Source organism: Aotus nancymaae, unplaced genomic scaffold, assembly GCF_030222135.1.
Source record: "Aotus nancymaae isolate 86718 unplaced genomic scaffold, 86718_ANA_hifiasm-v0.15.2.pri h1tg000057l, whole genome shotgun sequence".
Taxonomy (NCBI): Eukaryota; Metazoa; Chordata; class Mammalia; order Primates; family Aotidae; genus Aotus; species Aotus nancymaae.
This window is the reverse complement of record NW_026988471.1, coordinates 2,380,658-2,431,504: the sequence shown is the minus strand read 5'-3', so window position 1 is coordinate 2,431,504 and position 50,847 is coordinate 2,380,658. Positions and strand designations below refer to the sequence as shown.

At 48.7% G+C, this 50,847-nt stretch overlaps 1 pseudogene; it reads left to right on the top strand.

Annotated features, from left to right (window-relative positions):
- The first annotated feature begins 33,139 nt into the window (after nt 1-33,139).
- On the top strand, nt 33,140-33,236 carry LOC135269847 (small nucleolar RNA U13; annotated as a pseudogene).
- Nucleotides 33,237-50,847: the final 17,611 nt, after the last annotated feature.

Sequence of the window (50,847 nt, the reverse complement as noted above, 5' to 3'; positions counted from 1 at the left end):
TCCTGGGGACCCGTCTGCCTCTTTCCTCTGTCGCCGTTTTCTTGCATCCCACAACCACTGTTCTTTTGCTCAGTCCCTTCTTCTGGTGGCCTCATTTCCAGGGGCTTCATGAGTTAATGTGCATGGGAGGTAAAGCCTTTGAGTTTTTGTGCTTGAAACTTGAATAAAACTTGTTCAAAGTGGTGTGTAGACACACCACTCCAGACCGGGCTTCATTTCCTTTTGGAAAATGAGAGAACGAGGATTGTTTTGTTATTGTTATGTTACTGTATTGTTAATGAATGAATGAGGATTGTTTTGTTATTGTTATGTTACTGTATTGTTAATGAATGAATGAGGATTGTTTTGTTATTGTTATGTTACTGTATTGTTAATGAATGAATGAGGATTGTTTTGTTATTGTTATGTTACTGTATTGTTAATGAATGAATGAGGATTGTTTTGTTATTGTTATGTTACTGTATTGTTAATGAATGAATGAGGATTGTTTTGTTATTGTTATGTTACTGTATTGTTAATGAATGAACGAGGATTGTTTAGTTATTGTTATGTTACTGTATTGTTAATGAATGAACGAGGATTGTTTTGTTATTGTTATGTTACTGTATTGTTAATGAATGAACGAGGATTGTTTTGTTATTGTTATGTTACTGTATTGTTCATGAATGAATGAGGATTGTTTTGTTATTGTTATGTTACTGTATTGTTAATCAATGAATGAGGATTGTCCTGTTATTGTTACGTTACCGTATTGTTCATGAATGAACGCAGGATTGTTTTGTTCTTGTCACTTTTGAGATATCCACTGCATCTGTTCTTTTGTGCCTTTATTTATTCTCCGTATGCTTTTTTGGTAATAATACAAAGCACACTAAGTGTGTGCTACATGTCAGATACTGTTCTAGGTCTTTACATGTATTGATCTAATTATTCAGAGTAACTCCACAAAGTAATAATATTATTTCCATTTTTCTGATTAAGAAACGCACGCACCTGTTGACACAGAGCGGATGTGTAACTAGTCAAACTTCCCACGGGCTGAGTGGAGGAGCTGGGGGTTCACACCAGGCAAAGCCACGCCGAGGTGCCCATCACCCCATCCTGGCCTCTTCCCAGCCGAAGCTCTAAACCTTCATGCGATGGGTTTAGAGAGGCATCTTGCCCTCTGGGCGCTGGGTGGGTGCTGCCCATCTGGAAACAGCACCCTTCCGGGGTGACATGCCTTCCATCATTTCTTTGGTAATTTCCTTCTCTCTGTTTTCACTTTTTTTTCTTCCTGGGGCTTCTACTTTTTGGATGTTGAGTTTCCTGGATGGAGACTCTGATTTTCTTATACTTTCACTCTCACGTCTTGCTTTTCATTTTGTTCTATTTTATAGTCCTAACTTATTTTATTTTTAGTGCTTATTATTCTACTTTGAATTCTTGAGTTTTTTCCCTTCTTGGAATGTTCTTTTTTTCATAGCATACTGCTCCATTTTCTGTCCTTTAATTTCTGAGCGAGTTAACTATAGTTTCTTTAGAAAATGTGCTTATGCTCCCGCTGTTTCTTTCTGAGTTGCCGTTGTTTGTGCGTGCCGTGTTTGTCTCGTGTTGGGGATTTCCCCCACATGCCAGCTGAAAACTGGCAAGTTCGCTTACATTTGTGAGTGACCCCCTAACCCCTACTACAGGCTTTGTGTGCATGGGTGGGGCTTGCTGGACTGTGGGCTTTGTTCTAGAATATTGGGATGGGGAACCAATGGTTGTGGTGTGGGATTCCCAAATGACAGAATCTGCAGGTCTTTTTCCTTGAGCTAGTCAGTTTCCTCAGAAACATTCTCCAGACGTCTGCCTGGGTGGTAACCCTTGGCGTTAGCATTCTGGAAGTGGGGTTGTCCGGTCAGCACCTGCCTCTCTTCCCTCTCCTGGCCACTTCTTGCAAAATTTAGTCCTTAAGATGTTACATGGGGTTGAGCAAGGTGGGTGTCCGGCAGAATGGGGCTGGGGGAGTCCAGGGGTTCAGAGGAGGGCAAGGAGGGTGTCCATGGAGGGAGGCCTCGTGGGTGTCCCAGTCCAGGCAGAATTGCCTTCTGCAAATGCCTGACCTTTGCACAGCAGGAAGCAGACAGAATAGCAGCAGCCCATGGATCCCCTAAAGATTCAAGGTTTGGTGACTGTCTTTTCTAGTGACTGGCTGGGCACCCTGAAGGTTAGAATCCTGACTGAGAGTCAGTATCCTCACCTGCAAAATGAGCAGGTCACGCGCGAGCACTGAATGTGCCTGCTGGCTCCTAGGATACGTGACAACACGAGGAAATGAGCAGGTCATGTGTGTGCACTGAATGTGCCCGCTGGCTCCTAGGATACGTGGCAACACAAGGAAATGAGCAGGTCACGTGTGTGCACTGAATGTGCCCGCTGGCTCCTAGGATACGTGGCAACATGGGGAGTGCGGCTGAGTGAGTGGGTTGGTCTCGGGTCCTGTCTGCGTTCTTTGTAAATAACCACCACGTGCATCTTCAGTCTCAGCATCTTGGTGCTGCCTACCACCTTAGTAGTTCAAGAAATTCAAGCTGTTTTTTTTTTTTTTTAAACGGAATCTTGCTGTATTGCCCAGGTTGGAGTGCAGTGGCATGATCTCAGCTCACTGCAACCTTTGCCTCCCAGGTTTAAGTGATTCTCCTGCCTCAGCCTCCTGAGTGGCTGGGATTACAGGTGCCCACGATCATACCCGGCTACTGTTTTGTATTTTCAGGAGAGATGGGGTTTTACCATGTTGGCCAGGCTGATCTTGAACTCCTGACCTCAGGTGATCCACCTGCCTCAGCCTCCCAAAGTGCTAGGATTACAGATGTAAGCCACCATGCCTGGCTTGGCTTTTTTTTTTTTTTTTAAAAAAAAAACAGTGGTATTTTTCCTCCTCCCCTAGAGGGGAAAATCAAGTGTAGTTGAAACCTCTGAGCCACGTCCACTTCTACTCTGCCCACCAGGCTGTGGGGGCTGTTTGGCAACCTCCAGACTCGCTTATCTTCCAGGCCATCACTACAGAGACATCTGTCCTGGGCGACCTGGAGCGTCACCCTGCGTTGTGGCGGCTGAGGCAGGGTCCTGTCTGTGCCCACGTTTTGCTCCATCACAGGGCCTTGTTCCTTTTCTGCTGAGCTCTGCCCTGGGCTTGGGTTCCTTGAACATAGGAGCCTGGTGTGGCTTTCTGTTCTGCGAAGAGTCATAGAAAAGGACTCGTGACATGAACACACCGCTGAGGTCATATGAACTCAGATTCTGCCAAGGTGGTCCAGGGATCACCGAAGGGAAAGTGCTTGTGAAAATTCCAGTTTCTTTTGTTCTTGTGTCCAAACAAGTGATCTCAGCTGTGTAGGGCTTGCATTTGTATATGATTAAAACCAGTGAGTATTTGAGACCACATGGGTTAGCTAGGAAGAGCTGCGCCTGGGATGGCTCACAGCTGATTCTTTTGAGTTTCTGATCAGAAACAGTCCACGTGGCTTTAAGCACCAAGAAGTGTCAGTGCAAAGTCCATGGTTGTGTGAATAAACAAGAGTACGCTTACACAAATACAAGACACATATGCACGTGCAAACACATGCACACAATATGTACACACATGCACACGTGACATGCATACATGACATGCACACACACACCTGACTGGATATGGAGTAAGCTGTGGTCAGAGTGAGGTGAGGTTGGTCAGAAAAAGCTTCCAAATAGAAGAACTTGGTTGGTGTGATTTTTCCGATCTTGAACGGGTGGCCGCAGGTGGGCGGAGAGGGCGGACCTCTGAATTCGGCAGGAAGCCGCAGGAGCTTTCGCTGTCTCCCTCGGGTACTGCCCGTTCCCTTCCCAGGGGCGCTCTTCCCCTCCTCGCCTGAAACACAGGCCTGGACGCTTCATGCTGGGCATGATGTTAAAGCCCGCCTGCACTTCGGGTCCTCCCTGACCCTACCGTGTGCGTTTCTGGCCTGCTGCCCCTCCTGGTTTTGGTGCTGGCACCTGTTCTGAAAGTGTGGTGGTGGGGGCACTCCTGCATCCTGTGCGGGCAGCCCCGGGTCTACTGCGCCCTCCTGTCAGCTCTCGGATTTCCTCAGGGTTCAGATGGCACTTCTGGTCTTCCAGGAAGGTGTTGGGCACAGGACACAGAGGTCTATGAAGCAGGGTCTAGTCACAGTTCAAGAGACGTGGCAGGTGAGGCCTGGGGCCTGCTGGGGTCTTGTGGGGGTGGGTGCTGGAGGAGCCTGGCACTGCCTGGCCTGGAGGGCACGGCTTGGTACGAGGGGGCTCGAGCTGCCTAGAGAGGAAAGTGGGTGTGCCTGAGGGTGTGTGAGGGTGAGTGTCCGGCAGGGAAAGGGCAGTGCATGGCCCAAGCTCTGGAGCCTTTGACGTGACGTCTGGCTGTGGGATGGAGAGTGCGCAGCCAGGGGGTTCCTGGGGGACGAGGAGAATGTGTCTCTTCACGTCTGTGTAGCAAGGCTGCACTCCTCTGTCCACCTGGGACCCAGGAATGCCATGAGGTGGGAGGGGACAACCAGTGTGTCCAGGGCCTTGAGATGGCCTGGGGCATGGGCAGGGCCTGGCTGGGCAGATGGGGGCAGCCTCTGCAGCTGTGCAGGCCTGAAGGGCCGAATTTCCCAGAAATGGAGGGGGTGGCCCCGTCAGTGCCTGTCAGTGCGAGGGTGATGAGCAGGGCCCTGTCAGGACACCAGGTTGTCATGGGCAGGTGAGGCCATCGTGTGCAGGTGAGGCCATCGTGGGCAGGTGAGGGCATCTTGGGCAGGTGAGGCCATCGTGGGCAGGTGAGGCCATCTTGGGCAGGTGAAGCCATCGTGGGCAGGTGAGACCATCGTGGGCAGGTGAGGGCATCTTGGGCAGGTGAGGCCATCTTGGGCAGGTGAGGCCATCATGTGCAGGTGAGACCATCTTGGGCAGGTGAGGCCATCGTGGGCAGGTGAGGCCATCATGGGCAGGTGAGGCCATTTTGGGCAGGTGAGGCCATTGTGGGCAGGTGAGGCCATTGTGGGCAGGTGAGGCCATCTTGGGCAGGTGAGGCCATCGTGGGCAGGTGAGGCCATTGTGGGTGGTGGACGGTCCTGCACCGGTGTCTGCCTGGAGGAGGCGAGGGAGGTGGGACTGCGACAGGGTCTCTGAGAGGACAGAGGAGCAGTGTGGAGTGCAGCCACAGCCCTGAGCACTGGTGGTGCTGAATCGGGAGGAGCGCGGCCTCGGCTCCAGGCAACCACACCACATTCCTGTTGGAGCCGTGCTAGCCACTTGGAGAAGAACTCACACGTGTAACCGAGTTGCTGAGTTGGGAGCTGATGATGGAGGGTCTTACAGGAGTCTGGCGAAGTTGCCCTCGCTTTTCCTTCCCCACTGAGCAGACTAGATCTTTCTGGGAGTTGATGTGTGATGAATAATACGTGAAAACCCATTTTAAACCCATTTTTACAGCAGTAGGAGAGGAGTAAGTGATACATTGTGAGGCCACCTGAAAAGAAAAATACCTGTAAATAAAATACAAATACCTAATCCTGAGAGCTCCACGCAGGAATTGTGGGACCCCTGCTTCACGGCTGAGCCCCGAGGCCGCTGTAGGGCCAATCCCCGACCCTGGGGCGGGTGTGGGATGCTGGTGAGTGGGGCTCGTGGGGCCTTCTCGGGATTCCATCCCTCCAGGCCCCTCCTTGGTCTGGCCAAGGTCTTCCCTGGGATGGGCCTTCTCTGGACGATCACAGAATTCCCGAGACCCTCTGAGGTGGACAGGGCTTGGCAGATCTGGGTATGGCGGCTGCTGCCCCGAGGCCTCCTGGGTCTCTTTGCAGGTGGAAGTGGAGTGGAGATGGGTGGCGGTTCTGCCCTCCCCAAGGCCGCACTGCTGCTCTCTCCTGCCCTCCCAGCCCCTGCCCTCCCCGAGGCCGCACTGCTGCTCCCTCCTGCCCTCCTGGCCCCTGCCCTCCCCGAAGCCCCACTGCTCTCTCCTGCCCTCCCGGCCCCTGCCCTCCCCGAGGCCATGCTGCTGTTCTCTCCTGCCCTCCCGGCCCCTGCCCTCCCCGAGGCCACGCTGCTGTTCTCTCCTGCCCTCCCGGCATTCACCACCCCCGGGCTCCCCTCGCCTCGCCTCTGCTGTCTGTGCCTTTCCCCTGGATCTTGCTCTTCCCTCCTTCCATTCTCTATTCATCGTCTGGTCTTTTCCTTCCTGTCTTTCTTTTTGTAAATTAGATGTAAATAAGAGAAGAGACTGTTTCTGAGATTCCAGTGCCCTATCTCTAGAGGGGAGACCCTCCTCCTGCCTGTCCCTTCTGCATCCGGCCACTTGCTGCTGTTGCTCTTGTGAAGTGGGTCTGTCAGCGCCTCACCCCCACCTCAGCGCGGCTCGCTAGACATGCGGGAGTCAAACACAGCCACGACAGGTGGACGAATCCTCTCGAGAGTTCGCAGGAAAGGGCTGCCTTGTCCTTTTCTTGCGTTGCTTGAGCTTTCAGCTGCTGAGGGTTGGGTGTGGCACTTTATTTGACGGTGTGTGTGCTAGACACAGGCAGCACACGCCAAGTGGAATTCACAGCCAGGATTTTCAAGAGGGGACTTATTACTGGTGGCTTCCTCTAAGGAGCAGTGGGACAGCTTCTCCATGGCAAGATGGTCTGCATGAGTTCTTTAGTTTCCATGAGAGGGCATCGGCCGCCACCCTCAGTGCCACTGCTAACAAAGGCATAGACTCCTGTTTTCATGAACAACACAGAAACCTGTGCCCTGGGTTCTTCTCAGCGAGCAGGGTATTTGGGGCACTTTAAAGGCTGTTGGAAACCATCGCAGGGGAGCTGCCTGTGACCTGCGCATCCAGGTCAGCACTTTCTGTTGCAGAAGATGGGGCATGCTTCGTGATCTCAGAAACTGTCAGCACCCCACGCCCAAAGCCCCGCTTAGTGCTGGCCATGTTTTAACATTTGTTGATTGAGAATAAAAGCATAAATGAAACTAAAACCATCGTCCATTTATTTATAGTTTTCAAATGGATTTTTATTTTCTAAAATGCAGCAACCTCTATGCATACCTGGAAACAGCCCATTGTTGGTCTACAGCAAGCTCTTGGAATCACATGGATTCGGGGAACCCTCGTGATGACTCCGTGGTTTCCCAGGGTGTGAATATCCACAACTTCCATAGGCTGGAATCTGTTGCTCTGGATCTTTGAAATTTCTTCCTAAACTCAGACTTGTAGGTGGATAGGCCATTAATTTCAATGGCAAAAACTGCAATTCCTTCTGCACCAACCTAATATATATATATATATATATATATATATATTTTTTTTTTTTTTTTCTTTTTCTCTCTCTATCTTTCCTTCCATACAGAAACTTCCCCTGCTGCACTGCACTCTGTGAGATCCATGGGTCCCCAGGGGTCACAGGAGGTGCCCTGGAACCTGCCTCCCGGGAGGTTCTAGAGGACGTTCTCTCTTACACGGCTCAGGCAGGGCTCCTGGCTGTCAGCAGTAGAAGGCTGTTCTGGCTGAGCTCAGGCGAAAAGGAGCTTCTGCGGGGATATTGGGCTGGCTTTGGCCTCCAGCTTTGACAGAGCCACATGTCCTGGACTCACCCTCCCACGTTAAACAACCATAAAATTGGAGAACATTTATGAGGCAACTGCTTTTGGGTGTGGACAACAGTCGGTGCAAGACTCCAGGGAAGTGGGGGAGGTGTGCGCCTCACAGTTCCCTGGCTCTCAGCCGGGTTACAGCTTCCTACCACGGCACTGTGAACCGATGTCCAGGGGAGCCTGGCGGTCCCACCGAGCCGAGGACGCAAGGATCGGAATATGGGGAGCGTCAGAGTCCTAACTGCCAGTGCCTGGGAAGATGACCTTACGTGGAAGAGGGTCTTTGCAGATGTAATTAAATTGAGGTCACCTGAATTTAGGGTGGCCCTAAATCAATGACTGGTGTCCTTATAAGAGAAGGGAGGGTGGTTTGACACAGAGGTACGAGGATGGAGGCAGAGATTGCAGTGGCACTTCTGCAAGGCAAGGAGAGCCGAGGGTTGCCAAGTTCAGGGAGAGGCGTGGACGGTCTCAGAGCCTCCGAGGAGAGTCAGCCAGGCCGACAGCTTGGTTTCGACTTCTGGTCTCCAGGACAGTGAGAGATAAGCGTCTACAGTTTTAGCTGCCAAGTTTCTGGCAGTTTGTCACGCTAGCCTGGGACACAAATGCACTTCACTGCCAGGCGCGGTTTCAGACGTTATCCGCGTGGATTTGGTTCTGCTATCAAGTTACTGTTTTTATTGGGAATTTGAAGAGATTGTAAAAACCGATGTGACCGCTGCCACCGCCTTCCCAGAACTGATTTATTAGTTTCTGCTGCTGTTCACGTTGGGTCCGTCTTTCTCCGCCAGGCCTCCTGCCCTCTGTCTGCCCGGGACTGCCTTCTGTTAGCCGCTCCACGGCCGTCACCCTGGGAATGAGTCGCCCGGGTCCGGGGAGTCCTCTCGCTGCTCGGCGACCCTGGGTTTCTGCGTCCTGTACTCTTCTGTCTTCTGTTCTTTCATTTGTTTTGTTTGCGCTCTTTTTAGAGTCCACTCTAAAACCCTCTGTGTTTTTAGTTCTCGCACGCCTGGAAACGCTTTATTCCACACAACGCGATCATTTTGCTGGCTGAAGGGATCAAAAGGCGAAGCACGGCTCCAGGGTTTTCGAGAAGCTGGTGCTGCTGACACCCAGACGCCGCTCTCCTTTTCTTTGCATGTGACCTGCTTTTCCTTTCTGGAAGTCTTTAAGATCTTTTATTTATTTATTTCAGTTATTTAAAATTTTCTACACGGTGGTGCATGTCCTCCCTCAGTTACTCTGATGGGTACTCAGTGGGCCTCGTCCAGTTAGGAAAAAACCTCGTCCTGTTTCTTTGACCATCTCCTTCCATCCATACTGTTTTTTGATGTTTCTGTGTTAGGTGTTGGACGGCCCGTGCCGATCCTCTAAATCTTTAACACTTTCTCTGTTATTCTTCATTTCTAGCAGATTTCTTTTACTTTTTCTTTTTTTTTTTTTTTTTTGAGATGGAGTTTCACTCTCGTTACCCAGGCTGGAGTGCAATGGCGTGATCTCGGCTCACCGCAACCTCCACCTCCTGGGTTCAGGCAATTCTCCTGCCTCAGCCTCCTGAGTAGCTGGGATTACAGGCACGCGCCACCATGCCCAGCTAATTTTTTTGTATTAGTAGAGACGAGGTTTCACCATGTTGACCAGGATGGTCTCGATCTCTTGACGTCGTGATCCACCTGCCTCGGCCTCCCAAAGTGCTGGGATTACAGGCTTGAGCCACCACGCCAGGCCTTACTTTATTTTCTAATTTGTCCTTTGAATTTCATCTCTCATGATTTTAAAGAACTCTCTCTTTTTCTCATTCTCTTGTATTCCTTTTAAAAAAAGCAAATTCAGTAGTTCCCTAGTCCAAGAGCGTTTCTTGTATATACATTTTCCTGCAATTTTTCTGTTTGTTTTATCATCTGTTTCCTCCTGACTCTGCTTCCCTTTTTGGTCTCTATTTCATGCTTGGCTGTCTGTTCATATTAGTAGTGAGGAACTCCACATTGATCGGAAGCTCCCTGTGCACGGCAGAGCTTGCCAACTGGTTGACTTCAGAGTGGGGTTATGAGGTAGGGCGACTGGCGAGTCCCAGTGTCTAGAGGTCCTTTTTCTGAAGCCATGCGGTGATTCCTAGCAAAACTCTCTCACCTACTGCTTGGGATTTAAGCCTGGTGTTAGCAGCCTGGCAGCGGGAGTGTGGCAGAGGGTGGTGGGGCTGGTGATGGATGTGGGAAGCAGCTGCCGGGGCAGGCTTCCAGTGTGCGGAGTTTTAATTAACCTCGTGTAGACCGCCTTTACCTTCACCTGGTGCCCCTGGTGTTAGATTTCTCCAGGGAGTGTCTTTAGTTTCCTGCTCTTGGTGCACGTGGTCTGGGGAAATGGTAGAGAATGATCTGATGTGTGCGTTTGGAGGCCCTCTGGGTTATCCGGCCTCTCTGTGAATTTTCACCCAATCCCCCATTTTCGATCTTGCTCCTCATCCATGCCCTCCCCACCTCCGGCTCCTTTCTGTGCACCGGCGCCCTCCAGGTCTGACTCTCCTCCCTGCGGGGAGCCCGGCAGCCCCTCCCCTTCCCTCATGGCACAGCTGGGCGGTGGCGGCAGGTCTGACTCTCCTCCCTGCGGGGAGCCCGGCGGCCCCTCCCCTTCACTCATGGCACAGCTGGGCGGTGGCGGCAGCTCTGACTCTCCTCCCTGGGAGGAGCCCGGCGGCCCCTCCCCTTCCCTCATGGCACAGCTGGGCGGTGGCGGCAGCTCTGACTCTCCTCCCTGGGAGGAGCCCGGCGGCCCCTCCCCTTCACTCATGGCACAGCTGGGCGGTGGCGGCCTTGGCTGGCTCCTCCACGCTCCACTCACATTTCCTATTTCCACCTCATTCTCAGACGGTGTTGTGTCGCCTGCCGCCTGCAGCCCCGTCCTCTCGTTCTCTCTGGTCTTGTGTGTTTACAGCTTTCTAATTCCTTCACGGCTGTTTAGTGGGGCCCGAGGGTGGGGACTCGGGTGGCCTGTCCGCCCTACTTCCGATCTGTGCCACACTGGCGAGTTTCACGTGTGCTTGGTGAGCTTCCTCGGGTCCTGCCTGTGGCAGGCAGGAGTGTGAACGGAGCTTCCAGGGCCGACGGCGGTCTGTGGTCATCAGCAGGTCTGGAGCTGCCTGTGCAGGGGAAGGGGCTGCTCTGGCCTTGGCCTCGCCTCATCTGCCCCACCTGCAAGTTTAAGTGCCTAACTCCTCAGGGTCAAACCAAGGGGGTGCTTCAGCTGCAAGAAGGGCCACACAGAGGGGCGAGCCTGACTTCCACTGCGCACCCAGCACCGCGACCCGGCCGGCCCCGGCGCCTGCCCTCGCGGGACCCTTGTGTGGATCCCGTGTCAGGGGGAAATGTGAGCATGCTTGTCATGGTGTGGCACACAGTGACCTGCTGATTCTGGCTTCAGCTCATCCCCTGTGGACCAGGAAAAGGCAGCTGTCAGCAGCGCAGGGAGGTTGGTCCCGGGGCTCGGCCTCCCGCCTGCCTCTCTCGGGACCCCAGGGTGCTCCGGACTCCAGGGCAGTGTGGGGTGGGAGGGGCACCTGCCTCTATTCCTGGCGCTGCTCCCCCCAACCTAGGGGCTAGGGAGGGTCAAAAGGGATGTGAGGGCATGTGCCCAGATGTCCCCTCTGGTGGTCCGGGCAGGGCTGCCTGTCAGCACCCTGGTGCCTGTGCTGACCCCTCGGCCCCATCTCTTTGACTGTGTGTGTGTGTCCTCATCTCTTTGTGTAAGGATACCAGTCACTGGATCAGGGCCCACCCTGAGAGACTCATTTCCTTAAAGATTCTTCTCCAAATACAATCCCATTCTGAGGTGCTGGGCATGAGGGCCTCACCAGATGAGTTTCAGGGAACACGATACAGCCCGTGGCTTCAGGGTTGGCTCCTGGCAGGCTGTGAGGGCCGGGTCTGCTCCCGCCCCTCTCCTGGCGGGCAGGTGGCTGTCCTCATCTTCATGGGGACCTTCTCCTTGCATGTGTGTCTGTCTCCAAATGGCTCCCTTTACACGGACCCCAGTCCTGCTGGATCAGAGCCCATCCTGATGATCTCATCTTAGCTTGATTAGCTCTGTAAAGCCTCAGTCTCCAAGTAAGGTCACATTCGGATGTACTGGGGGTTAGACTGCAACATATGCATTTTGGGGGACATAATTCCACCTGTAATAACATCCTTTAGGAATCTGATGACAACCAGCTGACCTCTCTCCAGAAACGTGCCACACACACTCTGAGTCTGGTGTCATCACAATCACAGGGAGCTCCGGGCTCCCCGGAACCCCACAGGATCCATAGGTCCCTGTAGTCATGGGCCGACCTGCAGGGAGTGCCCGTCTTCAGCCTGGACCCACCATCTTCCCTCCTCCGCCCTCTTTGGAACGTGCCACAGATCCTCCTCCCCTGACGCTCACCTGCTGCAACTGGTAAAAGCCAGTTGGAACTGGACAAAGCCGCCTGGGGCTTCTGAGATCTCTGGCGGGTGGCACAGCAGCCCCAGCTGTAGTCACATTGAACTGAAGGTAACGCCGCTGCGTCCTTGGCAGTTTCGGAGGCCAGTTGCCCCTGGCTTGCAGTGGCTGTGTACCCTGCACCGAAGGTGCTGCCCCTGCTGGACGCGCATGGCTCCATCACTTCCCCACGGTCCAGGCAGGGAGCAGGCTCCGTCACTTCCCCACTGTCCAGGCAGGGAGCAGGCTCTGTCACTTCCCCACTGTCCAGGCAGGGAGCAGGCTCCGTCACTTCCCCACGGTCCAGGCAGGGAGCAGGCTCCGTCACTTCCCCACGGTCCAGGCAGGGAGCAGGCTCCGTCACTTCCCCACGGTCCAGGCAGGGAGCAGGCTCCGTCACTTCCCCACGGTCCAGGCAGGGAGCAGGCTCCACTGGGGCAGGGAACGCCTGTGAATGAATGTCCTCGCAACAACCTAATAAGGAACGGTAGGTGTCTGGGCTGCTAAAAATTCTGCAGCTGCTGCTGGAGTCTCCCAGGCCACCTCTCCTCCCACCATTTGCTGGGGCCGGCCCCACCATCTCTTCCTCCATCATCTGTCTGCAAAGAGGTCCTCTGGGGATTTCAGAAATGCTCCCTCACTCTCCAGGTCCTTTCAGCCGAGTCTCTGTCTGCCCGAGCCTTTCTGGACCCTGCCAAAGGTGAACGAAGCCAATTCCTCCTTCAAGCCCAGGAAGGCCATGCAGGTGAACAATTCTCAGGGAGGAAGTTGCTCTAAAACAAAAACGCGCAACATTTCTTCTAGGCTGAGCCCCAGAGAGCAGGGCTCAGCGTTTCTCTTTGCACAGCAGTTTCAGCCTCGTGCTGGGAGGCTGGTGACTGTGTGTGGAATTGAGCCAGTCAGCAGGGCTCCCTCCCCCGGGGGTTGGGGGACAGCAGGGACCCTTGCCTGGGTCTGCACTTCCATCCACAGGGGCCGGGGGTCATCTGAGAAGTTGGCCCACAGGGAGAGGGCAATGGTGAGGGTTGGTCTCTCTGGTCTCCCGGGGAGCGTGAGGAAGCTGTGTTCTAAAGTAGAAAGACCACGTCCCCCTTCCTAGGGGCTTCTGGGTTGCCCACCCAAGTTATCTCTTGAGAAATTTCACCATTTGTTATAGAACATGTGGTAAGAATGAAATTACCTAAGGTGAAAAATGATGCTTATTAACCACGAAGGTTAAGAAAACAGCCCCAAAAGGAAATGAGATTTTGCCAGAAAATTTTCTTAATGAACAGGATCATGCTTATAAAATCACGCATTTTGAGTACACATTTTAAAAAAGGAATGAGGATGTTTCAGAGTAAAATGAAGTTCTTTAATTAGAAAGCATTTGCAAAAGCAAAATCGGAACTGATCCCCACACGTGCAGCTTTGCCCACATTTCCTGCAGGGCCTATGCCATGCATCTAGACTGCGGGTTCTGCTGAAAGGCCTGTGGCACGGCTGTGAGAGGAGGACGCAGCCAGCACGGTGAAGGCCAGGAGAGAGCGCCCACATTGTGTGCTCGGCAGCATGTGGAAGCTGGCGTGGGAACAGGCCCCGGGGGTGGGACCCTGTGATTGGAGGCAGATGGTCCTCAGTTGCTCTCAGGGCTGAAGAGTATGAGGCTTCAGCAGCTTGTGGGGAGAGGGGTGATTGTCAAAGCATGATGGTACGTAGCCTGGTGGAGTGGGGAGCAGGGGATGTAAGACCACTCTAGACTAACTAGACCCATCCAGAAACAAGACCCCAATATACACAATGGTTCCTTGCATCAGTGGTTCTCAACTGGGGACGATTTTACCCCACAGGGGACTCGGGCGATGTCCTTGGGCATCTGTGATGATCATGGCTTCAAGTCTCTACTTTAGTTTTATTGATACAGAAAGAGAAGTCAAGTGTTTGGATTCATTAAAAATTCATTTAAGAGTTATAAAATAATCTAATGGTCAATCCATGAAATCTAGTTGCACAATGATTCCTAGAGCACGGTATTATTAACATAAAGTTTGAAAATAGGAAATACAGTACTTCAAATTATTTATGGTCCAATACATATGCAGGAACAAGACAAAAACATGTGCAGAATGGCAGATCCCAAATTCAGGATCGTGATTGACTCTGAGGCAGGAGGGGTTAGGGACACTTTCTTAGTGTAAATACGGGCCTTCGATTTCATCACTGATGTTTAAAGATTTTTTTTTTTTTTTGAGACAGAGTTTTGCTCTTGTTGCCCAAGCTGGAGTGCAGTGGCGCGATCTCGGCTCACTGCAACCTCTGCCTCCCGAGTTCAAGCAATTCTGCCTCAGCCTCCTGAGTAGCTGGGATTACAGGCATGCGCCACCACACCCGGCTAATTTTGTATTTTTAGTAGAGATGGGGTTTCTCCATGTTGATCAGGCTGGTCTCAAACTCCCTACCTCAGGTGATCCACCCACCTCAGCCTCCCAAAGTGTTGGATTATAGGCGTGAGCCACTGCACCCGGCCTAAAGACTTGTTAAAATATAAAACGTGTATCTGAAATGCTGGTATGTGGCAGATCTGGGTGGTAGATGCTGGGTGCCCTTATTTCAGTTTCTGTACCTTCCTGCTGGTGTCTAATTTTTCCTAATCGTGGGACTGATTTTTCAATAGACTGAAATAAGTGGGGTACGCATGGGGAACAGGATCATTTTCTCTGCTGATTATTTTAGCAGGCCATTCTCTCTTCCCCTTGATGGCTCCCCGGCTGATCTCACAGCCTCTGGATTGCTTTTGACTTCACAAATAAGTCCTGTCTTGATAATTGCCACTCACTTCCAAGTAGTTGAAAGCCATCTAATCTAAATAAAAACGTCAATTTCATGTCGGATTCTCAGTTTCCGCTCCTCCCAGGCTGTTCTGCGGTTTGGGGTCCTCTCATGCTTCCTCCTTTCTTCATTCCTATTCTGGGCAGGGGAGGATCAGAGAGCAAAAAGGCCAGAAGGTTCTCCTGTTTAGCCAGTGCTGCTGCTGGGCTCTGCTGGCGTCAGGGAGGCTGGGGGGCTCCTGGACTGCTCAGCCTGCTGCCTGGACGATGAGCGTCTTCACTGATCTCCTGTGGCTCCCCTCCCCCTAGACCCGGCCCGCAGCACCCTCATTGCCTTCCCTTGCCTGGCAGACAGCCCTCTTGCTCCAGGTATGCTAAAGGTGTCTCCTGAGGCTGCCGTGCCCGACGGAGACTTTCTCCTGCCTCGCCTTGCAGGTGATGGCTGCCATGTTTCCTTGCCCGGCATTCTGGGACACTCCAGCCAGATTCCCGCCTCAGAATTCCCAGGAGAGGAGCAAACGCGTGTGTGTATGTTCACACATGTCCCCACACTGCAGGGACACAGGCCCGTCTTGCCTAGGGGCTCTCCCACTGTTCTGTTCTCTGGTGGCCAGGCTGCGGTGGGCCTAGAGGCTGCTGCTGTTCAGCAGACGTTTAGCAGGAAGGCTGAAGCTGGTGCTCCCTGTGTGTCTGGCAGTCCTCCTCACTTGACTCATAGGAAATGGGGAGTGCTCCCCACTCTGTCCTCCACAGAAAGGATGGGCTGAAGCCGCAGTGCTCCTTCCTAAGGGCGCCCCATTCAGATGGACTCCCTCTGGCGGCCACCAACACGCCTGCTCCTAGGGGCTCCTTTTGAATTTCTGTTTTCTCTCTGTTTGCTCTGGTTGGGTTAGTGGCGGTGAGAGCAGTTGAGCCTGTTTTGTTTCCTTCTGTAAGTCCAGAATTCAAGACAAGTAAATTTTTGTTCAAAATCCAGTGATAATGCAGAAAAATCAAGCGGATTCTAGCCTAGCTACCCACAGTGGCTGAACACGTGAGGTCAGACACCTCTGATGATGAAAATACCCCGGGGCAGCCCTCAGGTTTCAGCAAAGGCGAGTTCAGTATTCCCCATACAAATGCAGATGAGTCATTAGAAGGCCAAATTACTCCCGAGAAGATAATTGTACTTTTAAGCCTTGGACACAGGATATTTGGGGTTTGATATAGAATGTTTAATTTTTCCAGCTATATGTGATATTTAAAAAATAAACATTTAGATTTTTTTTTTGGAAGAAAGAAAGAAAGAAAAAAAGAATGAAGAAGAGGAAGAAAAAGGAAGAGAAAGAGACAGAGAGAATGGGAGTATTGCTTTCTTGCCCAGGCTAGAATGCAGTTTAGTAATGGGTATTGAAAACCTCTTTTATACCAATAATTATACTTAATGATGTAGACAGGAAGGAATAAGGGAAGAAAATAACAAACGAGCAGCCAACCAATATTTCATTTAAACCTATGAAATGCTATGCGATTACTGAGGAGTGATTTACTTCCAATTATGTAGTCACTTTTGGAATAGGTGTGAGGTGGTAATGTATGTTTTGTGTATTTGAAGTGGAGAGTTCTATAAATGTTTATTAAGTTTACTTGTTCTGGGTCTGAGTTCAAGTCCTGGATGTCCTTGTTAATTTTCTGTCTCGTTGATCTATAGAATTGTTAGCTCTTCTTGTTACATTGATCCTTTTGCCATTATGTAATGTCCTTCTTTGCCTCTTTTGATCTTTGTTGCTTTAAGGTCTACTTTATCAGAGGTGAGAATTGCATCTCCTGCTTTTTGTTTATTTGTTTATTTTTACTCTCTGTTTGGTTGGTAAATCTTCCTCCTTTTCTTTGTTTTGAGTCTTTGGGTATCATTGCATGTGAGATGGGTCTGGATGCAGCATATCGATGGGTTTTGGCTTTTTATCCAATTAGAATATATATGAGTTTAATACTGCCATTTGGTGCTAGCTGGCTGTTTTGCCCATTAGTTGGTGTAAATTTTTCATTGTGTTAATGCTCTTTGCTTTTTGATATATTTTTGGAAAGGCTGATATTGGTTGTTCCTTTATATGTATAGTGCTTCTTTCAGAAGCTCTTGTAAAGCAGGCCTGGTGGTGGTGAACTCTCTAAATACTTGTTTGTTTGCAAAGGATTTAATTTTTCCTTAGCTTGTAAAGCTTAGTTTGGCTGGATATGAAATTCTGGGTTGAAAGTTCTTTTCTTTAAGGATGTTAAATATTGGTCCCCACTCTTTTCTGGCTTGTAGGGTTTCTGCTGAGAGATCTGCTGTAAGTCTGATAGGTTTCCCTTTATGGGTAACCTGACCTTTCTCTCTGGCTGCCCTTAGTATTTACTCCTTCATTTCAACCCTAATAAATCTGGCGATTATGTGCCTTGGGGTTGGTCTTCTTGAAGAATATCTTTGTGGTGTTCTCTGTATTACCTGGAGTTGAATATTACCCTGCCTTGCCATGTTGGGAAAGTTTTCCTGAATGATATCCTGAAGAGTATTTTCCAACTTGGATTCATTCTCTTCGTCACATTCAGGTACACCTATCAAACGTAAATTAGGTCTTTTCACATAGTCCCATATTTCCTGGAGACTTTGCTCATTCCTTTTCATCCTTTTTTCTCCAATCTTGTCTTCTCGTTTCATTTCACTAAGCTGGTCCTCGACATCTGATATCCTTTCTTCTGCTTGATCAATTCAACTGTTTAAACTTGTGCATACTTCACGAAGTTCTCGTGTTGTGTTTTTCAGCTCCATCAATTCACTTATATTCCTCTCTAAATTGTCCATTCTCGTTAACATTTCATCAAACCTTTTTTCAAGGTTCTTAGTTTCTTTGCATTGGGTCAGAACAAGTTCTTTTAATTCACAGAAGTTTCTTATCACCCACCTTTTGAAACCTGCTTCTGTTAATGGAACACACTCGTTCTCCATTAAGCCTTGTTCCGTTACTGATGAGGAATTGCGATCCCCTGTAGAGGGAGAGGCATTCTGATTTTGAGTATCTCTGCCTTTTTAGGCTGGTTTCTTCCCTTCATTATATATTTATCCCTCTGTCGTCTTTGTAATTACTGACTTTCTAACTAGGTCTCTGAGCGAATGTCCAACTTGTTTATTCCCAGCGCCGAAATCTGAGCAATCCACTGCACTGGCCAAAACAGTGGTGTTAAGATTGATGGTGCTTTTCTGCCCGGAAATCTCCAGACTCTGCACCAAGAACTGCCACACTGAGGCACCAGCAAAACCGCCGTGCCAGCCACAAGAATTGCCCTGGCGACCTGTGGGGCTCCTCCGCTGGGAATCTCTTGGTCTGTGAGCAACAAAAATTTGTCTGAAAGTGTGGCGTCCTCTCGTTCTCTGCACTTTCACTGGGAGCTACGAGCCCGAGCTGCTAACGATTAGCCATCTTGGATCTCTCTCACATTTAGATTTTTTAAATGCTCAGGTGAACAGACTGTGTATTAAAATTTCCCCATTTTTAGGTAAATACGGTGTAAATAACTCTAACTAGAGGGCACAGTCTTAAAGGCTGGATGATCTGCAGGGTGGTAGTTACCCACAGGTAAACACACAGCTCTTTGGACAGACACTTGTTTCTCTACACAGAGGCACCCAGTTCTGCCGCCCAAGCTGGAGGTGGTAATTCCCTTTCCTCATTTTGATTTTGTATTTTTCGTACTTGCTGTTGGCCCGCTCCTCAGGTTCCCTTCCCACAGGATAATTCCTTACAGATCCTGGTGCCTGGAATCCTAGATCCATTCTGCCTTACTACAGGATTGTTTTCAATTCTCAACGTCTTTGCTGTTGAAACTTTTCCCTGGACCAACTGTGCTTTCCCTAAGATTGAAAATGTTGCAAGAATGTCCACTTCCACCTGTCTTGTCCAATACTGGAGGTTCTAGCCACTGCAATAAGACAAGAAAAAGGTACAAAAGCATACAGATTAGAAAGGGAAAAGTAATGGAGCTGGCATGATTGTCTACATAGAAAATCTCAAGAAATCTATAAACACAACTCCTAGAGACAATAAATGAGATTATCCAAATTTTGGGGTATGAGACCACCACGTGAAAATTATATCACCTTTATACATGTTCATAATAAATATTTGAAAACCAAAACTAGAATCTCTTCAAATAAAATATTTAGCTGCATCTAACAAAACATATAAGGATCTGTATGCTGACATTTTCAAAATGTTCACAAAAGAAATAAAAGGGCCAGGCGCAGTGGCTCACGCCAGTAATCCCAGCACTTTGGGAGGCCGAGGTGGGTGGATCACGAGGTCAAGAGATGGAGACCATCCTGGTCAACATGGTGAAACCCCATCTCTACTAAAAATACAAAACATTAGCTGGGCATGGTGGTGCATGCCTGTAATCCCAGCTACTCGGGAGGCTGAGGCAGGAGAATTGCCTGAACCCAGGAGGCAGAGGTTGCGGTGAGCCGAGATCGCGCCATTGCACTCCAGCCTGGGTAACAAGAGCGAAACTCCGTCTAAGAAAAATCAGAATGAGGAGACACAGTATATGAATAGGTTGAAAGTCTCAATCTCATGAAGGTGTCAGTTCTACCCAAATTGATCTGTAGGCTTAACACAATTCTTATTAAAATCCCGGCAAGGGTTTTTTGGGGACTTGGACAAGTTTGGCACATCTAGGCAAAGGACCTGTAACAGCTGAAACAGTTGTGAAAAAGAAGAATGAGGAGGAAGGATGACTCTACCTGATGCTAGGGCTTGCTATACAGCTACAGTAATGAAGGCAGTATGGTTTTGACAGAGGGACAGACACAGCAATCAACGGAACATAATAAAGAAATGGACACATGAATATGCCCAACGTTATCAGTTTGAAGAGAGAAATTCAGTAGCTTTTCATTCAAATTGTGCATCATCTACCTTTATCTACTTCTAAAATATTTTCATCACTCCACAATAAAATCCACACTTCTCTCCAGCCTCTGGCTGACACCAATCTTTCTGTCTCTATAAATTTACCCATTCTAAATATTTCATTTAACTGGAATCATACCAAATGTGACATTTTACATCGGGCTTCTCACGCTTAGCACAACGTTTATGAAGTTCATCCACATGGTAGCGTGTATCAGTGCCTCATTCCTTTTTACGGCTGATTCATATTTCATCACATGTATAGACCACAATTTGTTTATTCATTCATCTACTGATGGACATTTGGGTTGTTTTCACCCAATGGCTGTCATGAATGGTGCTGCTATAAAATTCTTTTACAAGTATTTATTTGGATACCTTTTAAAATTCTTTTGTGTACATATATATGAATGAAATTGCTTGGTCACGTGGTAATTCTATGTCTAACTTTTTGAGGAACCATCAAATTGTTTTCTACAGTGGCTGAAACATTTACATCCCCACCATCAATGTGTAAGGGTTTCAATTTACCCACATCCTTGTCAATGATTATTATTTTCCATTTTGGATTAATTATACATGGTGTGAGGTAGAAGTCCAACTTCACCGTTTACGTGTGGATATCTAGAACTGACACTCTCTGTTGAAGAGACTATAATTCCCCTTTGGTGGTCTTGACACCCTTGTCAAAAATCATTTGGTCATAGATAGGTAAACGTATTTCTGTAGTCTCAGTTTGATTCCATTAGTCTATAGGTCTATGTTTATTGCATACAACTGTTTTGTTTACTGTAGTTTTGTAGTAAGTTGAAATCCAGAATGTAAATATTCCCACTTTGTACTTCTTTTTTTGAGTTTACTATGGCTACTCAGGCACCCTTGCAATTCTCCATCAATTTTAGAGTCAGATCTTCCATTTCTGCCAAAAAAGTTCACTGGAATTTTGATAGAGGTTGTATTGAATCTGCAGATCACTGTGGGAGGTATTGTCATTTTTACAACACTGAATCTTCCAGTCCACGAATACGAGATGTCGTTCTACTTACTTAGGTCTTCTTTAATTTCTTTCAGAATTGTGTTATACTTTCCAGTGTACAAGACTTACACCTTCTTGGTTAAATTTGCCCTTAAATATTTTTTTAATACCATTATAAATGGAATTTTTTCTTTAGTTCATTTTTGGACACTCATTTTTAGTGTATAGAAATACAACTGATTTTTGTATTTATCTTGCATCCTGCAAACTTTCTGTGTTTAAAAGTGACTTTAATAATTATTTGTGAAAAACGTTTTTGTGGGAAATCTTTAAGATTTTTTACATATACGATTATGTTACCTGTGAATGTAGTTTTACTTCTTCCTATTCAGTTTGTGTGCCTTTTATTTCTCTTTTGCCTAATTGCTCCGGCTAGAACTTCCACTAAAATGCTGAATAAAAGTGGCTAAAGTGAGCGTCCTTGTTTTGTTCCCGATACCAGAAAGAAGCTTTCAGCCTTTCACCAGTATGAGGCTGTCTGTGGGTTTCTCACATGTGCTTTTTATCATGTTGAGGCAGTTCACTTCTATTTCCAACTTTTTGAGCGCTTTATCATGAAAGAGTATTGGATTTTGTAAAATGCCTTTTTTTCTATCAGCTGAGATGATCTTATGTTTCTTCCTTTGTTCTCTTAATATAGAAGATTATATTGACTGCTTTTCATATGTTGAACAACCCTTGTACTCATAGGATAAATCTCACTTGATTATAGGGTATATCCTTTTAATATGCTGTTGGGTTCAGCTTGTCAGTATTTTGTTGAGAATTTTTGTATGCACAGATACTCCTTGACTTACGAGGGCTTACCTCCTGATAAGCTCCTTTAAAGATGAAAATATTGTTGTAAAAAATGAATTTAATATATCTAACCTACTGCACATCATAGCTTAGCCCAGCCTGCCATACATATGCTCAAAACACTTATCCTTCAGCTGGGCAAAATTATCGAACACAAATCTTACTGTATAGTAAAGTGATGAATATCTCATGGAATTTATTGAATATTGGAAGTTGGGGACCATCTGTACGTTCATAAGGGATGTTGGCCTGTAGTGTTATTTTCTCATGTTTTGGCTTTATTATTAGGGTAATACTGACCTTTGTTTTATGGAGGGGCTTGGGAGTCAGATTGAGGGTAGAGATTTTTGAATATTGATTAAATCACTTCTAGATTGGTTTAGATTTTCTATTTTTTCTTTAGTAAGTTTTTGTAGTTTGGGTTTTTCTGGTAATTTTTCCATTTTGTCTAAATGTTCTAATTCCATTTTATCTAAATTATCTAATTTGTCGGTGTACAATTGTTGATAGTATTATCTTAGAATGCTTTTTGTTTCTGTAATGTTGGTGATATGGTAGTCCTCCCTTATCCATGGTTTTACTTTCTGCAGTTTTAGTTACCTGTGGTACAGTACAATAATATATTTTGAGACACACACACAGAGAGAGAGAGAGAGAGAGAGAGAGAGAGTGCTAGAGACAGAGAGAGAGAAAGAGAGAAAAAGAGAGAGAGAAACACTTTTGCATAACTTTTGTTACAATGCATTGTTATAATTCTATTTTTTTATTAGTTGTTGTTTTTCTCTAGTTATTGTCATTAATCTCTTACTGGGTATAAGTTATAAATTAAACATCATCACAGATATGTATGTATAAGAAAAAACCACAGTATATATAGAGTTTGGTACTGTATGTGTTTCAGGCATTCATGGGGGTTCTTGGACTGTATCCTCCAAAGGTGAAGGGGAACTACCATAATGTCTGCATTTTCATGTCTGATTTTAGTGTTTTGAGTCTTCTTTCTTTTCTGTTGGTCATTCTAGGTAAAGGATTGTCAATTTTGTTAACCTTTTCAAACAATCCACTCTTGGCTTCATGAATTCTCTCTGTTGAATTCCCATTCTCTATTTCATTTATCTCTGTTCTGAGCTTAATTATTTTCCTCTTTCTGCTAGTCTTTGGTTTAGTAGGCTCTTCATTTTCTTGTTCTTTAAGATATAAAGTTAGGTGATTGATATGAGATTTTTTTTTTAAAAGTTATAACTAAGACTTTCCCTCTGAGCACTGCCTTCATGGCATCCCGTAAGTTCTGGTATGTTGTGTTTTTGTTTTAATTTATCTCAATGTATTTTCCAATTTCCAGTTTGATTTCTTCTATGACCTATTGATGTTTAAGAGTATGTTATTTAATTTCCACATTTTATGTATTTTCCAGCTTTCCTTTTGTTGTTATTGCTTTATTCTATTGTAGTCTTAGAAGACACTTTGAATAATTTAAATTTTCTTAAATTTATTGAGGTCTATTGTGTGGTCTAATATATGGTCTACTTTGGAGAACGTTTTATGCACACTGGAGAAGAATATGTATTCTGTTTATGCTATGGAAAGTTCTAAAAATGTCTGTTAGACCAAGTTCTTTTATCATGTTGATCAATCCCTCCATTTCCTTACTGATCATCTGTTTAGTTCTAGTCATTATTGAGAGCCATTATTGCAAGTGAAGTATTGAAGTCTCAAACTATTCTTGTAGAACTGTCTTTTTCTCACTTAAATTCTTTCAGATTTTGATTCATAATTTTTGCAGTTCCGTTGTCAGATGTGTATATGTTTATAATCATTCTTTCTTGATGGATTGACATGTTTATCAATATTTAATATCCTTTTCGCTTCTTGAAACAATTTATCCTTAAAGTTAATTTTGTCTGATATTATTATAGATACCATAGCTTTCTTTTGATTAATATCTGCATAAAATATCATGTTTCATCTTTTTACTTCCAACCTGTTTGGGTCGTTGGTAGGAAGCATATATTTGGATCATTAATTTTATTTTTTTTGTCTAGGTCTTGCTCTGTTGCTCAGGCTGGAGTGCAGTGGCGTGATCTCAGCTCACTGCAACCTCCTCCTCCTGGGTTCAAGCAATTCTGTCTCGGCCTCCTGAGTAGCTGGGACTACAGACATGTGCTACCATACTGGCTAATTTTTGTATTTTTAGTAAAGATGGGGTTTCACCATGTCGGCCAGGATGGTCTTGATCTCCTGACCTCGTGATCCACCTGCCTTGGCCTCCCAAAGTGCTGAGATTACAGATGTGAGCCACTGTGCCCAGCCCAGATAGTGTATTTTTATCTAATCTGCCAATCTCTGCCTTTTAATTATAGAGTTTAATCCATTTCAGTCAACGTAATTATTGATAAACAAGGAATTATGGCCATTTTCCTCTTTTCTATATTCTAATGTCTTTAAAATTTCTCAGCTCCTCCTCTGCTGGTGCTTTCTTTGGTATTTAATTTTTTCTAGTCTACTCATTTGATTTCCTTTTTCTGTCCTTTTCTAGGGATTAGAATTGAAATATTAAATTTACAATAATCTACTTTTATTAATTTCAATCTGGCTTCACTAGGTGGGTCCTTTACGGCTCTGTCCCTAGCCCTTATGTTGTTATTGCATCATTTTATATTGTGTGCCCGTTAACATAAATTTATTATTGTTTATTCATTTGTTTTGAAATGTATAGGGGAAAGAAAAGACTTACTAATCTGAAATATTATATTTTATATTAACTTATGCAGTTACCTTTACTAATGTTATTTCTTTGTATGGCTTGCAATTACTGTCTAGTGTTCCTTTATTTGCCTTAATGACTCCCTTTAGCATTTCTTGCATGGCAGGTCTACTAATTATAAACTCTTTCAGCTTTACTTTATCTAGAAGTCTTTTAATTTCTCCTTCATTTTTAGGTAGTTTTTGCTGGATATGGAATTCTTGGTTGACAATTTCTTTCTTAAGCACTTTAAATCTATCATCCCACTGCCTTCTAGGTTTCATAATTTTCATTGAAAAATTGTCTTTTAATCTTATTGAGATCCCTTGAATGTATTGTTTCTTCTCTCTTGCTGCTTTCAAGATTCTCTGTCTTTTTTCTGTACAATTTGATTATAATTTGTCTCACTGAATTTCTGATTTTATCTTAGTTGAAGTTTGTTGAGGTTCTTGGATACATACAGATTCATGCTTTATTAAATTTAGGAAGATTTTGGTCATTATTTATTCGAAAACGCTTTCCTTCCCTTTCTCTGTATCTCTACTTCTGAGATTGCCATTATATATATGTTGGTATGCTTGCTGGTGTCATAAATGTCTCCTGGACTCTTTCCAGGAGTTTTTGGAAACTCATTTTCATGATGAAAATGTTTTTCATCATTTTTTTCTTTCTGTTCCAAAGACTGGATCATATTAATTATCCTATCTTCAAGTTTGCTAAGTATTTCTTCTGCTTGTTCATATGTATGTTTCAGTTATTACATATTTAATGTTGATAAGTATAATTTCTTTTTTGGTTTATTTATTATTATTTTATTGTACTTTAAATTCTGGGGTATATGTGCAGAACATGCAGGTTTGTTACATAGGTATATATGTGACATGGTGGTTAGCTGCATCCATCACCTCATCATCTACATTAGGTATTTCTCCTGGTGGTATCCCTCCCCTGGACCTCCACCCCCTAACAGTCCCCAGTGTGTGATGTTCCCCTCCTTGTGTCCATGTGTTCTCATTGTTCAACTCCCACTTATGAGTGAGAACATGTGGTGTTTGGTTTTCTGTTCTTGTGTTAGTTTGCTGAGAATGATGGTTTCCAGCTTCATTCATGTCCCTGCAAAGGACATGAACTCATCACTTTTTTATGGCTGCGTAGTATTCCATGGTGTATATGTGCCACATATTTTTAATCCAATCTATCATTGATGGGCGTTTGGGTTGGTTCCAAGTCTTTGCTATTGTGAACAGTACTGAAATAAACATATGTGTTCATGTGTCTTTGTAATAGAAGGATTTATAATTCTTTGAATATATACATTGATAATTTCTACTAGATTCATTTTTACAGTTTCAATCTCTTTATTGATATTCTTTATTGATATTGATGGTCCTCATTTGACACAATTTCCTTAATTCTTTGTTCATGCTTTCCTTTAGCTCTCAGCGAATTGAGATGGTCTTTGATTTACCGTTTTTATTTAGTAACTGTTTTGCAGGGATTTTTCAATTAATTTTTTGTTTTCCTATAAATGGAATACACTTTCTTTTGTGAATGCAAAACATTTTCATTTTTTTTTGAAAACTGGACTGGATATTTCGTACCTTATAATGTGGTAACTCTAGAAATCACATTTCTCTCCCTCCTCAGGATTTGTCTTGCTGCTTGTTGTGGATTATTTGTTTGATTTAGTGATTTTTCTATTTTTTTTGGTAAAGACTATTCTTTGTTGTGTTTTAACACTGAAGTCTCTGTTCCACTATTTTAGTGATCTGTGAGTGATCTGGCAGAGATCTTCTCAAATGACTGAAGCCCCAAACAAACAAATACACAAACAAACAACACGCAACAAACAACAAACACACAAGACCTCTCCTGGTCTTTGCAGGTTGGCTCTGTGTTTGAGTACTCTGTTTAAAACTCTGTTTTGCCTTCATCTCCTGTTTACACAGAGCCTGAGCATCAGGCAGAGGTGAAAGCTTAGGGTCTTCTCAAGTTCCCATGAGCCGTGCTCACCTATGCATGCGGCTGTCTTGGTTCTCATTCCATCGTGTATCTCCTTTCCCAGGATCTTTTCTCTCTTGCTTTTTGATGCGTCTATTGCTTTCTCTGACGCCTATCCATTTCCTCATGTGACTGTGGCTAGTACAATTTGCCTTTAAATACTTTAGACAAATATCACCCAGGAAACCAGTTCAGCACTGGAAAAGCTTTAAGGCAATTGAAACAAAGGCAAACCCTTGAGTTGATCCTTTAGGGAACCATCAGAAAGGTGACATCTAACCACAATTCCTTGGGAGTAAAGTCCATATTGGATCATCTGGTGCCAGAAAGCTACACTTGGCTTGTGGGCTACCACCTTCACAGGTGCCACTGAGCCCGGGGGTGAGGATGGTGAGCAGGTAACTAAAATCACAGGGCTCTCTTACTGAAATCCAGCAGCCCCTTGCCTCATTAATAAAGAAGTTCCTTCAGGTTGTTTTTTAAATTAGATTTCAGAGTTCTAAAAAAGTCAATTCTGACTGTTTTGCCAGTTCAATCACTGCTGTCATGGAAGGATGGAGTCTTGGATTTACCTGGTCTGCCAATTTTGGTGGCAGATGATTTTTGACAAAGGTACAAAAGCAATTCAATGTAATAAAGATAGCCTTTTCAATAAATGGTACTAGAGCAACTGGACATATGTTAAAAAAGAAATCTGACCAAAGACTCATATATTACATAAAAATTAACTCCAAATGGATCAAAGGTTAAATGTAAAATATAAAACTACAATTTTTAAGACAAAAACAGAAAATTTCAGGACCTAAGGCTAAGTGAAGAGTTTTTAGACACAAAAAGCACAAACCATAAAGGAAAAAAAAAGGACAAGTTGGACTTCATGAAAATGTAAAACTTTTCTCTGTTAAGAGCATAGAAAAGCTGAAGACTAGAAGGAAATACTTGCAAGCCACACATCTGAGAAAGGGCGTATCTAACATATATGAAGATCAGTAGAAAACAAAGCAACGTTAAAAACAATCGATCCAATTAGAAAATAAGCAAAAGACATGAACAGGCACGTCATTAAAGAGGTTAAACAAGTGGCTAACAAGTTCATAAAAGATGTTCAACGTGTGGGCCATGAGAGGAATGCAGATTAAACCACAACGAGATACACGGTATTCCTGTCAGAATGCGTAAAATAAACAGCTGAGCATACCAACTGCTGGTGAAGACGCAGAGACTGGATCACTCGTGCATTGCTGGTGAGAATATAAAATGCTGCAGCCACTCTGGTAAAGAGTGTGATGGTTTCTTAAAAAACAAAACATGCAACTAACTACTGTGTGACCTAGCGATGGCATTCACAAGGATTTGTCCCAGAGAGATGAAAACGTATGTCCATGCCAAAATCTGTGCCTGAATGTTCACAGCAGCTTTATTTGTAATAGACAAAAACTGGGAAAAATCCTGATGTCCCTGGGTGCATGGTTAAACTAAGTGGTACATGCAGATCGTGGAATAGTACTCAGCAATAAGAAGGATTGAATTATTGATAAACGCAACAAGTTGGGTGTATCTCCAGGAGCTAAGCTGAGTGGAAAAAGTCGACCTCAAAACTTTACATACTCTGTGGTTTGATTTATATAACATTCTCGACATGACAAACTGTAGACATGGAACACAGGTTAGTTCTTGCCAGGGACTGGGGTATGGGAAGGCGGGAGCCTGTGACAATGGAACTGTTCTGCATTGTGGTTGTGGGTACACAGAGCTACATGTGACACTGACACACACACACACACACACACACACAAGTGAATGTAAAAACAATGCGTCCTCTGGCCTGGGTCTTTTGCACGGGGAAGATTTTGGTCAGAGTCCTATGTCATCGATTGTCCCCTGAAGCTGCCACATGTATTTTCCCTCCCTGCCCTTCCCTCAGGCAGAAGTGGAAATAGAGCAGCTTCCATGGGAACCTGAGAGAGCAGAAGGGGTGGAGGCGGAGGCTGTGTGGTTCTGGCATCCATGCTGCTTCGGCAACTCCTCTGCCTCTGAGCCACAGGAGGTGGTTGTGCAATATCCAGGGAGACCTGGGGACCCCAGGATATTAGTTAGAGGTCTGCCTCCTTTGGCATCCACCAGGGTAAACTGAGGGCATGTGTGCGGACTCCAGTCTTGACTCCAGTGTGGTGGTGAGGCAGCGAGCTGCCCTGTGGAGCAGGTGCCCAGACATGCCGCAAGACACAGGGTTGCTGGTGGGAGTGGAGGGCGTCCTGCGTCAATCTGGCGTGTCCCACACACCCAGTGAGGCCGCCTGGGGGCACTTGAGCAGGCCCATGGAACTGCCAAGGCCTTAGTCACAGAGTGTTCTGGGGCGCAGGTGGCCTGGATGGTGCAGCAGCATGTGCCTGACTGATGCCCTTCCAGGCCGGGGCTGACTAACCGCCAACCCGGTGAGACCAAGAGGGTCCCTGAGGGCCACATGGGCCCAAGCCTGTCTCCAGCCTCAAGACCGTGGAGCTCCCCAGAGGCTGAGAGGCCACACTGGGGAGAAACATGAAATGGTGAGGATTTTCCTCAAAGAGACTGAGTTGGTCTCCTGGAAGAGAGGGACAGGCCTTGGAGTCACATGTCCTCCCCCTCTCAGCCCCCAAACTCATCAGGATGGAGCCACAAGGAGCAGGCTAAATTTTTTGGGTGTATTGCATCTGAGTCACAGAACATGCCATTTTTCTTCTCAATATATTGCTATAAAGGTAGGAGATTCAAGTATTGGGGATGACCCAAAATAAACAGGAAAAGCCCCCTTTCCCCAGGTCCTCTCACCAAAGGTACTTACCGTCAACATTTTCTGCAATTCTTCCCCAAATATTTAGCTTTCTAAAAACATGTAAACAAAAAAGATAATCTATAGCACTCTCACGCCTCTTTTTCCACTTAAATTGTCCTGAGAATCTTTCCCCAGTGACCCCACCCCTTTCACTTGTAATGACTGTAGCATTTCACCATCATCAGTTCCCATGTTGACTCCCAACCCTTTTACTCCTAGTGAAGAAGAATTTCACCATCTTAGGGGAGCTGCTTTATTTCCCCTGTCCTCTATGTATGAACACTTTGGTGGTTTCAGTAATACACATCCTTTTAGCGTGTGTGTATTTTGGGGGAACGTTTCTGAGTACCTACACGGGACAACAGCTAGCAGTGTATGTTTGGATCATGGGGCATAGAAATTTATTTTTAATAAAAAGTAAAACATTCTCAAGTTAAAAATCATCTGATAATTGGAGAGTAAAAGGTGTAGCTCCTTTCTATTCAAGCCCCCATCCCCTATTTTCAGGGGGGTCATCATTTTCTCTTTCTGCGTCTCACCTGTAATTCCCTTATGCCAAGGGTTGAAGCTTGGTCCCTGGCTGAACACACTGTGTTTGATAAACGATTCTCACTGATTAGATGTGGGGACTTTATGAACGGAAAGGGTGAAAGCTCAACAAGGAGCGCGTTCATCCCAAATCCGGACTCAGCATTAGTGCCCAGGGACACGTGGGGAAGGCGAGATGAAATATCCAGTCTTAGCTTTTAGCTCCTCCGAACTGCCTGCCTCCCAGCTATCACTGTAGTCCCGGTGAGCCCTTGGAGACCTGCAACTCAAATGAGATATAGATTGAGTCTTTCCTCCTGAATTTCACAGCCTGGAGTGCTGAGAGCCCCCTGATCTTATGGCTCTGGTTAAAGAATTCCGGCCATCTAGCGACCTGTAGAGGAGACTTGAGGACACAGTAAGACCCTGTTAGTGGGATGGCCGTGGTAGGAGGTCCAGGTGCAGTGCTGGGACTGGCTCCAAGCGGGAATTTCAGACACCGGACACAGAGGAGCCATCTGGAGGAACTGCCGAAAGCCTATCAGCCCGATATCACTTCACCTGGGGAGAAGGGCCCAGCCTCATGTGCCGCTCCTCCCTCCCCCGGTGTGGGAGAGGCTGTTTGGGCTGTGAGCAGAAAGGCCTGGGGAGGAGATGGGGACCCGCAGTTTGCTTTGCACAGGCACTCACACGCGGTGGCTTAGCGTACACCATCTTGCTGTTTAGTTTCTGATTGTAACTGCAAGAACCCAACGGTGGAATCACTTTCTCCGTTCACAGGCGAGCAAAACCAGGCCCCTAAAGTGAAGGAATCGGGCCTGTCTCCACTCACAGGGATCACTTGAGAGAGCTGGAGAGGACGAGGGGGCATTTCGTTCGCTGTGTTTAAGAAGGCAGAGAGCACGCATCTAACGCAAAAACGTTTCCAGAAAAATGGTTCTACAGAAAGGTTTTGGTCCTGAAGGGGCTGCGTTGCTGTTATCTCAAAAACTGCCTGCTGTGAAAGTCGCATTTTCTTAGCATTCAGGCCAGTGAATTGCACACGCGGAGCCTCGGGCGCCCTCCCACTGCCCCAAAAGCTCTGGTTCTCCCTGAACAATCAAACTCAGGGCTCCCTTGTAATGACTTTGGAGGGAGGGGCTTATTCTAATTTGGGGGATCCATGAAGGAGGCGTGTGGGGGGTGGGGTGTGACTAGAGCTTGCGGAGGGTGGGGATTTGTTCTGATGGTGACCAGGTGACAGGGGCTTTGTGGGCAGGCCTGAGGCTGCGGCCATATTCTCCCCCTCCAGAAACGGGATTCCCAGGTACAGGAGGGGTTCGGTCCTGCCCGGGTGAGCCTGCCTTCGGTCCTCATTGCAGATGGCAGCTTGGGCACCAGGCTGAAACAAGCTCTTATTTGAAAATAAGTCCATGGTGATTTTACAACAAACAAAACATGAACAAAACACTCCAGGCGGGGTTGCTTGTCCCAGTGAGCAGTGAAAGCAGGTTGAGGGGACACTTTCTGGCTGGTTTTCCTCTTCCTCTGGCCTCATGGCTCTGGGCTAGTGGGTTTTTGCAAGGTGTTCAGGGAGCCTGGCCTACCATTGACGGGAGGGCAGGGGCCTGTGTGCAGGGATCTGGGGGCAATGCCTGAGCAGACAGCAGGGAGGTTGCAGGGATGGCAGGGGCAGCAGCCCTGCTGCCTGGTGACCACGTGCGCGCAGCCTGCTTCCTTGCTCCGAGAGGCCTCTCTCGCCATGAAAAACAACTGATACTCATTCTACAGGCTTTGGGAAATAGTCTTTGTTCCTCCTGGCCCTGGAAAAGTGGCCTTAATCCAAAGTGATTACTTTGCCGCTCACTCAGATTTATTCTTCAGTGATAGCCTCTCCTCTGCTGCCTGAATCTTGAGCTCCAATTGCCCGCAGCCTGTCACAGAAGGGCCATATGTCTTTCCGTTCCTGTGTAGAGAATGACATTGAAGTCTCTTTGTCCTCTCTGAAGCTTTTGTGTGTGTGTGTGTGTGTGTGTGGCATTGACCTCCGTGGCTCATTCCACCTGCAGTGTAAAGGAGCCATAAAAAGCACAGGGGTTTGAAAAGCAGCCCAGGCAGAAGGAAGGAGCTCCCGCCTGGATGCTCGCGGGGTCCCTGCGTCTGTCTCCTTTGCCGTTTGCAGCAGGTGGGCCCTGGTGCCGGCAGCTGGAGGCGTGCCTGGGTCTCGTCTGGGCAAGGAGTTGCAGGTCAGCCTGCTTCCTTCCCATCCCTGTCCTCTATTGTCTGTCTGGGCAGGCTCAGAAGCACATCTAAAAGGGCTTGTGTTCTTTGTTGCGGGGTCATTGAAGCTGCAGGAAGGAGGATTCCTTCTTTCCTTGAGGATCTCTGTTCCTGGCGTAGTGGACTGGCCGACTGTCTTGATACCAGGATTTGGGGAAGCCCCGCTTCTCCATTCTGCTGTTGCCTGCAAGGGACCATGCTGTCTGCCTTTAACCTGACGCTTTACGCCTTGGGGACCCCTCCAGAGGGGCGTGGGAGCGCACTGCCTGCCTCTCCTCCATTGTCCCTCCACCATTTGTCATTTATGTCAGGCAGGAGACAGGACATGCAAGGACTTCATTTCACGGATGCCAAGGCCTGATTGACAGGTGTGTAGCCACACCCGCCTCTCAGCCTGTTCGGAGTAATGCACGGAATTTCTTTGGTCTTTGTGTCTTGTCTCTGCTCAATGTATTTAGCATCATACGAAAAAATAAAATTTCAAATTAACTGCAGTTTAGCTGTGACTCAGTTTTTAATTGCTTAGAATTAGCACTTGATTTGCATAGGACTTGATTTCTCAATTATCTGTGACTTTGTAATAATCTGTGCTAAAATGGGGAACCCTTCTGATTATGCTCCGTAATGGAAAGAGGCAGGACTGTGGGGGATCCCATGATGGGAAAATCCAAAACCCACCACGGTTTAATGTTGCCAGGCACGTCTTTCTGTTTCAGTAGGAGCAAGCTGCTCATTCTTGAAATTCACTTCCCAGGAAGAAGCAGCAACCATGAACAGTGGATTAGAGCTGGGGAGGCTGCCTGGCCTCCACTGGGCCCCACCCATCCACCCATCCCGGCCACCCCATTTTCTCTGTCTGAGGGCGGTGAAGAGCTTTGCCCTGACCTGAGCCCACGTGTCTAGCTTGGCGCCTTCTCTGGAGTTAAAGAGGAGAGGAACTATTTTAATCTTGAAGATTCCGGGTCAGAACATCCGTTTTCTAGTCCGAGTTCTGGCTCACTGTCCTCATTTATAAAATGAGAGAGGGGGTAGACTGTTCCCCAAATCTGAGACCCAGGGTGGACATGATTGGAGCCAAGTCTCACAGCTGGGGGAGGGGTTGGCTCTGGCACTTGAGTTCAGTTTGTCTGGCTCCAAATCGGTAGTGAGTGGAGGTCTCCCTTTGATAAGCGGGTTAACATCCTTTTGTGGTAAGTGTGATGGTTGGGTTTTCATGCTCATGTGTGAAATGTGCGTCTCTCAAACCATGTTGTGGCGTCATATTACCTGTCTGATGTAGAACAGGAGAAGAAGGAAGAGTAACAAGAAGAACAACCACAGAAAGCCCCTCGTCATCTCTCCGGGGCGTGCAGTGGGGCCGTTCCCGGGGTGGCCTCGGAGCTCTCTGGCTGATTCTTCTGGAGTACAGAGCCCCCAGGTGCTAGTGTTCTGTGCGCGGGTCCGGGGTGGTTCCGGTGCCCACGGCCTGGTGTGTCAGCAGCAGGGTTCATTCAGGCCGCTCCTTCCCAACCACACTGTGAGACCTGCAGGCAGAGGCTGCTGAGTCACCTTTAAGGTCCTGGGTGAGCTCTCACATGCCTCCCAGGCCACCCCACCTCTGCTCCCACTCCAGGTCCTAACAGGGTCCTCCAAAGCCGCAGTTCCTGTGTGGGATGTGTGCTGGCTTAGGTGACGGCCCTGTCCAGAAGCCCTGAGTGCCCCCCATGCCCTCCAGAGTGGACATGGCATGCAATTCTTCATTTGGGTTCCATGAAGTGCTGGGCCCTCGCTGTGACACGCACAGAAAACAGGGAAGTACTGGGTAGAAGACGGAGGTTCCCAGCAAAGGCCCCACCCCCAAGCCTGAAGGCCCCAGGCCCTAAATAAGGATAGGCATTTCTGTTTTTGCACCTACAAAGTTGCCTTTTGGCTCGCAATGCCCCCATCCTGTCCCCATATAAACCTGAGACCTTAGTGGGCACACATGCAAGTGGCTGAACGTCAGGACCAGCAGACCAGGGAAGGCAGAGAAAGAGAGAAACGGAGGAACATCGGAGGCTGAGGGCAGTTCAGCCAGGGGCAGCTAGAGAAAAGCCCAGCACTGGGGGCCTGATTCCAGGGGAAGACCGCCTTCCCACTCCATCCCCTCCTTCGGCTCCCCATCCATCTCACTGAGGGCCACTTCCTCCATTCGATAAAACCTTGCACTCCTCCTTTGAGCCCACGTGTGATCTGATTCTTCTGGTGCACTGGACAAGAACTCAGGATACAGAATGCCGTCACACTAGCCCCCAGCGCTTGCAATAAGGCAGAGGGTCCATTGAGCTCATTAGCACACAAGCCATCTGCAGACAGCACATCTCAGTTTGGTAACACACACCCACTTGGACTTTGGGAGTCACAGACACCCACCCCTAGATGCTGCTGCGGAGCCAGAGCCCGGAAGCGCTCGCCCCGGCCTCTGCACCTGCCCATCCGCATGCTCCCCTCAGGGGTTTGAGCCGTGGGGCCACCAAGCAGGTGACACCCCTGTTGCACCTCTGCGAGGGGAATCAGGGAACTCTCCGGTTTAAGCTGCATGGGGATCGCCTCCCCTTTGCAGCCTGGCTCCTGTTATTTGACCACAGAGCACCTGCCCTCAACCTGCGATGTTTCTCACTTCCAAGCTCCTGCGTCCTGGGCATCCCCTCTCATTGCTCATGCCATGAGGCCTACTTGGCCTTCAAGGCCTAGATACAACGCCACCTCCTTCAGGAAGACACCTGGATGTCACTAGGTAGGACATTAGTAACATGACAGCAATGCGGCCAGACCCAATGCCACCTCCTTCAGGAAGACACCTGGACGTCACCAGGTAGGACATTAGTAACATGACAACAATGCGGCCAGACCCAATGCCACCTCCTTCAGGAAGACACCTGGACGTCACCAGGTAGAATGGTAGTAACATAGCAGCAATGGGCATGTGTTAGCATTTGCTGTGCCCGGAGGACGTGCTGACGCGCTTCACGGCCGCTGCCGCATTCCACCTCGCGGCTCTTTGTATAGCTGAGACTCTCGTTTTTCTCTCCCTGTGGATGAAGGACCTGAAGCTTGGGGACGTCGTGCTCTCCAGGAGGAGGAGCTGCGTTCCTGGTCCGCCATCCGGGTGCTGGGCTGTGGGATGAACCTTCCGGCGCATTTTGTCTGCTCCTCCTCATGTCCTTTTGAATTTCTAAATTTCTTGGCCTTTCTTAATTTCTTGTCATACTCAACTTCTAATATGTATTATTTACACTCATTGCCTCATCGCTTTTGAATTTGTGGCCATAAACTCTTTGAAGTGGGGAAGTTATTTTCCCCAGAACACTAGCACAGTGTCTTGTACAGAACACGTTATATTAATTTTTGTTAAGCAAAGGGTTGATGACATGGTTTAAGTACGGATTTGTTTTACTGGCTGGGGGCGTTGAGCAGCCCCTGAGGCTGTGCTCTGAATATCTGCACAGCAGCCGCATGGGCGGCGCCCTCAAGTTTCTCCACCTGCCGTGGGTCACCGCTGCCCGGGGACTGTGGAGGTCGACAGGTGCAGCAGGAGTGGCTGACACCAGGCCACTGCTTTCTGGACGGCTAACCGTGTGTCATGTGAGGAGGGTTTCTTCTCCTTATGTAGCAGGCATTCCTCTGCACTTGGGATGAAAGATTGCCGTGTCCTCTGTCTGTGCTGTGGGTAAGATCCATGATGTTTAACCAGAAGAAATTAACGGGGTGGAGTTCTTTGTTTTGCTGAGGTTTTGCTTTTCTGCCTCTGCAGAATCAGTGATGTCTGTGTGGTCCAGAGAAGAATTAATCCTGAGTGGTGTAAACGGCTGTGACTTTACAATGTCCAAACCTGAAGTGTCCTGTCCACCTTTGGGGATCTCTCTAACGGGAGTGTCGAGGGCCAGGCAGAAGGGCCTTTCCCAGGTGACTCGACACATATTCCAGACTGCCTTCTATAGAATCGTTGGGTTATTTGCATTGATTAGATTTTGTCTTTTCTTGGAGAGAATGTTTATAGTAATCTAGTTCCCTCTCTGAGTTAAACAATAATTAAACACACGTACTGAAACGAGCTCCCTCCAGTGGCGTCTCTTTGGCCCCCAGGGTTGGGGATCGATTTTGCGGTGATCTTGCTTTGCTGTGGGTGGCAGAATGTTTGGGAGTTCATCAAAAGGTCTTCAGTCAATACCCTTCCTTTCAGCTGGCACCCCACGTTGCAGTGCCTAAGCCAGCAAGGAAAACAGGCAGGCGTGGGGCTTCCTCCAGCCTGGACCCTTCCCTGAAGAACTGAAATTGTGTTACACTTGAACTGTGGTCACCACTTTCCATCAGCTTTTATGTTTTGATGTTTCAAAACCTTCAGTTTCAAGAAGGTCATAGAATTTCTTAATAGAGAAAGACCTCAGGACATATTTAAGTGGAATCTTCGGATTGCCAACGATGTTTTAAAAACCATAACTTTAGATGAATAAAAACCATGAGGATTTCATGCCCTCTTTTCCTGTCTCTCCCTCCCTCTTTCTTCCTTTCTGCCTGTGCCCCTCTCCCACCTGCCTTCCTCTCAGACCTGAAGCTCACACCTGCTCAGTGTAGCCCCTGGGTCCGGCATTGTTCTAAGTGTTCTAGTGTGGATCAGCTAATTAGTTCTCCTCTCAGCTCTGGGAGGTGGGATCTGATGTCCCCATTTTGTAGATGAACAAGAGGAAGCATAGAGGGTCTGGGGCCTTCTCACGGTTACATGGCCAGTAAGTAGCGGCATCCAGACCCAGACAGGCGGCTCCATAGCCCACGCCGTGTTCTGCGGTCTCCCTCTTTTTATGCCTGTAACTCACATCCGTGCGCTGCAGTCTCTGAGTCCCTTTCTGCCTTGTCTTCATCATCCAGTCATTCATTTGAGTAAATATTTCTTCTGTGCCTTCTTGATGCCAAACCACAACCTGGGAGACACAGCAACAAATAAGATGCTGCGGGCACCCTCCAAGGGGCCACCAGCCGCCCGGGGAGGAGAGGCACTGGAACCAGCCTGCGAGTGACAGACGCCGGGGGACGTGGGGGCTGCTGGGCTTACGCTTCGAAGATCCCCCCAAGCAGTGCGCATCGGGGTTGGGAAGGGAGGAGGCGGCCACGCTGGTTAAAGCTGCCTCGTGGTTCTGGCAGTATGACGTCATGGTTCTGGTAGTATGACGTCATGGTTCCAGCAGTATGACGTCATAGTTCCGGGGGCAGATCCTGGAGCCACATTCCCTGGGTTCTACCCCCTTCAGGACTGGCTGGAGTGGAAAAATGGCAGAGTTTTCCAAAGTATGGCCGAGAAAGATCAAATCTGTGAGATCTAGGACAAAGCAGTGCCTTGTTATCATTTGGAGGACAGGTGGGTAGGTCAGACATCGAGGTGGGTGCTTCATCGTGCTCCGGGGACCAGGAAGCTGGGCCAAACCGGCTCGAGCTCGTTCAACACTAAAGACGCGTGTTGGGTTCGGAAGGGGAAGTCTGGAGGTGGGGTGAGCTTCGGGCTCCCGGAGAACCCCGATTCTTTCTCTCTCTCCCCTGTGATGCCACCAGCCCCGCCCAGGAGGGCGGGACGCAGCCCACAGCAACAGCGCCTCTTGTATCTCCAGCAATGACAGCCTGCTGCCCCGGCTAGTGCCGGACCACCTCCCGTGCTACTGGCCCCCTCCTGGACTAACAGCAGGCAGCGGGAGGGGGCAACTTCCATCGGCTTTGACCTCTGAGAGTCGGGAGCAGAGTCAATGTCTGCTGAACCTATGGCATAGGGCAGGCGGACACACAGAGTGGTTAGAAGGAGAAAAACCGCTTTGCAAAAGGTGGCTGTAGGTACCCCTTCCTTGAATCGGGACGTGGAATTCCTCTAATTTACTGAAGACCCAGGACGCCCTTTCCCCAATGGCATTGCTAAAGCAGAGTTCTCCGGGAATGGGTGCTTCCCAAAGCCATGGCGACTGAATCCATGAAGAGGCGCCAGAATAGATGGACCTCGACAGGGATGACGTGGGCCCAGGAGCCGGGGGACTCAAGGCCTTCCTGTGCGGAGGCCGTGGTTACCATTTGCCGGACGTGTGTTCCGGGTGGGCACGGCCTGTGGCAGCTGGAAAGCCGCGAGCGTGGAAGTGGAGTGAACCTGGGTTCTGTGACGTGGCCTAGGCCTTGCTGCTTGCATTCCTGTTTTTCTTTTTTTCTTTTTTTTTTGGAGACGGAGTTTCGCTCTTGTTACCCAGGCTGGAGTGCAATGGCGCGATCTCGGCTCACCGCGACCTCCACCTCCTGGGTTCAGGCAATTCTCCTGCTTCAGCCTCCTGAGTAGGTGGGATTACAGGCACGCGCCACCATGCCCAGCTAATTTTTTGTATTTTTTTTTAGTAGAGACGGGGTTTCACCATGTTGACCAGGATGGTCTCGATCTCTTGACCTCGTGATCCACCCGCCTCGGCCTCCCAAAGTGCTGGGATTACAGGCATGAGCCACTGCGACCGGTGCACTCCTGTTTTTCTACCATTCAGAGGAGGAGCAAGTATAGGCAGTTTTCCTGGAGGGCAGGAGAAGACAACTTCTTTCATCCGGCGGCCAAGGTCCCGTCGTGATTGTGCTAGGAATCCTGGGAGCCCACCTCTGTGAGCCAGAGGACGCCAGCAAACATCTGGAGTACCCATCAGTCATGGGATCTATTATTACTGCCAGGCAGCTCGTGGTTCCCCACCCACACCGTTTTTTAAGCATTTGTGGCTCTTTGTGTCAACTTAGAGCAATAAGGACCGGTTTGGTTGGAAGAATCTTAGGTGATTTTGTAGCTTACGTGGCAGATGCAGTTTAGTGGGTCTCAAAAGCTAGGGTGCTTCAGAATCTGTGGGAAATCGTGTTGAAATGGGGGTTTCTGGGTTCCGCGCCTAAAGATTCTGATATAAGAGGTTGAGGGTCATGCTTGCGAATTGACTTTTTTTTTTAAATCCCTTTCTCTCTCTCTTTTTTCTCTTTTTACATTTGAGGGGTAAAATGTGGTGTTTTGAGCTGTGTGGAATGATGGAATCAAGCTATCTGACCTATTCATCACCTCACTAATTTTTTTTATAGTGAGACGTTTGAAATTTACTTGCTAGCTATTTCGAAGCATACAATACATCATTATTGATCATAGTCACCGGCTTCTGGTAACCGTCATTCTAGCTCTATGAGTTGGACTTTTTGAAGATTCCACTGAAGTGGGAATTAGCATTGTGAGGGGTCCCCAAGTGATGCCCATGTCTGGCCAGGGCTCGCGCTTTCAGAACTGGCAACTCTGTTCATTTCAAGGGAATTGGTTGAAGTTCCGGACCAAACGGAGACATTTTCAAAAAGATATAAACAAAAGTCTTAAAATAGCGAATCGATTCCTCTGCCATTTCTGCTTCTTTCTATTGTCTTGAAAACTCAGAGACCGTAGGCTCAGGAGAAGAGGTTTTCTTTTCCCTCTCTTGCATTTTGTTTTAAATTTTTCTTGACCAAGGGCTTTGTCTTGCCCTTTGATACTCCAAATTTACAAAATAGCTGCTAAATTAACCACTGAGCTTTGGAGATCCATGGTTACCTGAGCATTGCACATCACTGGTGTTTCTGCTCAAAGCTTTACAGGAAACAGTGAAGGAATTGCAAGGGAGAAATATTGGCAAGAGGGAGCCGCAGGGAAGTTCCGTGTGGGGGACGCCCCTCCGGATCCCCCGAGTGTCCAAGGATGGGGAAGGGGAGCAAAGCAGCTTTCTCCCTTGAGATGCCACATCCTATTTTCTATTTTATTTTTAATTATGGTAAGATACACACAACATCAGATGTACCATCATAATCATTTTAAATGTGCAGTTCAGTGGTATTAAGCATATTCTCATCATTGTGCAACCATCATCGTCATCCATCTCCAGAACTCTTTCTTTTTCTCTCTTTCTTTCTTTTTTTTTTTTTTTGAGACAGAGTTTCGCTCGTTATCCAGGCTGGAGTGCAATGGTGCGATCTCGGCTCACTGCAACCTCTGCCTCCTGGGTTCAAGCAATTCTCCTGCCCCAGCCTCCCGAGTAGCTGGGACTACAGGTGTGCACCACCACGCCCAGCTAATTTTTGTATTTTTAGTAGAGATGGGGTTTCACCTTGTTGACCAGGATGGTCTCGATCTCATGACTTCATGATCCACCCACTTCAGCCTCCCAAAGTGCTGGGATTATAGGCTTGAGCCACTGCGCCCGGCCTCTTTTTCTCTTTCAAAACGAAATTAAAAAGCTCTCCACCCTCTGCTTCCTCCAGCCTCCTGGAAACCACCATTCTACTCTGTGGTTTTGACTACCTAGGGACCTCAGATAGGTGGAATCATATAGCATTTGTCTTTTTGTGACTGGATTATTTCACTTAACATCATGTCCTCAAGGATTATCCATGTGCCCAAATTTCACTCTTTTTAAAGGCTGACTAATATTTCAGTGCATGTATACAGCACATTTTGTCTGTTCATCTGTTAGACATTTGAGTTGCTTACACATTTGGGCTAATTGTGAATATGCTTTTATGAACATGGCTCACAAATATCTCTGTGAGCCCCTGCTTTCAATTCTTCTGAGCATATTCCTCACAGTGGAATTAATGGATCATATGCTAATTCTATTTTTATTTGGTTAAGGTGCTGCCACACTGTTTGCATGGCAGCTACACCATTGTACACTCATTTCAAGCAACAGAGCACAGGGCTCCCATTTCTCCACATTCCCTCCAACACCACTGCCCTGCCCTTCCCTTCCTTTTCTCTTTCTCTCATTTTTTCTTCTTTCTTTTTATTTTTGGTAATCCTAGTGGGTATGAGGTGGTATCTCACTGTGGTTTTGATTTGCATTTCTCTAATGATTAGGGAGGTTGAGCGTCTTTGCGTGTGCTTGTGGGATATCTGTATATCTTCTTTGGAGAAATGTCTATTTAAGTCCTTTGCCCGTTAAAAAAACAAATTGTTGTTATTGAGTTGCAGGAGTTCTTTATATATTCTGGACCAACCCTATTTTGATTAATAACAGTCCACATTGGTGCCTGGAGAAGCTGCTTTCTGGTCTTAGCTCTATCCTTAAGTAGCTGTGGGTGGGTGGGGGGCAGGGGGGTGCGATTTTGCCATCACCTGTAGTCAGAAGTCAGGGATGCTGTTAAAACTCCCACAATGTACAGGAAAGTCCCCCCACAACAAAGAGTGACCTGACACAGGAAGCCAAATGTGCCAAGGCTGAGCAACCAGGGTGGAGCAAGCCACGCCCCTCCTGGGGATGAGTGTCCTGACCTGTGTGCTGCGAGGTTGGACTACGTGATTGTGGAGGCACCATCCTGTTTTAAACTTTCATGTGCTCACTCCCTTTCTATCAATTAAAAGACATCTTTACGGGTCCTCCTGTGTGAAAATGCAGCGGGTATTTTCAGCCTCAGGATTTGCTCAGTGCACATCACTTCTCAGTAGTTGAGCTTCTGGTACACTTGGGTGAAGCTGGCCGGGAACAAGAAGGGGCAGCACCCTGACCACCGCTCCCCTGGGCAGCTGAAGGGCTGCACGTGCTGTGGTGGGAAGGCCGGGAGCTTGCGGGTACAGGCCTGGATTCAAACCCTTGCTAGTCGAGCGACTTGAGGACAAGTGTGCTATTTACTCCCCATGCATTCAGCTCACATCCATTCAGATTTGTGGGAACGGGCATGTCTGTAAGTCTAGGACTGCTCCCTTGAGAGTCTGTAACGATCTTAACCCCATCTGAGCCTCGGTGCCCTCAGCTCTGAGATGGAGACAGTAGTAGCTGGCTCAGAGGCTGGCGGAGGGTGAAGGAGGAAGCCTGAGGAGCAGAACCCAGCAGCGCTGCCTGGCACACAGTAGGTACTCATGAGTGTTCACTGATGACTGAGTGGAAAGCTTCCTCTGAGAGTCCTGGCCATAAAAAAATTCAGTTATTCTACAGATTCTGAGAATCTGAGTAATAATGATCACGATCTGCAGAAATTTTATCGTCGTCGTTCTGATCTACACCTATGTATGGAAAATGGCCCCTAAAAGTTGCAAATTCTTTCTCACAGCTTTCAGCCTAGAAACCCTAAACCGTGACTGTGTTGTCACTGCAGACACTGAGAAGATGGGGTCGTTTTCTCTCTGTTCAGCAGGGCAGTGATTGCTCTAAGGGAAAGAAGCGTCCCTTAGCGCGGGGAGTAAGTTCAGCCTGAGTTGAAGCATATCCTGGCGCCGACCCTCTGCACTTGGTTATCAGTGGCGCCATCAGGGGCTGTCAACGCTCGCAGGGATGTGTGGCCGGGGAAAAGCGCCTTTTCATTTAGAGCAAATTCCTTGAAGACTTTTCTTAAATTATTTCTTTCCCAAGAGTGGCTGGAAAGTGGTTATTCATTTAAATATTTACCATGGGGAACATTTCTCACTGACTGCAGGCTCTCTTTGACGAGGGATGTGAGACCTGAGGCTGTGGGACTGTGTCTGCCGTTGCCTTTACGATTTGGAATTGCCTTTCGAAGCTCTCCCACGATACAGAGCTGAGGAAGCATCGGTCCTACACACGTTGGGGAACAAAGTCAGGTGTTTTGTGAGGAAGCCACGGCTGACGTGTAGGTAATGAGGATTGAATGGTGTTTCATGTGGGCACTGAGCTATGGGCACTCCTGTATTCTCATTGCATCCAACAACCGTATGAGGTCGGAGGCATTTGACAGAGGTGGAAACCGAGGCGTAGTGGGATTCGGTCAATTGTCTACAGTCCAATATGTCTGGTCAGTGGGGAGCCCGGGTCTTCCTGCTTCCGAGACGTATGCTTTCAACCACTCTGTTATATTGCAGCCCATGACCCTACGCTGGGGGAATGTTTGACTTTTATTATTTATGTTCTTTTTTAGTGTAGGTATCGCTGAGCTTAGAGAGGTCTTTCTGGAGGAAATGGGAAGAAGATGTCTATTCATTTCAAGGATGAATGCCAGGCTTTCAAGTTTTAAAAATTAGGGTTATTGACGAGCCTGTGAGCGCTTTCAAGTCCCACAGCGGTGGTGCTGTGGTTAAATCAGCAAGGCTGTGTCATGCGTGTTTTCCTTTGCAGCTAGAGGTGGGGACACTGCAGAGAGACAGCGGGAAGTCTGAGGACACAGCTTCCCTGGTGATGATGTCCCTGGCTGGTGTTTACAGGGAAGGCTCCGAGTGAGAATGGATGGTGGTTTTTGATCAGTCAGCCTGACGTTCCGAAGCTCCGGCTTGGCCAAATGCAGAGAAATCTTGGGAGCTTGGGGAAAATGCTTTGGTCACGCGCTATTTCTTTTTCCTCCGTTCTTTCCACCTCCCTTAAAGATAAAAATTTAATAGAATAGGCTCTTTAAAAAATCGGTTTAATTGCAAAAGTAATACACACCTTTATAGAATATGTAGAAAACATAGGCAAGGAAACAGAAGAAAATAGAAATAAACCGTAATTCAACTGCCTAGCAATTAACCGTTCGCACCAGGAACATTTTGGGGTCGGCATTTCCAGCCTTTTTGTTGTGCATTTATGTATATGCGTATCTCCCCTACACCAGACACACGGAAAGAAAGCATTTGGAATAAGCAACGTAGAAAAAAGATGTATTTTGTTCTCATAGTAGTTTTTTTCTTTAACTTTTAAGCTCTGGGTGTGTGTGCGGGAGGTGCAGGTTTGTTACACAGGTAACCGTGCGCCACGGTGCTTTGCTGCACAGATCAACCCCTCACCTAGGTATTAAGCCCAGCATTCATTAGCGATTCTTCCTGATGCCCTCCCTCCCCCAGGCCCCACCAACAGGGGTCTCTTAGCTATTCTTCCTGACGCCCTCCATCCCCCAGGCCCCACCAACAGGGGTCTCTTAGCGATTCTTCCTGATGCCCTCCCTCCCCCAGGCCCCACCAACAGGGGTCTCTTAGCTATTCTTCCTGACGCCCTCCATCCCCCAGGCCCCACCAACAGGGGTCTCTTAGCGATTCTTCCTGATGCCCTCCCTCCCCCAGGCCCCACCAACAGGGGTCTCTTAGCTATTCTTCCTGACGCCCTCCATCCCCCAGGCCCCACCAACAGGGGTCTCTTAGCTATTCTTCCTGACGCCCTCCATCCCCCAGGCCCCACCAACAGGGGTCTCTTAGCTATTCTTCCTGACGCCCTCCATCCCCCAGGCCCCACCAACAGGGGTCTCTTAGCGATTCTTCCTGATGCCCTCCGTCCCCCAGGCCCCACCAACAGGGGTCTCTTAGCGATTCTTCCTGATGCCCTCCGTCCCCCAGGCCCCACCAACAGGGGTCTCTTAGCGATTCTTCCTGACGCCCTCCCTTCCCCAGGCCCCACCAACAGGGGTCTCTTAGCGATTCTTCCTGATGCCCTCCGTCCCCCAGGCCCCACCAACAGGGGTCTCTTAGCGATTCTTCCTGATGCCCTCCATCCCCCAGGCCCCACCAACAGGGGTCTCTTAGCGATTCTTCCTGACGCCCTCCATCCCCCAGGCCCCACCAACAGGGGTCTCTTAGCGATTCTTCCTGATGCCCTCCGTCCCCCAGGCCCCACCAACAGGGGTCTCTTAGCGATTCTTCCTGATGCCCTCCCTCCCCCAGGCCCCACCAACAGGGGTCTCTTAGCGATTCTTCCTGATGCCCTCCGTCCCCCAGGCCCCACCAACAGGGGTCTCTTAGCGATTCTTCCTGATGCCCTCCGTCCCCCAGGCCCCACCAACAGGGGTCTCTTAGCTATTCTTCCTGATGCCCTCCCTCCCCCAGGCCCCACCAACAGGGGTCTCTTAGCGATTCTTCCTGACGCCCTCCATCCCCCAGGCCCCACCAACAGGGGTCTCTTAGCGATTCTTCCTGACGCCCTCCATCCCCCAGGCCCCACCAACAGGGGTCTCTTAGCGATTCTTCCTGACGCCCTCCCTCCCCCAGGCCCCACCAACAGGGGTCTCTTAGCGATTCTTCCTGATGCCCTCCCTCACCCAGGCCCCACCAACAGGGGTCTCTTAGCGATTCTTCCTGATGCCCTCCCTCCCCCAGGCCCCACCAACAGGGGTCTCTTAGCGATTCTTCCTGATGCCCTCCCTCCCCCAGGCCCCACCAACAGGGGTCTCTTAGCGATTCTTCCTGATGCCCTCCGTCCCCCAGGCCCCACCAACAGGGGTCTCTTAGCTATTCTTCCTGATGCCCTCCCTCCCCCAGGCCCCACCAACAGGGGTCTCTTAGCGATTCTTCCTGATGCCCTCCGTCCCCCAGGCCCCACCAACAGGGGTCTCTTAGCGATTCTTCCTGATGCCCTCCCTCCCCCAGGCCCCACCAACAGGGGTCTCTTAGCGATTCTTCCTGATGCCCTCCGTCCCCCAGGCCCCACCAACAGGGGTCTCTTAGCGATTCTTCCTGATGCCCTCCGTCCCCCAGGCCCCACCAACAGGGGTCTCTTAGCTATTCTTCCTGATGCCCTCCGTCCCCCAGGCCCCACCAACAGGGGTCTCTTAGCGATTCTTCCTGATGCCCTCCGTCCCCCAGGCCCCACCAACAGGGGTCTCTTAGCGATTCTTCCTGATGCCCTCCCTCCCCCAGGCCCCACCAACAGGGGTCTCTTAGCGATTCTTCCTGATGCCCTCCGTCCCCCAGGCCCCACCAACAGGGGTCTCTTAGCGATTCTTCCTGATGCCCTCCCTCCCCCAGGCCCCACCAACAGGGGTCTCTTAGCGATTCTTCCTGATGCCCTCCCTCCCCCAGGCCCCACCAACAGGGGTCTCTTAGCGATTCTTCCTGATGCCCTCCGTCCCCCAGGCCCCACCAACAGGGGTCTCTTAGCGATTCTTCCTGATGCCCTCCGTCCCCCAGGCCCCACCAACAGGGGTCTCTTAGCGATTCTTCCTGATGCCCTCCGTCCCCCAGGCCCCACCAACAGGGGTCTCTTAGCGATTCTTCCTGATGCCCTCCCTCCCCCAGGCCCCACCAACAGGGGTCTCTTAGCGATTCTTCCTGATGCCCTCCGTCCCCCAGGCCCCACCAACAGGGGTCTCTTAGCGATTCTTCCTGATGCCCTCCGTCCCCCAGGCCCCACCAACAGGGGTCTCTTAGCTATTCTTCCTGATGCCCTCCCTCCCCCAGGCCCCACCAACAGGGGTCTCTTAGCGATTCTTCCTGACGCCCTCCATTCCCCAGGCCCCACCAACAGGGGTCTCTTAGCGATTCTTCCTGACGCCCTCCATCCCCCAGGCCCCACCAACAGGGGTCTCTTAGCGATTCTTCCTGACGCCCTCCCTCCCCCAGGCCCCACCAACAGGGGTCTCTTAGCGATTCTTCCTGATGCCCTCCCTCACCCAGGCCCCACCAACAGGGGTCTCTTAGCGATTCTTCCTGATGCCCTCCCTCCCCCAGGCCCCACCAACAGGCCCTGGTGTATGCTGTTCTTCCCCATGTGTCCGTGTGTTCTCATCATTCCGCCCGCTTCCATTTATAAGTGAGAATATTCGGTGTTTGGTTTTCTGTTCCTGCTTTGTTTGCCGAGGATAATGGCTTTCAGCACCATCCACATCCCTGCAAAGGATATGATCTCGCTCCTTTTCATGGCTGCATAGTATTCCATGGTGTCTATGTACCACATTTTCTTTATCCAGTCCACCATTGATGGCATTTGGGTTGATTCCATGTCTTCGTTATTGTCTCACAGTATTTTTAAAAACTATTTTCTTGGTATTGAATAATCAGCTCTCCTTTTTGACTTTCTGTGTCAGGCTCATTTCACTATTGTCCTGTGTGGGCTGGCTGGTGGTGTGTAGGTTGTCAGACATTCTTGGTTGACCTGAACACACATACCTATGCTTTCTCTGATCTGTTCATCACCTCACTGGTATGTATGGGGCACTGTCAAAGGCAACGTGTGTGCCTCATATGGGGTATTTCAGAGGACTGGAGCCCAAAGACTCACAGCCATGGAGGTGACATGCGTGCGAGCACCCCAGGAGTTTGAAGCTAGTGAAGACACCTCGAGACGGGTCACTGGAGTTCATCAGCTTCTCTTCGGGAAGTCAGGGGCATTTGTCAGGGTCCTCATGGATGGGTGGTCTATTCTGGGGGTGGGTGGGTGGAGATGTGTCTTTCTAGATGACTGGAGACCTGCAGCAGGGAGCCTGGGGCATGGCGGGGGTAATGGCCGGGCCAGGCTGCCTGGGCGGAGGGATGAGAGGAGCTACCCAGTGAGTCAGGCCAAGAGCCAGGCCAGGCCCTAAGCGGGAAACACCTTGCATTTGGGACTAAAGTCTTGGAAATTTCTGGCTCTCACAGGAAGCAGCGCTGTGATCCTGAGCTACTGAACCAAACTCTCAGTCTCTCGCCATCCCAGTCCACACAATGGGAGTCATTTATTTGGAACGACATGTATTCATTAGCCAGAATAATTGAAATTATAATAAAATTTTACCATCATGATGTGCCTAATAAACAATTCCCTCTGGTTTTCTGCACAGTGGCTTGCACCACTGCACGGCCCCCAGCACACCTGGCATGGTGAGTGCAGCTGAGACAGAGCTCAGGGCGGGCCAGAGTCTTACCCGAAGCCACCACCTGTGACCCTGGGAATGAGTCCACATCTGTGCACTCCTCATCTAACTGGGACAGAGCTCAGGGCGGGCCAGCGTCTTACCCGAAGCCACCACCTGTGACCCTGGGAATGAGTCCACATCTGTGCACTCCTCATCTAACTGGGACAGAGCTCAGGGCAGGGAAGCGTCTTACCCGAAGCCACCACCTGTGACTCTGGGAATGAGTCCACATCTGCGCACTCCTCATCTCCCTGGGACAGAGCTCAGGGCGGGGCAGCGTCTTACCCGAAGCCGCCACCTGTGACCCTGGGAATGAGTCCACGTCTGTGCACTCCTCGTCTCAGTGTCACACTGCGTCCATTCAGCTTTGTGACATCTGGGCGCCCTGTGGTCAGAAGAGCCCCCCGACCTAGGAAGCCCAGTTTCTGCTCCTGATTGGTGGGGTTGGTGCCTCATCAGGATGATGTTTTTATAGGGAGATGCCAACAATTTGCTGCAGGCACCCATGGGTTGTTTGGAAATTTTTAGGAATCTGTAATTAAAAAATGGTATCCCAGGAAGTAGGTTAAAATCAAGCACTTGGCCCAACCGGTGAGTGGTTAGTGGAGATTAGCTTCAATGGGAGGCAGACTTGGCGTGAGTCCAAGTCTTGGCTCACTTCGCCCACTGATTGTGACCCCAGGCAAGCCATCTCACTGAGTCTTAGCCTCCTTGTCTTTAAAATGGGGACAGTGGCCAGATGCAGTGGCTCACACCTGCAATCCCAGCATTTTGGAAGGCTGAGGCAGGCAGATCACTTGAGGTCAGGAGTTCAAGTCCAGCCTGGCCAACATGGTAAAACCCTGTCTCTACCCAAAAATACAAAAATTAGCCAGGCATGGTGGTGCATGCCTGTAGTCCTAGCTACTTGGGAGGCTGAGGTGGGAGAATTGTTTGAACCCAGAAGGTGGAGGTTGCAGTGAGCCGAGATGGCACCACTGCACTCTGAGGCTGGGTGACAGAGTGAGATCCTGGCTCAATAAAAGGTGGGGGGTGGGCAGTGATGCTTCCACCTGGGGATGATGCAGGACTCCAGCACCTCGGTGTGGCAAGTGCCGTCCAGGGACTCACGCCTCCCAGAGGCTCCGTGGAGCACGTTTCCTGCCTGACAATCCTTTCTCGGTTGGCTGATATTCTCTATTGTTCAGTTTTTCAGATTTCTCGCTGTCCCCTCCTCAGCTCTCGGCAGCTGCCTGTCGGCCTCAGGGATGGTGTCTTGGCTGAGCTAGCCTCTGGCCCCAGCTGGCCCTCTCCTTGAGGTCTGTGTGGCCTTCTCAGGACCCTCGACTTTGGGGACACAAGGCCCCTCAGTGTGTACGTTAACTCTTGTGGGAGTTCTAATGGGTCCCCTGGATGTGTCAGCTATGAGGGGAGCTGTCTAGGACTTAGGGCTGGAGGCTGGTGGAGAGGCTTGGGTTTTGCAGTGTGATCTCCAGCTGCCCTTCTAAAGCACACAGGGGCTGTCCTGGGGCTCAGATCACCTCACATTCCTTGTAAGTTGACTTCAACGCCTAATATGACGGGGTTGCATCTGTCTTTAATCTTCCCGTTTTCGGAGCTTCAGATGCAGTGAGGACCTGACCGTGAGGATGCCTCCCCTAAAGTCGTTCTGGGAGAAGGCTCCCCTGAGTGTGCTGCAGGAAGGTGATTTCTGGATTTCACAGGCAGCACATAATCTTCATCTTCCAGAGGGGACAGGTGATGGAAGAACAAGAAGCGATTGCTCCTACACGTCTCCGACCCGAGTGCACAGAGCCAGAGGCTCTCCTGAGCTAGAAGATTCTGCAGCATGAACGTCCTCCAACCCCATCCACCTGGGAGATGCAGAGCCCAGGCCTCGGGATCTTCAGGGCCGCGCTGGGGGCACTTTCTTGCTGGTGGAGACAGAGGCAGGGCAAACCCAGCTTCTTGCTGTGCAATCCAGGGCATTTCTCAACACCACAGAGAGACTTGAAAACGTGGCTCTCCAGGGGAAGGGGGAGCCCTTGCTTGACACAGGCCTGCTCTGTATTGCTAATTTCACCTGCATTATCTCATGTGAGCCACATTTTGCAGCAGAACAGAGGACTGAAGACATTTGCTCAAAGCCACATCATTGAATTCAAGGCTGAGCCTGAGCTATTTCTCAGTAGTAATGTCAGCTACCATCTTACGCACCGTTTCAGCTTATCCGCCCAGTGGCCCTATAGGATAGGTATTATTATTCCTACTTCACCGATGAAGGAAACGAGAGGGATTAAGAAATGTGCCCAAGTTTGCAGCAATGACACACCTTAGCCAGGTATGGGACAAGGTCCGCTTCACCCCTCGGCCTGTTCCCTCCAGCTGTTCTCTAAGTCCGTTCACTCTGCGCTGAATGGGCCCTCACAAACGTTCTGTCTGCGCTGAGTAGGCCCTCACAAACGTTCTGTCTGCGCTGAGTAGGCCCTCACAAACGTTCTGTCTGCGCTGAGTAGGCCCTCACAAACGTTCTGTCTGCGCTGAGTAGGCCCTCACAAACGTTCTGTCTGCGCTGAGTAGGCCCTCACAAACGTTCTGTCTGCGCTGAGTAGGCCCTCACAAACGTTCTGTCTGCGCTGAGTAGGCCCTCACAAACGTTCTGTCTGCGCTGAGTAGGCCCTCACAAACGTTCTGTCTGCGCTGAGTAGGCCCTCACAAACGTTCTGTCTGCGCTGAGTAGGCCCTCACAAACGTTCTGTCTGCGCTGAGTAGGCCCTCACAAATGTTCTGTCTGCGCTGAGTAGGCCCTCACAAATGTATTCGATGTATTTTGTCCCCCTCGCCAGTGATGTATGTTTATGAAAGTAATGGTCATAATGCATGAATGATGTGAAATAATGTTTTATGTGGCGAAGCACTTTATGCTTTAGAGCACAGCGCTGTAGTTTTCACTTGATTCTCCCAACAAGGCTGCCCATATTTTTTGTAAATTTGGGATCTAGACCTAGAGAAGTTCAGCTAACTTGCCCAAGGTCACACGCCTGACCTTGACCTTGACCTTTGTCAACGGTGGAGCTTGGTTCAGCCTTTCTATCTTTTCAGCAGTTTGCTTCTAGGAATCAATGCAATTCCAGTTCAAGTTGTTTCTGTCATTTACAGTGGAGGGTCCCGACGAACGTCTGTGATGTGTGCTGGACTCGTGGGCACGGAAGGCCTGGGGCCTCCTGCAGGCCTCGGTCAGTGGTCGTCCTGATGGAGGCTTCCTCAGCTGTCCTCAGGTGTCAGCAGGACTGGGCCTGGTCAGTGCATCCATTTCTAGTCCCTTCTCAAGGACAGAGGTTTACTGACCACAACAGGAGAAGTGG